The 50,923-nt window shown below is 35.8% G+C and overlaps 1 protein-coding gene and 1 long non-coding RNA gene across 3 annotated transcripts; both read left to right on the top strand.

Moving 5' to 3' along the window:
- Window positions 1-6,063: 6,063 nt before the first annotated feature.
- Window positions 6,064-31,762, top strand: EDR1 (Protein kinase superfamily protein). 2 transcript variants are annotated; one of them, XR_016100903.1, is made up of 13 exons: window positions 6,064-6,622; window positions 8,430-8,852; window positions 18,143-18,246; window positions 20,612-21,876; window positions 22,125-22,165; window positions 26,847-26,915; window positions 27,043-27,143; window positions 27,428-27,506; window positions 27,642-27,740; window positions 30,212-30,280; window positions 30,507-30,552; window positions 30,939-31,115; window positions 31,288-31,762. XR_016100903.1 is itself a non-coding variant. In XM_088950498.1 (13 exons), the coding sequence occupies exons 1-13, from the start codon at window positions 6,221-6,223 to the stop codon at window positions 31,448-31,450; spliced, it is 3,042 nt and encodes a 1,013-aa protein (XP_088806624.1). In that variant the 5' UTR covers window positions 6,064-6,220; the 3' UTR covers window positions 31,451-31,762. The 2 variants fall into 2 exon arrangements, 1 of the variants encoding a protein (XP_088806624.1); XM_088950498.1 differs by having other exon boundaries at window positions 30,503-30,552.
- A 4,113-nt stretch (window positions 31,763-35,875) lies between these two features.
- On the top strand, window positions 35,876-37,528 carry LOC148848116 (uncharacterized). The gene is made up of 3 exons (XR_016101394.1): window positions 35,876-35,982; window positions 36,096-37,046; window positions 37,165-37,528. It is a non-coding gene; the product is annotated as an uncharacterized LOC148848116 (long non-coding RNA).
- The last annotated feature ends 13,395 nt before the right edge of the window (window positions 37,529-50,923 follow it).

The raw sequence follows: 50,923 nt of genomic DNA, 5'->3' as shown, positions 1-50,923 counted from the left end.
TTGGTCCTCTCAATTTATTTATATATCATTCGTGTATACTTTAATTTTTTGTTTATTTTTCAAAAAAAGGAACATGGTTCTTTTTTTAGCTATTAAATTTGTTTTGCATAGAACCTTTTATTTCATTCACATTTACATCCCACCAAATGCAGGTAGACTTTGCGTATATCACATAAAAACAAAAAAAGAATGAAGTACGTACTACACATAGAAGGTCTTTATCAGTAAATATTCACATCCATATATATGTTGTTGTGGTGATGGTGTCATGATAAGAGCTACGATTTATCAACGCATATTAATGTTAAAAACCATATAACATTTAGTAGGTGTTCTCTCATATTAATTGTTTTTCTTGTTGCAAGTTTCAAAAGCAAACAAAATTGGTTATTTTGAAAATAAATTGGTTGTTGAAATAATAGCATAGAAAGCATGTTCATGGTTATATATGCCCGTTTTTTTTCAAAATTGAAAAAAAAATACATGTTGTTAAATAATAGTTTAAAGAAAAAAAATCATTCGGTTAATATCATGTTGCATAAATTATATAATTTCTATGCTTTATTTTTTTTATTTTAAAAATCATTAAGATGATAGCTTAAAAACATAAAACATGGACTATTTATTTGAAACAAAACCAACATATTTTTCCTTTTCAAAACAAAAACAGGTTGAAGAACATGTTTTTTGTTTTTTGTTTTTATGATGGAAGAGAACCTAACATTTGTAGGCTGTACCCCCCCCCCCTGATATGTCACTATTATGAGACAAGATTTCCTAAAAGCAAAAATCGTGTGAACAGTGAACACTCTAAAAGCACGTCATCTATCCATGCACTTTAGGAGATGGTTTTGCATGGTTTTCACTATGCGGCTAGATGCCATTCCCTTAGAGTTTTGCATGGTTTTCACTTTAGGAGATCTCGACTTTGATATTATAAGCCAAAACATTGCTAAAACTAGGGATGCAAATAAATCACATATTTTAATCTGATCTGATACTGTTTATATCGGATTAAAAGATCTGATCGTATCTGATAGGACTCGATTTGAATTTAAATCCTATCAATAAATCGGATATGATCTGATCCAATTTGTTTTCTTTAAAAATTAATAAATTATTAAAAAGTAAAATATACTAATCTAAATAAAGTAAAAACAAAAAAATACAAGTATTTGAAAATCCCATCCAATGAGAACCAAAATTCCATTGACCAACTTTTCCCCTCTCAAAATCTGAAAAAATAACACTCCCTTGGTTGGTGGTAAGTTTTGTAGTTTAAAATAATTTGAAAATCCCTATTATATCCTCCATGATAATATAAGTCACCCTACACTGGTTTGTGTTGATTCATTTCTATAAATTGTACAGAGCTGAGTATAGGTTTTATAATATTATTTTTCTTGTTGTTTGGTAGGAAGAAAGTTCCAAGGTGTTACTTGTGGATACAGGCAATTTGATCAAACCATATAAATTTGGTGTTTTCTCTCTTCTTTGATTTCTTTGACTATTTTTGCATTTTTTTTGTTTTATTTTTTTTTTGGTACATAGAAATCATGTCACATGTGCCAACCAAGTAAAGATTAGGTACACTTGTCCCTTAATATACCTCCAGCGCCTACGTTTGAAAAAGATCAAAAATCACTATTGACATTTGTCAGAATATTTATCATGTGCTCATTGAACGTGCTTACTATATTATGCCTACTAGATCCGGTCCCATGCCAATCCCTGAATATCTTATGAACATTGCATTGTCATAGGCCTCATTCATCATTTCAAGGAGCTCTTAGACTATATTTGGGTTCATAAAAAAATAAGAGAAACAAAAAAGTTGAGAAAGTTTTTGAGTAATAATTTAACCTTACAAAAAAAGGACAATATGATCAGGGTTTTTATGAAAATAGGGGATTTTAAGGTTATTTTTTTGTCCTAAATAATAGGTGTTCATTCATGAGGTTTTATATAACAAAAGATACTGGCTATTAGTATATCTCATTAATGTGAGGTTGCTTGTAAGCTTTGGCATTACATAATAAAAATTGTATGACCGTTTTTTTTAATTTTTATCTTTTTATTCTTAATGTACAAATTCTCTTGTACATATGTGTGTGAATGCAAATATATAGAGTGTAAAATGGTTCATATAAATTGTAAAGTTGGGTTAGTTTTGCATTGACAATTTTACCTTCTTACCAAACAAACTTTTAGTTGTAATGGATGCAAATAGGAATTCCAATAAAACATATGTTTTTTTTTTTTTTATCAAAGGCACACTTAAATGCAAATTTACTTTTTTTTTTATTGAGGTACTTTTACATCTTATTATCAATGTAAATATGTATTGGTCTGTCATTTGTCAATGCAAAAATGTAATGTTGCCAAACATGGGCAAAAGTGAACCAGAGTGTAAATTTAACCTGAACCGAGATTTACACTCCATTTGCACTGTTTCCAAACACAGCCTTAGGAGATATTTGCTAATATGCATGATTTTGTTTTTCAAAATGAAAATGACTACCACATTAGAAATACTATATATTGATGAACACAGGTTTGTTTTATAGATGTAGCAATCGTTTTGCTTCAAACAATAAATCATACATGCTGGTGAAAAAAAAAATACAGAAACATTTTAATCAGGGGTGCAATTTTATGGATCGGCTAGATTTGGTTATACACTATGCAAAATTATGGTAGCACAAATGAATTAGGTGCAAATTCTGATTTACTTTTGTTTCAAATTTTACCTTTGTTTTGTTCCATTGTAATACAAAATGACACTGCAACCAAACACAGAGAAGATGAATGATTTGCCCATCCAATGAATATTCCCTTAAATACCCATTTCTCTTAGGCTATAACAAATTTTATAAAAATCCTTATGAACTCAACTTTCATTTTATCTTATTTTTCTACCAAACCAAACACAGCCTTATTAAAACGAAACGTGAACAAGGAGGGCAACAATGCAATTTCAACTAAATTTAAGACTTTCTTTTGGTTTTCCGTATCATACACCACTCACCTATTTCTCATCTCCCTAATATTAGTTTTGGTATTTATTTTCCCTTTACCTTTCGCTTTCCAGCTTCTCCGAGACGTAACGCGCTTGAAAGCTCTTTTTCAAGAAAACAATTAAACAAGATAAGATACAAAACCTTAAAAAAAGGGTCGCCCTTTGCAGGCTAATTGGATCGGGCTGTTGGTTATGGGTGCTCTCTACCCGATCTACACACTAACTCATTCTTGATTCCGATTGATGTATCAAACTGAATAATGAACGGGTCAGGCCGGGTTTGATGTTTTTCAGTATAACCTTGTGCCCGGGCAAGCCATGAACCGGCTCGCTCAGCGCTTTCAGTAAAATTGATACCCATCGGCTTCGGGTCTAAAGTTTCCCGATTTAACGAATCCCCATTTTCATTTCCATCCAATCGCGGGGTCTTATATTAGTTTCAATCCACGCGGTGTTTACGCTTGGCGTGGGGCCCTCACTTTAACTTGTTGACCGGTTGTCGGATGGATTTCATGCTAAATAGAGGTGGGTATATCGGTATATGTTCTACTGCATTTCAATCTGAGGTAAACAAGGAGCCCTCACTTGTGGGACCCTTGGTTGCAACAATTTGATCACGAATAAGGAAAGCGCAACCAAATTCACGGGGAGAACCAACTATCCAATGCTTGATTATAGAATAATGGGTAAATTATAAATAACCCCATCTACTACGGGATTAGTGACAATTAATCCTCTGAATTTTTATTTGTGATAACAATCCCCTAAACCATCTCTTTGTAATAAATACCCCGTTGGAATTTTGTCTCTTAATTAAAAAATATTTTTTTTTATTTAGCTATTTATTTTTTAAATTCCCAAATTTCCCTTTTTTTATTTACTTTAAACATTTATGATTCAATTGGTTTTCTAAATATAATATTTGAACTCCTCTTGGTTGCTCTAATAGATCATTGCAAATTTATTATTAGATTCAATATTCAAATGGAATGGTGGAGGTTTTTTGATAGGTATAAATTTAGCGTCTATTTGGCATTGATGTTGTTGCTCTAGAAAATGGTGACACATCAGTGCCACATCGGAAAAAATGGTGCTCCAGGAAACGTCTATTTGCTTATAACCGTTTATCCATAAAAAATGGTGTTCCAAGCCACGCCTTGAAAATCGAGAAGGTGTGGTTTGGAGCAATGCTGAATTTGACGTCTTCTTAGATTGGAGCTCATTGCTGCCAACGAGGACATGATGTGGTAGTGACATAGACTTCCTATAATGGGTATCGGTGCTAAAAATAGATATGGAGCACTGGCACCGAACAGAAAGTGTTGTTGTTCCAGAAAATGTCCTACCTAACAACAACTTTTCCAAAAAAAAAAAAGACATCGTTTTCTCTGAAAATGGTGCTTCCAACCCAAACATTAGCAAATGGTATTATATCTGCAGCATCGATGCTAAACATATACTTGAGGTTTTGTTTGGTTTTTCTTGATTTATTGGAAAAAGGAATGGATAATTTTTATATTTTAAGGTGAATAGAACATTTAGGCTTTGTTTGGTTTGTGGGAAGATTTGGATGGGATGGGATGGGAATGTGTAAAAATTTAACTTTCCATTGTTTGGTTTTATATGGGGAAATAGTAGGATAAGTACCGCCACGACTTGATTCTTCGCCAAAATAAGAGAAAGATGGGAGTAATGAGAAAGCAAATCGTCACTACCGAGAGTTGCAGTGGCGATCATGTAAAGAAGGAAATTCAAAGGGGGAGGAAGATGGAAAGAATAGGAAGAAGAAAAAGGTGAGGGAGAAGAGAGAAGAGGAAGATGGAGAGAGAGAGAGATTGACAAAGAATAGATCAGGAGAAGAGATCATCGTTCCTTTGCCACCCCTATTCGAAGAGAGGGAGACAATGAACAGTGGAACTTCGAATTCAAAACGAAGGAAGGGGAGAAGAAAATGAGGAAGAGGGAGAGAGAGAGAGAGGATGGAAGAAAATGGTCAAAGATGAGGGAGGTGGAAGGATTGTCGCTACCACACTAGTTCTCTTGCCACCGCTGCCTCCTTTGTTCAAACAGGGAAGGCAATGAACAATATCTGGTTCAATGGTAACAGGGGAGCAAAATCAAAAACAAAGGAGAGAGAGAGAGAGACCAAGGGGAAGGGACCATTGATGGTTTGTTGTCGCTATTGAAAGGAAGGGGAACTGTTTTGGTGCAACCATGGTAAGGATACTCTTTATCACTGGTCGCCTTACTATAGTTGAAGAAGAAGGCCCATCCCCCTTCCTAAAACAAATGAACAAAACTCGAGTTTTCTTGAGTTTTTTCCACCGGAGTCGCACTATTTGGGTATGACCCTGATTACATGATTTTGGGGGCCCACATCCTATGTTTTTCTCATCCCATCCCCAATTTCCCTCAAAACAAATAAGAGAAAAATGAATAATTTTTGAATATTTCCTTTTTTCACCCCCACCCACAAACCAAACGGAACCTTATCTTAGTGAAATGAAAATGAATGTAAAGAAACTTGTTTTTCTATATTAGTGAAATGATTTTTATTATTAATTGGTTTTATTTTGAAAAACGTGGAAGAATTTTTGAGTCAATTAAAGTTTAGCCGACATTTGATTTGGGTGGAAAATTATTGATGTAAAACTCAATTGATGGGTTTAAAATTTTAGTGGATCATTTGAGATTTTTGATGTATTTATTGATGGAAAAGTCAAACGATGAGAATGTAGATGCGAGCCAAACGGTGGAGTTTTATGTCAATTCCCATTTATACCGAAAACAAACACGGCACGAAATAAAATGATGAGAAAAGAAAATAAAGATAGTTATCTAACTTAACGGCGAAGGCCTTGACGGCAAGGAGTATTTGTAGTAAAGTTAAAGATAAGGGGGTCTTATTCGGGGAGTTTGTAATTTACCGTAGAATAATTAATTTTTTTGGTCAAATAATTAAAAAGAATTTACGATAATACGTGAAAACGAAAATGAAAACGAGATAATATTGGATATAAATTGATTAAATTCGAAATTTCCACGAAACCCACAACCATAAAATAGTCCCATAAAATACACCACCTGAAGTTTTTCCCTCCGCTCTCTCACACTTTCTGACTCTGAAGAAGAGAACAGAGTTGAGGAGAGAAGACAACACAGAGAGAATAGAAAAGTAGAAGGACAATCACTACGGGAACGATGAAACACATTTTCAAGAAACTGCACTTCGGAAGCAATCACGATCCCAATCGGTCGAACGAAGTACCTCCCTCTTTATCATCTTCGTGTGCGTCCGATCATCGTACAAGTTCATCCAGCCAACCTCCGCCGAGTCCTTCCTCCTCCGCTTCGTCACCTACTCCGGCCACGACCGCCGTCGCTCCTTCAGTTATCGCCGCCGATCGGCCTGATTATTTTTCGTTCGAGGAGGAATTTCAAGTTCAGTTGGCCCTAGCGATCAGCGCTTCCAACTCCGAGTTCCGAGAGGATCCTGATAAAGATCAGATCCGTGCTGCGACACTATTGAGCTTGGGGCGTCTTCAGATTGACTCTGGGAGAGATGAGAGTCAAGCTACCGAGTCTTTGTCGCGTCGGTATTGGGTATGTTGCTTAAATTGGTCCTGGTTATTTTAGGTTTACGGTTATTTTGCTTTATTTCCGTGCTTTTTATTCATTTGATTTTCTCGAGCCTTGCATGTTACGAGTAATACTGCATGATCATGAATTCCTGGTTCCTTAGTTTATGATTGCATGTTTGGAAGTTATACTATTTGGTTTGAAATGGAAAATTCAGCGTTCCATGGTACTGATAATTAGGGTAAACCTACCAATACTGTGCGATGCTTGGGATGATCTTGTCGACTTGCGTGACATGTTAAATTATATGTCAAAGAAAGGAAGCCTGAATATGAAATGATGTACGCAATTGAAAAAAAAAATTGATTGACTAACAAAGTAAATGCAGAACAGCATAACCTACTAAAAGAGGTCATAATGGTCGTTATAGAAATCAAATCAAATTCCATCGTTTGTTTCAAAGTAAATGATTACAAGTGCTGGATGTACAATTCATTCGTGTGAATTCTCTAACTGAAGTATTTTAATTTGCCATTTGAAGCTCAAATGCTCAATAAATAATATGTGATACTAACAGATGTCCTAGCTATTGCATGCCATTGGTCGTACCACTACCACATGGCTTAAGAAATAGTATCTGCTACTAACAGATGTCCTAGATATAGTATACCTAGTAATTGTTAGCTGCGTTGTGTCATCAGATAAGTGGTCAGAAACAACAATATTATTCCCAATAATAGATTTTTTTTTTCAAAATAAATGAGAAAAAAACCAATTGCACGAACCTGCCTGGCGAACAATAGAAGCAATAAGGAATTGAAGCAAAATAGGGAAAAGGAAACATTGTTCAAGAAATAGAAGGAAAGATAAGTCATTTCCAGAAGAATATAAAATGAAAAGCGTAGAAGTACACATACAAATCTTTCAGATTTTCCAACAGAATTGATTCTTCCCTCTACATCTTTCTCTGCAATAAAAGGTGATAAAAATGACAAAAGCACCATTAAAATTCAGAAACACCTATAAATAAATGCAGATGGAGATGTGGGATAAAGAGATATAAATGTTTGTTGGAGATTTTCCCCTTATTTTGGAAGGGTTGCTTGTTTGATATCTCTTTGTTGGGTGTATAGATTTTAGAGAGGAGGACAAAAATTCAAAACCTGGATCAGAGGAGCAATGAATATAATGGTGTCAGATGCATAAGAATGGAATAAAATCAGAAAGCAGGAAAAATCAGAGACTTAGTGGTTTATCAGGCAGGGGACTTGAATTTGTCAGACAAGCAAGAAACTTGTAAACTCATAAAATTATGACAGATGGTTGAATGTAATGATACTGTATAGCTGCCTTTTTAAGTATCCCCATATTCTCCTGCATCATTTAAGAAGTTTATTTTTCACATCATATTAACAGGCACTGTGTGCTCATCTTTATGATCCCTCTTTCTCTCTCTTGCTTGCTCTCTACACACAGACCTATCTCTTTCTGTCTCTGTCTTTCTATCTACAGGCAAACTTAAACACAGTATGATCTATGAAGCTTTTTGCATCAAGTTGTTCTTTCTAAAAAACAAAAATAAAAAAGGTTCAGTTTTCTAGAGAGCTGGTTCAGCTGTTCCAAATTTGAAAATTACAAGGCCAAAGTAGTCAGTATCTAGATGTATTGAAAAAGTTGCAGTTGGCACGTGTTGGATGATAGTTCTAAGTCAATTTGGGCTTCATTCAACATCCTGTATGTTGTATATAGATACTTTGTATTTTTTAAATGGGGAAAAATACTTGATGTTCCAACTGTTCTTATTCTTATACTGGAATGGCTATTTCAACAGGATTACAATGTACTTGACTATGAGGAAAAAGTAGTGGATGGTTTCTATGACGTGTATGGGCTCTCCACTGAGCCTGCAAGCCAAGGAAAGATTCCTTCACTCACAGATCTTCAGAGAAACATTGGGGATCCTTCTTTTGAAGCTGTTATAGTCAACCGTGCAATTGATCCTGCCTTGGAGGAGTTGGAGCAAGTTGTCCAGTGCATTGCATCAGACTACTCTCCTTCTGAGGTTGGTCTTTTGGTGCAAAAGCTTGCCGACCTTGTTACAGACCACATGGGTGGGCCGGTAAGGGATGCTAATATCATGCTGGCAAGGTGGATGGAAAGAAATACAGAATTACGGGCTTCTCTTCATACAAATGTGTTGCCTATTGGGTCCTTGAATATTGGTCTATCACGACACAGGGCTCTGCTTTTCAAGGTGATGTATTTGCACAAACTTATTTTACCTTGATCTCCCAAAACTAGTGTCAGGGCTAGGGCCTTTTGTTGTCAATTTAGGCCTGCTAACTCAATTGGTGAGGGTATTTTCTTTTGTAAGACTTTTTCCCCTCCAAATGGAGTGTGTACAAGCTTTCATATTGGATGGCCTGCTATTTAAAACATTATAGATCTCTCATATGGTGTTTGGAGATGTTCATTTGAATCACATTGACTTCAATGACAGTGTTGGATCCCATAGTCCATGCTAAGAGGTTATATATTTTTTAATAAATTCTCCCCACTCACTTAAGTTTAGGCTCATCATTTGGCCTTTTGTTTATGCTTATAAAGAGCTTAGTTTCACAGTAGAAGGTACTTTTTGATACCTGAACATAAAGCCCATACACCCCCCCCCCCAATGGAAGGCTTTGCCTGAACATATAATTCTATTTTTTTAATATTTCCATGATTGCAGGTTTTTTTTTTGATAAATGAATGCAATTTTATTAATCAAATAAAGAGTGTACAGTCAGCCTAAGAGGAGGTACGAGGTGTTACATCCCCCTGGAACTGAACAATATGCAAATAAACATACAAGCCTGAATTATAATTATAAGGTAGCCCAAAACAGGTCTCCCCTTGATACCCCTTGTTTGGCCAGAGAATCAGTCATTGTATTTGCCGATCATTTCCAGGATTGCAGTTGAAGTTAACCAATGTAACTTTTCATTGATCTATAACTGATATCATCTGGTTTTTAGGGTTGCAACTTGGGTTGACAATTTGTTAAAATTTGAATGGGCGGTGCTTTGTAAATTCTTCAAAGTGGTTACCTGATTTGCACCCTTATTGGTATTTACTAAAACAAAGCTGGAATATTTTCTTGAGAGGAGTTCTCATTGACCAGACCAAGGCTTTTGAGGGCACTTTCTTTCGATAACAAAGGGAAAAATAACTCAGCCAAACAAGCTTTAAACATTAAAACGACAAACACAATACAGAACAAGTCTATTTATCAAAAGAAAAAAAAGTTTTTCATTTTGATACTTTGACTCAGGTACTTCAAGAGATGACCATACATCCAACCCAAATGACTCTCTAGTCATATCTTTAAACTCATTATGAGCCACTGACCAATCCAAAATCATTGAACCAGTATCAGCAACAATTCTCCTCTTGTCGCTGCTCTTATTTTCAGAAACTCTTTTATTCTGCTTTCTCTCCAAATGCACCAGCATATAGCAAAAGCAATCATGCTCCAGAAAAAAAATGTTTTCTTATTTCTGGAAATATTTGACTATTTTGAAAAGATCTTGCTTGGTAAGGCTGGATCATATCTTGCTTTACCAAGTAACCTTGCAAAAAAATCTCCATAACAAGTCAGGAACACCTCATGTACTAAAGAGATATAATACATTTTCTTCTTGACACATGCACATTCAGCATTCATATGCCAAACAAAAATCCCTGCACTTTACATGTTCCAAAGTGAGGCTGTTTGAAAATAAAAATCAAGAAGTAGAAACTTTTGTTGATCTAATAAAAGTTAGAACTGCACATTTCATTCTGACATGAAAAGAGTTTCAAGATGTGAAGATGGATGATTTGTTAAGGGGATGGCACATTATTGCTAGTGTGGCAATTTGAAGACACAGAAAGTGATCAACTGGCAACCTCCTGAGACTGGTATATTGAAATTTAACTTTGATGTGTACTTCTTGGGCAACCCAGGTGACTCTGGTATGGGTGCGGACGTGGGGTAGCAAGGGATGAAAGAAGCAGCATTTCTGAGCTTCTCAGGGGTGTGGGATTTGGCAATTCTCTGAGAGCAGAGATGATGGCTGTAATTCAAGGTCTCAAGCTGATTGCACAACACACTTGGGAGAAATATATTAGTAGAAGGGGACTTTCAAGCTGTTATCTCTTGGCTTACTTCAGATGAAGAATCTACTTGGAGATTTAGAGCTTTGCTTAGGGAAGCCAAATTGACCAGAGGCAGACTGAACTGCTTGTTCAGGTAGATCCCTAGATTGGCTAATACCATAGCTGAGCAGGAGTATCTGTACAAAGTTGTATTTGTGGATTACCAGGGCCTGGGGAACATTTGTTATGTTAAATCTGTGATATTATGAGTTATGTGTATGGTTATGGTCAGCTTTATGCTGTTTGTACTTCCCCCTGCTGTCTGGCCTGGACATGCTTGTGAGTTTCTTTTGATACAAATGTTTCAATAAACTATAAAAAAGGAGAGAAGCCAAGCAAATGCCTTCTCCCTTGGGGAAGAATGGGTTCCCCCATGCCCCTTTGCGGGTGAGGTGTGCATCCAAATCTATTTAGGACCCAATTTTGGAGAGGGGTGATAAAAGGCTGGCATCATGGAAGACAAATTACCTTTTAAAGGAGATAACTTAAAGTTATTATTTCTTAAAAGTGTCTTATTATCACTCACAACCTATTGTTTATTTCTCTTCCCAATTCCTTCAAGTGTAGCTGGGCTACTTGCAAAGACAACAAGAAATTTCTTATGGAAAGGCTGGATGGAAGAACCAAAGATTTATTTAGTGAATTGGATTATTGGAACAAGGTGTGGATATTGACAGAGGATGGAGGTTTGGGTACAAGGAAGCTGAAGGCAGTGAACACAGCCCTCCTAGGCAAGTGGTTCTGGAGGTTTAATAACCAAGATAGCAGCTTATGGAAGCAGGTGGTTGCAACAAAGTATAGGAGAAGAAATTTGGGCTGAAACCCTAGTGAGGTCAACTCCTTATATGCTGTGCACTATGGAAGGGAATTGGAAAATCATACCAAGAATTTATCAAAAGAATCAAATACAAAGTTGGGAATGGCTCCAAAGTACACTTCTGGACTGATATTTGATGTGATGGGAGACCTTTTATGTTCCCTCAACTTTATGCCATATCTCGGGAAACACATTGGTTTTGAAAAATTATGAAATCCTCAATGGTATGGTTATGTGGAACCCAACCTTCAGAAGACATCTTAATGATTGGGAAATGGCTTCCATGTTTAAATTGTTGCAGAAATTGCAGTTTATAATACCCTGTTCAAACCTTGAGGATAAGAGTGGATGCTGGAAGGGTTGGTGATTTTACAGCAAGGTCATTTTATAAGCAATTGATGGACACAACACCTACTAACTTTCTAGCCTCCAAAATATGGCACTTAGAAGTACCTTCTAAGATGGTCTTTCTAGTGTGGCTAGCTACTTTGAATAGATGCTTGACTAAAGACAATCTGTAAAGAAGGGGAATGAAGCCGAACAGCAGAAACTGTGTTGTGTGATACCGGTAGTGAATCAGTCAATCGCTTGTTCTTTCATACCAATTGTTTTGGGAAACTATGGTCTGGGGTGATGAATATTTTTGGTGTTGTGGGATGTTTCCTGAAGTCGGTTGAAGTCTTTCTTCATAGTTGGCAGCTTTAAGGGTTTGAGCAAAGAAGGTGCGGCAGTTTAGAAGGTAGCCCCTCTTGCTGTTTTTTGGGCATATGAACCAAAAGGAATGCTGAGTTATTTGATAATAAATGTGAAGCACTGGAGCTGAAGAGATGGTGGCAGGAAAGATACAGGGATTACTATACTCTTTTTTTTTTGAAGATAAAGGAGATACATCAAACAAGGAGGGTGATAAGATATCACCACACAACAGCCACAAGAAAAAGGCTACCTAACTTCAAATATCCAAATTACAGACTTGAAAACCATCCCCTCCCAGGACTTTTACCGGAAACAACAGAAAAACTTAAAACATACAAACAAAAACCGGAAAATTCCAACAGCTTTAACCCTCTATCAAACCTTGCACTACCAAAAGGACTTTCTTCTTTTCCAACCAGGATAAAGACAGTTTTGAAACATAACCTTGAAGGCAAAATAGAATTCTGCTGCAACTCTTAACCTCCCCCCTCATCAGCGGCCACTTCGCACCACCCCCATCATTCTTTGTCCACAATTCCTTCCTCTTCCCCTTCGCCTTCCTCCCAAGCTTCACCCCTTTCCCCAACTCTTGATTTGTTAAACTCTTCCCTTCTATTTTTTTTTTCAAATTGTTCAGTTGCTTTTCTCACCACTGCTTCCCCCCTCTCCAATAAAAAAAAGAAAGAATAAGCCAAGGGACTTTCGATTTCCATTTGTCTATCCACTAGTCTATCAATACCCACTCTCCCCTTCTCGGAGTTACCTTCCTTGGAGAACTCTTCAACTCCATTCCCCCCTAATTACCTTCCCCCCTCTCTCCTTTCCTCTTCTTCCTTAAACTGAGATTCCGTGACTACAATATTTTCCAACACTCCTGTTCTTTCACTCTTCTCCCCTCCCTCCACTGCCACCTTTTCTATGACCTCCTTCCTAGCTATATTCTCTTCACCTTCCTTCTCTTCTGTAAGCTTTAACCCATTCCTTTTCCCCTTCTCCCTTGGTGAGTCCTCAACTTTTTAATTGGATAGAACAGAACCTGAAATCTTGTTGGCCAAACCTAACTCCAGAGAGGTTGCCTTATCTCTATCTTTCAAAAAGGTTTGATCTCTGTAGAGATAGTTGTTAGTTGTTAATGTGTGTGTTGTCCCACTAGTATTTTTTTTATATATTTATTCCATGGTAGTTATGGTAATGAGGCTAGACATATTGCTTTTTATTTATTTCTGTTTCAGCAGGGGTATTTATGTAACTCCACTACAGTTAAGATGCAAACTATAAATACTAATCTGATGGGGTGGCAGAATCATTGAACCATACCCTTTCTTTCTCTCTTTCTTATTCTCTTCTCTCTTTTCTTCTGTTCACGAACTTCTTTTCTCTTCTTTTTCTACTGAATCTATGTCAGAAAACAATCAGTTTCTGGTCTAATTTATCCAAGTACCTCTAGCCTTGATTTTCGATCCCTTCCTTTTGTAAATTCTCTTGAATTTACAGCAAGGGCCGTCCCCAACAAGCCCTTCCTTAAGCCGATGAAAAACTTTGGTCACATGAACAAGCTGCCTGTTTCCCGAACCTTTTGATTTTCTCAACTCCCTTGTTTAAAGTGTGTCGTTAACAGGATTATCTGAGATTCCTTCGATCCTTCTCCTACCTAAATCCATCCTCAAATATTCCTGCTAAAACCGATTTTCTCAAAACTTCCTCCTCGCACACCTGATCGAATCCCACTACACTCATTTCTCCCCTGGAAATCAGGTCCAACTCCCCTGCTGTCAATCCCTCTTGAACTTACCTTACTCTTCGATGCATTGCCTAGAGCACTTACTCCATCCTCCTCAACCTTGGCTGGTTTGGAGGAAATAACTGTCGTTGAGACCCAAGAACTCTCCTCTACCGCAGCCTTACCTTGTGTAACACCATCCTCTGATTCCATCAAAAGCACATGAGATTTATACGGGATTGTATCTGGGCCTATTTCAACCTTTGAATCTCTTAGACAATTTGACGAGCTTAGCTCTTGAGTATGAACAAACCTTGTGGTCACCCACTCCCAAACCTCTTTCTTCAGGGATTACTATACTCATGGCTAGGGATTCATAATCTGTTCATAGGAAAACCATATAATTCCTAGTTTGCAAAGGAAAGTTTGTTCATATAAAGTGGGGAGAAACAGTTATGAATCTTTTATGTATATTTCCATCATAAAGTCCCTTTTTTGATCAGTCTCTTGGTGTAATGTGCCGATATATCTTTATTTTGATTCTGCAAATATATTTTCTATACCTTCTTAAAAAAAATTTGACAGTAAATGACCGATTAAACGTTCTTTCAACCTTCAAGCATCCCTTTGGTTTAGTGCTATATCCACTTCTTCCAGGAGCTTAAAAGGCTTAATTCATTCTTCCATTTCTCTATCAGCTTGTGATAGGTATCCATTCCCCAGAAAATGGCAAAGGGGAATTAAACCTTTCTCTATCAGTTTGATACTTCCACAAGTATCAGCTTGTGATAGGTATCCATTAAGATAACCTTTTCATGCTTTTTGCACCCATATCAGATACAACCAGTGTTTTAAAAGCAAAAGGTGCAAGGGCCATTTTGTGCCTGAGGCGCAAGGCGGGGCACGGGCCTTTTTTGAGGCAAGACGCACAATTTAAAAAAGTCAAAAAATTAAAGAAAATGCCAAAAATAAAAAATTATAAAACATAATGTTAATAAAAATATAAACTTAAAATTTAAAATAAATGTTTTAAAAAAACCTATTATCTAAAATTAAAATACATAAACATAATATGTAAAGCATATTCAAATGAGAGTTTAAAAATGAAATCAAACATATAAAACCCACAATCTCTTTTTTTTCAATTAAATCAAGTAGCTAATGTGACATATTACATTCCTAATTCTATGAGCCGCCTTTGTGCCACGCCCCTCGAGGCAAGCCCAAACAAGTCCATGTTAGGGTTTTAAATTCTGAGTTTTCACACAAAAAATAATGATTTTATAGTTTTAATTGCTTTTAAGACCCTATATTGTTTTTTTGTGTGAAAACTCCGTGGCACGGGGGTCCGGGGGTGGAGCCCCTGGCCCAGCCGCTAGACTCAGAAAAAGGAAAAAGCATCAAATTTTCAAAAGGCGCACGCCTGGGATAAGGCGCAAGGTGCACCAGGTGCACGCCTAGGCACACCAGGTGCATGCCTTTTGAATGGGCTGTGCCTAGGACCTGGGCGAGGCACTTACCCTAAAATGCGCCTCGCCTAGGTGCGCCTTTTAAATCACTGGATACAACACTGCTCAATGTTAGCTGGGCGGTGGGATTCTTTGCTGTTATGGGTGCTATTCCTAACAACTTCTTGTTGTACTTTTATCTTTTTAAGATTTAATAAAATTCTTTGAGTTGCTGATCGAAAAAATATCAGATACAACACTGATACACATGAACATTTTTAGAGTAAACCTTATGGCATGCATGCTTTAAAAACATGTGAATTTTATATTTTACAAGCACATTATCACTTACATTTGGAAAGTTTGTAGATTTTGTAACTTGTAAGTTAATCACTTTTTAGAAGAGATAATTATCGGGATTTGAATAGCAGTAAGGGAATGGATCTATGTGTAATTATATAACCATATAGTACTTGTAGCTTATCAAAGTGCTTGTTTATTCCTATGTACAATTTTCATTATCATTGATAATATTTAACAGTTACTAAAAAGGTCATTACCTAATGTTGACCCTAGCTACCTGGGGTCTTGGGAGGGGTGGACTGGATAGACCTAACCTTTGGCATTTTTATTTTCACAAAGTGGCTGCTCTTAGGCTTGAACCTATGTTCTCATGCTTGTCAGCCTGAGATTTTGCCATAACACCAGTAAATGGGACATCTGCAGCATTGAGATTTTAGAAATGATATTTATCTTAAAAACTAAATACATGGTAATGTTGTATTAAATGGATATATCTGTTTCATGGATGCCAAGAAATGGAGAGTTGCATCCTTATTTCCCATACTTGTGTCCCTATCCATATCCATATCTGGGCATCTTAAGTTATGCATATATCTTAAAATATTCTTTTTTATCTTTTCATTATTTTCAGATTTAAATAATGTTTTCTTATTTTTTAATCATCAAGGTAAATTTTATCGATACCATTAGAAATATACAATATAAATTACAGAGAAGTACGTTCAGGTGTTTCGATTGGAGCCGGCCAATGCTGCTCCCCTCACTGCATAAAGAAAAAAAAACACAGAGATCAGCCAGATTTAACCTTTACCCCAATGGTTATTCATCCCTTATCAGAAACTGCATACTAGCTCTCTCATGAGCTAGTGAAGAATTAGGAAACCGAGGTATCGAGGAGAACTTAGTGTTTTAAAAGCGCAAGGCGCAGGGGCCAATTTGTGCCCGAGGCGGCGAGGTGTGCCCCTTTTTGAAGCAAGGGGCAAAAATACAAAAGAAGCTAAAAAAATACCAAAAAATTCAAAAAAATATTAAACATAATATTAATAAAAAATATAAACTTAAACTTTAAAATAGATGTTTTAAAAAACCTACTATCTAAAATTAAAATACATAAACATAACATGTAAAACATATTCAAATTAAATCTTAAAAATAAAATCAAACATATAAAACATTTTCAAGCATGTAAAATCCACAATCTCTTTTTCTCCTCAATTGCATTACTTAAAGTAGCTAATGTGATGTAAAACATATTACATTCCTGATTCTATGAGCTGCCTTTGTGCCACGCTCCTCGAGGCAAGCCCTACCAAGTCCATGTTAGGGTCTTAAATTCTTAATTTTCACACAAAAAAATAATAATTTTATAATTTTAGTTGCCTTTTAAGAATATATTTTATTAAGATGAATGAATGAGAAACATTAGCAAATAGGGGGTTCGGGGTTGGAGCCCCCTAGCCCAGCCGCTAGGTTCAAAAAAAGCAAAAAAGCGTAAAATTTTCAAAAGTTGCATGCTTAGGCTAAGGTGCAACGCGCATCATGCACACACGTAGGCGCACCGGGCATGTGCCTTTTGAAACTGCTGCGCCTAGGACCTAGGCGAGGCACCTACTCTAAAATGTGCCTTGCCTGTGCACCTAGGCGCGCCTCAGGTGCACCTTTTAAATCACTGGGAGAACTCTGCTTCTAATATGTCACCCGAGTACTTGCTTCTCTGATTTGATTTCTAAGGTTCCACAGCCCCAGCCATTCCTCTTTCAACTAGCAAATTAAAGTCTTGAAATCTCCTACAATCAAACATGGAAAGCTAGATGATCTAGCCAAACTTAGCCCCTGAAGTACAGCTTGTAATTTTACTCATATAGATTTTCTTTCTCCAATTGACCCTGGAAGGGCCAAACTTATACCCCCATCATAGCCTCTAAAAGCACTGCCTATTGGTTGAAATAATGTTTGCATATTCAGAAGGGCAGATAACATAGCATCAAATAAAGCTGCAATTGGGCTTCAATTTATAGAAATAAGGTGGTTCTCAAAATAGTGGTGGGTAGTTGTATGTTTTCCAAATTGACCTTGTGATTCTACTTCCTTCTTTCTCTGATGCAAGCTTTTGTAAGCATCATTCATAAAAAACACCAAAGAAATTGTCCTAGATATTCCATTAAATCATGGAGTATGGAAATTTTCCTCCAAGTATTTAATATGAGTGTTCTTTTGCTTCTTTAGCTTCCACTGAAGATTTCCTCAAGTTTCTGTTGAACATTGTATTATTTGTTAGATTTTTTATAAGGTTTTGTTAGCATTTTAATTAAGTCCTTGCTGCTTGCAAAATTTGACTACTTGACTACTTGTTCTCTCATGTACCTTTTCTCTAATTGCAGGTATTAGCAGACAATGTTGGCATACCCTGTAGATTGGTTAAAGGAAGTCATTACACTGGCATTGATGATGATGCTGTAAACATTATAAAGTTGGAGAATGAAAGGTTACAACTTATAGTTTCCTTTCTTATCCTTTTTAGCTTGTGGATTCTTGGTCTGGTTTGCATCTTTATTTATTTTCTATTTTTCTGATGGAAAGTGTTCCTGGAGAAACAGTCATTCTTTTGTTTCAAAAACATTTAGTTTTATAAGTTCTTATTGTTGGATGTATATAAGTATGATTTCTTTTTACATTTAAATTGTAGTCAAGTTGACTTGAATTACAGATTTAGAGTTGTAATTGACTGGTTTTTATACGGAGCCATATGGGAATTGAGAGATCCTTTCTTCCATAGGTGATACAATTTCAGGGCCAAGTCAAGAGATTGAATGACAAGAATTGAATAGTGTGTATGTTGGTTTACCTCATTAAATATGTCCACTATTTTTGACCGTTTTAGTTGATAAAGCATCTCAAGCAAGGAAAAAGAAAGGCTAGTCTTGTCTTATTGGTAAAATTTTTTCAGTGAAATTACTGGTGGAAAAGACTCTTCTGTGAAATTACTCTGGATTCATCATGTCCAGAACTTCCAAACAAGATGGTTGGTTGTGCATTAGACTAGTGGGTCATTTAGTAAAGTAAGCTTGGGTTTATAGATGGAGAAATTGTATTGAAATACTAGATTCCATAAACTCCTCTCTCTCTCTCTATCCTCTCCCTCTCCCCAACCGGGTTTGCTAGTTGGTCATTCAGTGAACTTCCCTAAATGACCCAAGAATCTTCCGTGTGGCAACTTAGTTTAGGGCTTGAAAGGAGTCCCTATACTTCTGGCCCCATCCTTTATTAATGGAAAAATTTTTGACCCAAAGTTCTTTGCCAAGTGCTCAAAATAAAAAAATTTTCTTAACTTTTATATGAAAAATTAAAACTTGGATGGAATTACAGTCGCTTACATCAGTTACATCACTCCCTCAAATAGTTCCCTTCTATTTACCTCTCGCTTAGCTAGTGCATTTGCTAATCTATTTTCTTAATCATCATCATCTAAGCCTGGTCTTAACTAAACGGGGTTGGCTGCATTGAATCCTGTTTTTCCATTCCGTTCTGTTTGGTGCGATATCCGTTGTTAAATTATGGCGCTTAAATAATTTCTTTCACTTCCACCCAAGTCCTTTTCAATCTGCCCCTAGTTTTCTAGCTCCTTCAACTTGTAACAGATCATGTTTTCTAACAGGATTTTGCTATCACCCTAGTTATTTTTTTCCAACCTCTTTGCTACCACAATAGAGATTTTGAACATGCTATCTCCCTAGTAATGGGTCATACTATTGGCACTATAGTCCATTTATTGATTTCAACCAAGATGAACCCAAATGTATGGTAATTTTGTGCTTTGATACTTGTTGCTTTCCAGTGTATGGTAAATTACAGATCCATAACAAATTGTATTATTTTACATTCACAGGGATTATATATTTATATGTTACTAGTGATTATTGTGTGCGTTAATATGGTCATTCAAATGTAGGCTTTACAGCATAACATAAAAGTGAACATTTTCATGAAATATTATCTTTGTTATTATTGTGTGTTAATATGGACTACTAATGGTCTAGCAAATGGGCTGGCTAAGCAAGGGGTAACATGGAATTCTATGTACTTGGGAGTTGGGAGTTATAGAACAGGAGGGGTGTTGTACTTGATAATTATTCTGCATGGTTGGTTAGTTGAGGTTGACCACCCTATGCCTTTATGTACACTCTTTTTAATTTATAACATTCGTCATTGTTATTGTTACTGATAAAAAAAAATCCTACTCATAATGATCGATATTCAGTATTTGGTTTCCTTCGTCAAAAGGCCATAAGATAATGAATTGTGACTGAATACCATTTATTGTTCACTAGTTCAGTGGCATGTACAAAATGCATGTGCATGTGGAGAGAGGAAAATAAATGGGCTAAAGTTTTTGATAGTCATCTTTATTTGAGGCTGAGGCGAGTTTTGGCATTGTATAGTAAAGATTATAGTGTAGTATATTTCTCTTCAAGGATACAATTGTGGTGCTATTAATCTCTATGGTTATCAATCTGGTTCCTTTGGTAATGAATCATTTTCCTCATGAGGCAAGATTCCATGCAAGAGAAAATTCTTGTCCTCGTTCAATGTATTTGCTAAGAACTGTGCCCTGTACATACATTTTAGATCTTGTTTGCTTGAGCTCATTCTTGTGGAGTATTTAGCCTTGTTTCCTTTTCTGCTATTGTTTTTAAATCATTGAGCTCAATCGTGTGGAGTATTTAGCCTTGTTTCCCTTTTCAGTTAACGAAAGAAAAAGGAACCTCGTAATTTTCTATTACTTTTAAATTTCTCTTAGTTATTGTTAGCCCTTAAATTAGTGGATCTAATATTTATTCTTCTGTATCCAGGGAGTTTTTAGTTGACCTCATGGGAGCCCCTGGAACACTTATTCCAGCTGATATTCTGAGTGTGAAAGATGCTTCCTTTAACTCATATACTCCAAGACCAAGTGAAACCCCAACTTTTCGTCCAGTTAATGATTTGGGAGTTGAGTACTCAAGACCAGAGCCATCACGTGGTGACTATAAAGATGGTAATAGGAAATCTGTTGCTGAGAATAATATAACAGTAGGTAGTAAACCAAGTCTGCAAGAAACAGTAGCAATACCTTCTTTCTCAGGTGCAAGTAGTGGAGTTCTGCCTACCAAATTTGGGAACAATTCTGCTGGAACATCCAAGAGTGTGATTCCTGATAGACAATCACATTATGCTTCATCTTCTACAGGTGCAACTTCTTCCCAGAACAAAGGAGCTCGTGGTGGCCTTGTTCTTGGTGATAATATGAAGGATCATCTTAATGTAATGCCATATTCTCAAGATACCATTGAAGACTCAAGAAATCTGTTTGCAGATCTTAATCCATTTCAAATAATTGGATCTCACAAGATTTCTGCTCAGAACAAACCTGCAGAAAATAAAGTTAATGACTACCAGAAAAGGAGAGAAAACTTTGCCTCAGGTCCTGGAAGACCACCTTTGCCGTTGATGTGGAAGAATCGTTCTGCATGCAATGAGGTTCCCAGGGCAAAGCAGTATGAGTTTGTGGAAGAATTATTTCCAAGGAACAATCAAGAAGCTAAAGATTATAGTGCATCGTCATTAGCTTCATCCAGCTCTGCTACTTTGGAAAAGGTCCGACCTAATATCCCTAAAATGAATGTTTCTGGGGTCTCTGGAGTTTCTTGTTCTGCCAGTACAAGCAATATTGGTGAGGCTTCTTCCAGCAATGATAATTCCCAGTTGGCATTAAGCTCAAATAAATATAATAGGCTACACTCTGAAGAAGGTGGCAATCAAGCAGATAGGCCATTGACATCAATTCAATCTCCAGAGAAAAATAATAAGAAAGAGTATGATCACAGAGATGGGGAGGCTTTGCAAACTCAGGTAAATGGAACAGATGAAAACAGAAAAGATGGTATTGGCAAGCATGATCCTAGAAAGTGTATTCATGATCGATTTTTGGGTAGCACTAATCTAAAATTGAAGGATCCAGATAGTTCAAGCTCACTGTTTGATGCCCACCCAAGTAGGTTGGATCCAATGCTAGATGATGTAGCAGAGTGGGAAATTCCATGGGAAGATCTTGTCATTGGTGAAAGGATTGGACTAGGTAAGAACGAGGAAAAAAAAAGTTGGATGGCCTGTTTTGGGTCTGGATATGAACATATGGCAAAATTTGTCTTTATCTTCTATCCCTTTTAAGTTTTTTACTTTCATAATTTTCTCTATGAAGAAATAGTATTCTCTTCTGCCAGAGATGAAATCATGGATTCATCTTTCTCTATGTTTGTAAATGCATATGTTCATGTGCATGCACTTTTTTGGTGTGTTGATTAATTGTTCTTGTCTTGTGAATAGGTTCATACGGGGAAGTGTATCATGCTGATTGGAATGGCACAGTAAGTTCCCCCGTCCCTCCCCTGATAATAAGAACAATCTATTACATTTTTTTTAGATGTTCCTATTGATGTTCTTCCCCTTCCCTACCCCCACCCAATAACTTATTCTTGATTTTCTGATGAGGGAATACAGACTAGGTAATATAGGAGATAAAAGGCCCACATTTTTTTTTCCTTTTTTTGTAAAACAATAGTTTTGCTTAAATTTCTTCTCTTTTTTTGTTTGAAGTGGGTTCTCTTTACAAACATCTATTTAGGAGCTGCATCACATTCTATGCAAAGCAGAAATGTGGGCAAAAAGTCATGGTTTATTTATTTGTAGGAGTTCTATCTACCTTCAAAGGCATAAGAAGCAGCTGCTCTAAGTTGCATCAAAACTAGGACTGTCTAGTGAATATTATTAATGGAGTGAGGTAATGACTAGTTTCTTTGCCTCCCTAGTCCCTATATGATGCATCAACTAGTCGTTGTCTAGGATTTCATTAGTTGAACACAAAAAAAGATGTGCTCCGTTGAAGATTATGATGGAATCTCATATAATCTATGTATTAAATAAGATTGTGTGATGGGAGAGATATGAGAAAGAACTTTTAGCATAGGCATCCCTGTTTTGCAATCATAAAGACAAGGCCTGATAGGCTGAGAGAGATGACATTTGATCTGCAGAAAGAGGAGGTGGGGGTGGGGCAAGGGACTAGGGTTGCAATTATTTATGAAGAAAAAGGGACTAGGGGTGCAACTGAACTAAGGCAAGCCGAACTTCAGCATGTCTTGGCTTGGTTCTACTAAAATACTCTATAATTCAAATCCCAGTTCAAGTTCGTTTCGAATTCTATTTCCTGTTTGAGTTTGGTTCGATTAAATATTCGACAAGATCAAGTTCAGTTTAAAAATTTGAAAAGCAAATTAAGCTTGAATTCAAGCCTAAATTTGACATATCAACCGTGCTTTTTCACATTTCAAATAAAGGAGATATCAATAAAAATATCAATTATTCTAACACAAAACCTGCATGAATTGAACTAGAACTGAACATCAAGTTGGTAATATGTGTACTTGAACTAGAAAATAACGATAACTTTAAACACAAAATCTGTATGATATCAGTCCTGCCTTCAAGTGCAACATGTTTTGCTTTTTAATTTTTGATAAAAATGACACTGTATATTCTAATATTATATGTTATATAAATTGTTTAATATATGTTATATAATATGTGTAATTGTATAGTGTAAAAATATCTATATATATAATAAATGTTTTTAGAGTATTTTATTGGTTGAATTCTAGTTTGAAGAACTAATAGAACTTACCCTGAGGTTTGAACTTGATTAGCATCAATCTTGAATCGATTCTAATCAAATGCGAGCTCGAACTGTTTGATTAAAGCTCGATTCGATTTTACCCCTACTAGGGACTGTCTAAAGTGGTCTCTTGTTTATGCTAGCTTCTCTGCAACAACATACCAAAAACCTGAAAGAATTTCCGCAACCCTCAACCATGTACCAAAGAGATTCTGGTGCAGGACAGGACCTTTGACTTTGAGGTGATGAGGTTTCTTGCATTTTGTACTTAGAAGAATTGGTTCAACTAGAATTACTCAACAAGTGTTATTGGCATTGTACTTAGGAGTGGAAAAATAACCTATCCTTGCCTTAGGGTTTCTGTGAATCATTGCTATATAAAAAGTATCCTACCTTCTAAGAGGGTTGAAGAAATCTTGCTCAGTAAACAAGCATTTTTTTCTCCATTACCTTGTGGAAATGATTGTGGTGCATAGTATTTAAATTTAGTTGTTAGTTGTTACTTCATGAGCAAATCTAGAAGAGTAGGTGGACAATTCCAGCCTAGAAAGAGGAGATGCTTGGCATCATATTTGATAAATTAATGAAAGATGTGAATCAGTCCTCTAAAACTGATGTAAACTTGGAAAAATTAGAGAGAAAAAAAGGAAGAAAAGAAGAGAACAGCAGTACAAGAGAAAGAAGATGGAGAAAAGAGGAGGAGGAAGAAGAAGAAGAGTTCGAATATCTCTTCCCTCCCTTCTCTAATCCTTTTACTAAACTTCAACATTGACATAATTATAAGTATACCCTTGAGTGGGCGGCAGCCAGCTAGGCATTAACATAACATAAGAAGAACTAGCAAAAAGAAATAACAGACCCATTAAGATAGGCCCAATAGCTAACAGATAAATAAAAACATACTACAAGAAAAGATATTAGGGCCCATTCGGCCCAGTCTCTTTACAATGAAATATCTCAGTTACCAATAAAAAGGGTAAAAGACTTGAGCATACCCTGAGTTTTCATAAATTGACTTAAACATACCCCAAGGTTCTAAAATAGACTTAAATATACCTTGTTGACTGACCCCACTGGGCTAAAAGATACCCTTTATCAGTGAAACGTGACATGCAAATTCATTTAAAATTTTTAAAATCCTATTTTTCCCTTACCCTCCATTCTTGGATTATATGGATGCCAGAAAATCCTATGTTGCTGATCAGAAAGAAAAGAAACATTTTCCTAATTAACCACGTTTTTTTTTATCTCACGATTCACTTATTTGTCAAGCAGCATGATTGGAAACGTTATTCCTTTTCCTCAGAAAAAAATAAAGTATAATCTCTGAGTGCAACTCAAAAAACCTTATCCCAACTCTCAGGGTACATAGGTTTCATGAATGCTCAAATTATCTCTTACTTAGTACTATGACGACCTGTTTTCTTTTTTATAAAAAAGGAACAAATGGTTTTGTTTCTTCTAATAATAAGACAAAATCTGCTGCTCAAATAATAAGATGAAATCTTCCTGCAGTCACAAAATCCAAGAATGAGGTGATGAGTTTAGACTTTAGACACTGAAAGGAAGAAGTGAGAGCCGGGATGAGAGAGAGAGAAGGGGGGTCCAAGTGTGATCATGATGAGGCAGTGTAGATAGTGTCTTCCATTTGGTTCTTTTTTGAAAATGTGAAAGAAAACAAAGGGTAAAAGAGTTACAAGGTATGTTTAAGTTCATTTTAAAAACTCAAGGTATGTTTAAGTCTTTTACCAAAAAAAATATTTGCAAACTCAGGGTATGTTTAAGTTCATTAATTATTGTGATAATTAATGAATTAATGAATTGTGTTATTGATAAAAAAAAAATCCTCTTTAGCAAGGAGATCACAGTCACTTTGCTGTTGTTTCATTTACTGATGAGACGATGAAAAATGATCTTGTACATCACAGGCAACTCATTTTCTTACAACCAAACAAACAACAATAAAATTAGAATTTGACATGAGAAGAGAAGATCTGCTTTTCCACACAAACAACTATATAATAAAAGGTCAAAATAACTAAAATACCTTCATGGGCAGTGTTTTTGCTGTTTTAGTAGTATGTATTTTCCAAGATGGACTGGGTTATTCTCCATAGACTGACATATAGTGGAGACATTGGCTAAGTTGGGATTTATGTGCTGCAGAGGGACATATTCCTGTAAATGAGAAGGGATTATCCCTATATGGGATATAAATCTGTCTCTATTCTATTCAATTGTGTTGCAGAGGGGCATACTCCTGATGTATTGACATCTTTCCTTGACACTGACAGGCAATTAACTATGGACCTTGTCTTGGAATTGTAGAAGTAGATCAATTGATAAAGTTGTTTGATTTTCTTTGACAGAATATTGGATATCCTCCTTTGAACTATTGCATTAGTGTTTCCATCTAGGGATGCCAATGGCACAGGTTGATCAGGGATACCTCACCCCTCCCCTGTTGAGAGAGGTTTAGTACGCTCCTAATTGGACTAGACTCTGGTTTCGGTTGGAGTGTCAAGTCATAACGGGTTTAGGTTATGATATATCTTTGCCCTTGTTTTACTTTGTCATATATATTTCAAGCACTTTTACTTTCTTTCCTATTACTTCTTTTTATATATATATTATCATGTCTCATCTCTTGTCTTGCCCCACCTTGCCCTGTCTTTATAAATCATAACATGTTGGCCCAGTCAATTCATATGATGGGTGGGTTTGGGTTGGGTATAGTCTCGTTAGGTTGCGTCCAGTTTAGGTTAACTCGTTGACATATCCCCATTTCCTTCTTCTCTGGTTTCTCAGATGTAAATCCCTTTATTTTCCCTTTGTTGGCACCAGTGTCTGTGGTTATTTTTTTTTGTATGGTGCTGCTTTGGTTGGCTTTCTGTATACAGTCTTGCAAATAGAGGTTTTGCCTCTTTTCTTTTTCAATAGAATCTTCACTTATCAGGAGAAGAAGGAATCAAGAAGTTTTCTATTTGCCACATGTTTTGTTTTTATTCAGAAATCCAATCTTTCTATGGGATTGGTTGTGGTGATGCTATGGCATGTCTTCCTTTGACATGGCAATAATTCAAGAGATTTTCTAGTGATCTCTAAGGATCTTCTATTATGGTTCACTTGAATTATACCAATAACTGGAGAATTTTCAAATTATACGACATGGAAATGTTTAGAACAATATAGAGTATTATGAAATGAAGCAGTTCATTTTTTTTATGGTTTACTTCTCATTTTCCAAGTTCAATAGTGAATGTTTCTGTTTGTCTAATAACTCTGGGAGATATTTTAGTGATTAACTCTTTATAACTGTTCTAAACCAATCGAAGTAATATACTATATGGTTCTGGTTATCTATTGTTTAACCACAGGAGGTAGCTGTGAAGAAGTTTTTAGACCAGGATTTCTCAGGCGATGCTTTGGATGAATTCAGAAGTGAAGTAAGTGACAAGTTATCCTTTCATGTCTGCATTCTTTAGGCGATCAAATTGGAACCTATTGCTGGAGCTCTTTCCTTGATCAACAATTATTAACCAAGCAATCTGGTGTTTTGCTTTTAAATGTCAGGTACGAATCATGCGCAGGTTACGCCATCCAAATGTTGTTCTTTTCATGGGTGCTGTGACTCGCCCACCTAATCTCTCTATTGTCACCGAGTTTCTTCCTAGGTATGTTTTGATGCTTCCTTTTTCCCTCTGGTTACTTACCTTCAAATTTGGACCACTGTCTTGCAGAAGAAAAAAAGAAAGCATTGTTGTGATTGTCTGTAGCTTGAACTAGGCTGATTGTACTCTTCCTTACTCTTTTTTAAAATTATTTGTTACTACTTCAATGCATGTCCTATTTGGTCATGGGTTATAATTGTTGGCTTTTAGGCAATATTGTTATACATTTTCTTTAGTTTTTCAGAAGTTTGTGAGGTGTTCTCTTTTAAACTATTCTGATTTTCCAGGGGAAGCTTATACCGTATTCTTCATCGTCCTAATTGTCAAATTGACGAGAAGCGCAGAATAAAAATGGCTCTTGATGTGGTATGAAATAATCAAACATGTATACCCTACCTTTGATCAATTTTTTTCTTTGTAATTTTTAATTGTTTATGGCTTTATTTGCTATTAATTTGTTCTTTAATTCTTCTAACTTAAGGAACTTTCAATGTTGTGCAGGCTAAGGGTATGAATTGCTTGCACACTAGCACACCAACAATTGTCCACCGTGATCTGAAGTCACCAAATTTATTGGTTGATAAGAATTGGAATGTAAAGGTAGGAAGTTTTTGTAGTATTCTGTGTATTCTTTTATTTTTAGTGTTTACCAGCTTATGCAAAGGTCCATATGATGAGTAGCAACACATTTAATTTGGAAGGAACAGTGGTTATTCCAATGTTGAACTCTATTCAGTTTGTCCAGTGAGGTCAACTTGGATTTGCTAAAACGCTGTCTAGGTTGTTAAAATTGTGAACATATAATGTTCTAATAAATCTATTTCCCTAGATATAATGCAAAGTGCTTTTTCATTTTTGTTTTTCACCTTCTAAAGATATTTTGGCTTATGGTACATTCATCAATTTTTCTGTAATTTAAACGTTATTATTATATATTAATTCTTATTGTTTCTTTTTTGATCAGCAACAAGAAAGAAGATTTCATTTGTTAATTTACTATCTATTGTGCATTAATTCTTATTTTATGGTTCTGCAAACCGTATCATGCATATTTTGTCCTTATGCATGAATTATTTGTAACTACATTAGTAATTTAGTTTTAAAAAGTGCAAAAGTTGCTATTTTAGAAAAATTGCATATGGAAATTCAAATCCTTTATGTGATACATGCATTTCATAGTTCAAATAGGTTGTTTCTTGACTTATTCTTTTATTTTTTGACTAGACAACCACTTTTTGTATGCATCCCTGGTCAATTATGTTATGGGCTGGCCTTTGTGCATCATCTTCCGAGGAATAGGATGGTGACGCATTTAATGAGAATCTACTGGATTCTTTAGGATCCAACGCAATTGTTAATGAAGTGCTTCTGCTTTGTTAGTTTGGCTTTGTATTGTGTTCTGGCAATATTTTTCATCATAAATACTTTTTTCTTCTTGATTAAAAAAGTACTTACTGTATCATGTCAAAATTATATACCAAGAAACAAGAGTTGAACCCTTGTCATTCATTTCAAAGGTAGCACCTTAACCATCTAGCCGCCACTAATATTTGAGTTATGAATTGCACAATTTATTATCTATATTTGTTTTGCAACTCATGGTCGAACTGTTTGACCCATGACCTGGCAAGAATTTTCCAGTTTTGTGTCTGGCCTGAGTCTTAAAACACTGTGTACTATAGTTGGGATAATGCTTGGATGATGATGATGCAGGATATACTTTGACATATGCATGCATAATTGATAAGAAAAGGATGGGTTTATTTTATGGATAAATAAGAAAAGATGGTTTTATGTGCATACATATCTACATATGCATTTATGCAGTGTTTATGCCTATCTGTCTGCACATATGTATCTCATTGGGAAAATAAAACATTGTATGTTATCATAATCTGTGCAAGGTGATTAGGTGACTCCTGGAACTGACTAGGCAATCTGGTATGAGAAACTTCAAAAAAAAAGTTGCAGTTTTGATAATAGGTACATATGCTTGTCAAAAAATTTTAATGATAACCTAGAATCTACATTTAGGTGAAAATAAAAGCCTGGCAGTAAGGTGCCAACCAGCTGGTTGGTAAGGTCTCCTGCTGGTTGTAGCGGAGACTTGGGATCAAATCCTGCCTGCACCTGGGTTGGGGGATGGGCTAACCCCCCGTTGTGTAGCCCTTCAAAAGAAATAAAAGAATCCTGGCACATTTAATGAGACATGTGTAAGAGGTGTCAAGAATTTTTCAATGTTATATATGGTCTGTAATCACCTTTATACCTCTCCCTCTTCTAGTCCCTTCTTTTTTTATTACTTCTCTGTTGGCTATAATCCCATTCTAAATCTCTTACTATTGTTCTTACAAAACAGTTCAATAATAATGAGTAATTTAGTTTACGGGGAAGCCAAGTTAAACAAGAAAATGAAATAGGAAGTAGAAGAGGTAGGGCATATATATATATATATATTAATTTTGAGAGTTGGAGGAGTATTAGAGTGACCCTTAACAGTTCTGTTCAAGTTTTTTTTTTTTTTGGGGGGGGGGGGGGAGGGACCAAGGACCCATTTTACTACATTTCTAACCCAGCCTCCACTTACTAGTTATATAAATGACAGTTTTAACATAAGTTGGGGGGGGGGGGGGCAAGGTAGTCTAGAAAATTTGCATAGTCCTGAGGATAAATGAATGGAACCAATATTGGATGCACCAGGGTCCTGTCCTCCTGTTGAGTATTTTTCTTGTTGAACTTTCTTTGATATATAGATGGGGGTTAGGAACTCCATAGTAATCACCCCCAGAGGCTTCATTTCATCTCATGTTGTCTCCATTTTCCTCATTTTCAAATGCAGGGATTTTTCGTAGTATTCAAAATTTTCCTTATATAGTTCATTTGTCATAATAGTGCATCATCCTTTTTTTCCCTTTTTAGAAATCTTAGTAAATGAAACTAAACTGTGGTTGCAACCTTGCAGGCAGTGCCTAGGTAGCCTAGTAAATCCCTGGCTTTTATCACTAAATTTTGTGGGTCTCTGTTATTGCCTCTTTTCTGCTTTATCTGACCCGAAGTTGCAAACAATGCAGGTAAGTGATTTTGGGCTGTCACGCTTGAAGCATAATACATTTTTGTCATCCAAATCCACTGCTGGAACGGTGAGAACAAAGATATCCTTCTATAACTCTGTGTATAATAGTGTTAAAATATAAGATATTTTTGTCATCCAAATTCACTGCTGTATCTTCAAGAATCATAAACCAATTTGCAGAGATGGCTATCATTTTCATTACACAGATGTGCTCACTTATGAGTGACAAGATATTTCCCAGTCATCTTGACATTTCTCCTTCTGATAAGTGTTTTTTTTAATACTTTAGCCAGAATGGATGGCACCAGAAGTACTCCGCAATGAACCATCCAATGAGAAGTGAGTTAATTTACTGAAACTCTTCTGTTTTTCTTTTTTTTTTTTTCTGTAGTGTAACACAACTCTGGTGTAATATATTTCTTTGACTGCTAGTTGTTTCTCTTTTTCTTTTTATATTTCTTTGCTTAGCTTTGCCTGCTTGTTACCTTTCTGTTTCATACTTCTCAACCATACCACATACCAATTGCACTTGACCCGGTCAAGATAGAGTTCTGAGGTGGCAGGATACCTTGTGTGTGAAGGGGAAAGGGGGGGGGGGAGTCACTAGAGCACAAAAATACATGTACAAAATACAAAATCAGCAGAGGACAAAAATACAATCAATCTTTCAATTGGCAGCCCAAACTGCTTATTCATTATGGTGTCCTGTATGTTTACCTGTGCAGGTGTGATGTCTATAGCTTTGGAGTCATTTTGTGGGAGCTTGCAACATTGAGAATGCCTTGGAGTGGGATGAACCCAATGCAGGTGGTGGGTGCAGTTGGGTTCCAGAACCGCCGGCTTGACATCCCAAAAGAAGTTGATCCCTTGGTTGCTAGAATAATTTGGGAATGTTGGCAGACGTAAGATTGAAAATCCCTCACTCTACACGCACATGCGCACACACAAAAAAAATGCACTACTACACACAAGCTTACAAAAAAAAGGCTGCTTAGCACAGAATCTAACTTTCTGCGTTTAAAAGAATGAATTTTCTATCTTGAATTTGGTGCTAAGGATTCTATTCTTTTCCAGTGAGCCAAACTTGCGCCCCTCATTTGCACAGCTCACATCAGCTCTCAAGTCCTTGCAGCAGCTTGTCGTCCCTTCCCCTCCAGACCAGCAAAGTGCTCCTTTGCCCCAGGAGATTTCAGTAAATTCAACATCATTAAGTAGCGTTTCAGCTTCTCAAATGTGAATATAAATGAAAATAAGCTGTTGCTTTTTTGTATGGTGAGGGTAAATAACTGGAAAAAAATATTTTGGCTTTGGTTTGGTGTTGGGTCAATTATATCATTGTATGTATTTGCTGCTGCTGCATCTAAAGACCGCAGTAGCAATTTTTGTACAGGGAATCAGGAATGCCCATTGTTCCATTCCGGGAAGACAAACTGTGGTCTATATGTCTATATGCCTATATGCTTTGTAGAGAGGAAAAGTCATCAAACATTCATACTTATAATCCCATGGTGTAATTTCAATACAAAGTTCCGTTTGCAGTTTCATGTAAGTAATGTGGTTTTGACTTTTTTTTTTTAGCTAAACTGGAAAAAATATTGTAGTTATTAGTTTATTACTAGAATTCAGGCATACGGTCCTGTCATAATCATTCAATATGGGCTACCTCTACCTGAACTGCAAATGGGATGGCGTTGATCCATATGCTATTTACATCATTTATAGGGCCATTGAGCTTAAACATTCGCCATACAATTGACCTCTCTAAAGTCTAAACAGGTGAGTGGTTACCATGTTAGATCCTTTTTATAGGAAAATGGTAATTTTTCATCAAGGAAGATAAAAAGTATACATGCACTATCCCTAGGAATGAGAAAACTGACCCCTCAAGGGAATACAAGATTACAATTCAGTCCAAAGGAATCCACCCCTAGTTGTCCCTTGTTTGGTTAGTGTATCAGCTAAGCCATTTGGTTGTTCCTCATGACCTGTCTGAGTGTCCAAATCCCCAAACCATCTGTTCATATCCACTTTATTACCCATTTGAGTCTCCCCTTCCACTTCAATTTGCTGAAAGTCCAACTGTTTTGCCAATCTCTCGGCACTTGAGGAAGGGCTGATAATCATCCTCTCCTATAGTCCCTGGATATAATGCCCCAACTTTCCCTTCACCAGCCCTTATAACTCCACCTATGCTAGAAGCACCTGAATTACCAAAGGAGTTTTTGTCAAAGTTTAATTTAAATCATTGACAAGATGATGGGGACTAGACTTCCTGAATAGTAACCCTTGAAGTTGAGAAAGTCGCTGCAGCATCCCAGCTCCTTATAATATTATTAAAGGTAAACTCCTAGAACAAATCCAAGGTTCTTAGCCAATGTTGCCCGAACTATTGTAGCTCGTGGCTCTGCACATGGTTCTGCTCCTTTTCTTTGATTGTTTGAAGTAACTTGCATTAAGGAGGCCCACAACATAAGAGAGGAGGTGTCCACTTGCAATCAAATAGAGAAGAAAACTAATTCCAAGTACAAAATGCAAATGAACTGGAGATTAATAAGTGGATTGCTGTCTTATAACAGCCATGACAAAGATACAAATATTAGGGTAAAGACACTAACTTTACCCTTTTTTTGCAGCAAGTCACAAGTGTTTACTGTGGCTTTAACATGTAGCTAAAAAGAATAGTAGGCTTTTAATTTTACCTTCCTTGAAGTGCAATCACTTGATTTTCAATGAATGCAATGTTGTCAAGAGTTTGATTAAAAAGTTAGCATATGCCTAATATTATTGTTGGCCTGGAAATTTCCTCTATTAATGAAAACAAAACATTAAAGGCCATGAAGCTATAGCATTACTCTTAATGAACATTTGTACATTAAATTGTAACCATCGATTATCAGAGGTGAAATATTAGACCTTTAGAATCTGAAGAGACAACAGACAAGAAGTGATAGGAAGAGTTTATAAAATAGCATTCATTTTGATATTCACCGAGGTCGAAATTATAGCACATTTATAAGGACTGAGGACCATTTATTACACTAATACAAAGAATTCAGTATTTAATGTGCCAATGCCTGGGAAAGGCAATAAACCGGAACATTATTGATTCGAAGGGCAAATTTGTTTTTCCCGAGAAATCAGGATGAAGTAATTACCTGATTGATGTCGTTTTTGTGCAAGGTAATTAAACATGCAAAGATGCTGGACGAGAGCAAATGAATCTGTTACATTAAAAGAGAAACACCTCATAAAACAATGGCCCATCCAAATCTATTTCCCTTTGCCAGTGCCAGAAAAAAAGTACCATCTGAAATTCTGAAATAGTCATATGCTCATTCTTCAGATCATATCTTTTTTTTTTTGTTTTTTAATGAAATTATGATACACCCGAAACCCCTATAGGGGCCATTAAGTAGTGCAACACCACACAAATAACCCCTTTCCAAAGTCAGGTGGTAAGGAATCTGCATCTCTGCTGGAACAAATTCCTTTTATACAAAACTTGCATCGATTTTGCCATGCTGAAATATCGGGGCTAAAACTTGCCGACCATGTTGTCACAAACATAATATTACTGGATGGGTAGATCTCCCATGAACGACTCCACTAGCAAAATCTGCGCTACAGGAATGAAAAAAGAGAGAAGAATTACTGCACAATGGAAAATAACCTAAACCAGTGCAGGGTATGGGGAAGGACAGATGTACCCTTATATATACATAGGGACTGTTTCCAAGATTTACACCCTAGTCAGTAGTCACCCAAGTTGCAATAGAGCAATCCAACGGTTGTGCCAAAGGCCCACTCTCTGCCAGCGAAGTTAGAAATAGCCACACAAGGAAAGGAATGGAACAGCTTCCAAAAGATAATCTATACTATTATAAAAGTGCGAATGGGGTATACTGACTTCTGGAATTTTTATTGGGCAGAGAATACCCTCATTTTAAATGGAAAAAGCATAAATGGCAAATATGTCATTCTCACATTTTCGTTTACTCTCACTACAATAGAAATAGGAAAAGAAACGGTTGTATCTCCCACGATCCAGCAATTTTATCTCCCACAAACTATTTCATGCAATTGAATTCCCACCCTGATTGAAACTATCCCCCAACGGTTTGTCTCCCCGCAAAGTGAACGTTTCATCTCCCACAAATTGTTCCCTGGAACATCTGAGTACCCTGCAACATTAAGATTGCCGAGTTGTCTATCTGAGGAAGAGACTGAAGGCAATCATCTGTTATTTTTGAAACTGTCTTGCTCAATGAACCGCCCAAATCGATCAGTAATGTAAAAGATGAAGTCCAGGAAGACAGATGTATGCTGCTTCAGTGGCGTAAAAGATGTTTAGTTAGACAGAAGTATGTTGCTTAATTTCTATTCTTTCGAACGTATCGGCAAGTATGCTGCTTGCCATCGGAATGTTGCTTAATTTTCAGGGAGCTTGGCTGATTTGGATCGCTCCTCTGACGACACCTCTGTGGATTCTCGAGGTACCTATTTCAAATTTACTCATTTCTTTCCTTCATCTCGTTCTAAACCAACCACTCTTTTTCATTGGTCATTTGCTATGACAACCGGGTTTTATTTCCCTGGCTATTTCATGCATTGACCGCACTAGATGTCTATAGAATGTTTGTTGTCATTTAGTACTGTGCTCATTAAGCGTTTCTTCTTCAGCTTGGTTTCTTTTATTATGCGTGCCTGCCTTTTAATTTTATTATTATACACTTGTTGATTTGGTTTTTTCGAGGTGTTTGTTTCATACAATGGCTTCACTACCTCTTTCTTCTCTACTCGTGACATGAGACCTGTTTGTATTCCTTGAATGTGTTAGATTTTAATCTCATAAGAGATTAAATTCAATGGGTTTGATTGGTCAATTACATGAGAAATTGCACTTGCACATTTGGTTGGAAAATCAGTTTTTCTCTTAAAAAAAAAACCAATTTTAAATTTGTCTCACATTGGATAATTACAAGGTTTGTTTTCAGTATTTCAATAGGAGCTGATTTACACTCCTTAGAATTAGTAAATGAGAGTATGAGGATTTGATACCGCGTAATGCGTGCGTACGCATGTGTGTGGCGCAATGAGGCGCACTTCGCGCGCACCCGCGTGGCTCGCGATGGGTGGCTTTAGTTTTGGTGCATTGATCACCGTTGATGAGATCAACGGTCACGATTCGATCGGGTGTGATCAAGAGGCACAATTCAAAGTTAATAGTCACTAACTGTTAACAACTTTTTAAACAGTCACAATGGTTGAAATTGTGACTATTCAAGGTGCCTTCTCTAAACCAGCACCTACCTTTTCCTCATACATCTTCACAAATTATTTAAGGAGCATGAATCAGACTCCAAAACACACAATTTCGAAATTCACTATCTCTCTCTCTCAGTCCGGTCTGCTACAGCCTCACAGAAGGTTTCTTTGGAGACTCTTCAACTTTGCTGGTTGCAGATTCTCGCCCAAGGCTCTATTGTATCTTGGGAACGAATTTGCCTGTAACCCAACAGCAAACTCAGTAAAACTGAGTGGGGACAAATAACGTTCTAAAGATAGTGTCTTCAGACGCGCTTCAAAGCTTCTCCTCCTAAATTACAGTGACCTCATCTTCCCCAACAGAATGTGTACTCTATTTTAACTTGATTTTTTTTTTCTTTTCTAGGTTTTATTTTGTCTTTGTATAGAGGAGACCAACCAAGGCTCTAAGCTGGAATTTACAGAGGACGAGGAAACGCTTATTTACAATCTGCTTGGAGACAGGTCGGTCTGATGCCTTTTCCCCATTTCATTACTTCCTTCGTCCTTTTCATCTTCTGGGTTCTCGCTCTTCCAAAGCCTTTTTTTAATCTAAGATTTCAATATCATTTGATTAGGTGGTCTCTAATCGCTGGGAGAATACCAGGAAGAACAGCGGTAGAGATCGAGAAGTACTGGACTTCTAGGTACTCAACAAGTGAATGAGAGAATCTTTATGGTCTTTTCTCTATGAAAACAAGCAATTGTGGGGCGTATTGATGCAGAGTATGCTGCAAGACAGAGGTATGTTGCTTAATTTTCAGGGAACTTGGATCTTTGGACCTGATAACTGCCACCGATCAAGTATCGGCAAAGGTTGGAATCAACATGCAATTGAAAATTGAAGATTCCATCCTGATCAATTGCTAAAATGTGATCCTGTCAAGGACTCAAACTTCATGGAACTATTTCCTGAACAACCGCATAACTATGATCCATTTTTGGAGTCAAGTTCTGACAGTTGTTCCATAAGAGATGACGTTCTTATTGATGCTGATCAATCTGAGATTACATTCCTATTGATGCTGTCCAAGGGCAGAGAAAGAGAAGTATTGGCCAGCTTCGGATACAGTGGCTGAGGAGTTTACTGCTATTATTGATGAGATTTCAGCAACCAAGGAATGCATCCCATGTTTGGTTGGGGCTCCAACGTCCCTTGAGATTTCTGCTACTGATCAAACTCTCGCCAATGTTCTACCAGGCTTAAGCCTTGGAGCACCTGGATCAGATTCCAGGCATCATTTACCACTTCAGATTCAAATGACATCGAGAAAGTCATCGAACAAGAAGCAAACACCAATTCGAAAGGCAATCAAGATTTTGAAGGATGACAAGAAGAACATCGACAAATAACAACACCACCAAGAAACTGGAGTCGGGTAGTGGACTGAAAAATGCCAAGTTATTAACTATCATTGCAGAAGAGAAGGAGAACAATGCCAAGTTATTAACTGCATAGAAGGGATTCAGTAGCACAGGTTTAGGAAAGCTGAGGAAGACTCATAAAGAGAAATTGCAGAATAGCAATGGTAAGGTCAGAAGACATCTATTAGTGGTCGGGGAGTGGTTCACATTGGCCTTGTTTTTTTGTTTTGGTTTTAATCTTGATATGCATAATTGGCTCACATATTTGTTTGGTAATTGCAGGGACAAGAGTGGCAATAGCAACAGTTTCAAAAGACAAGAACAGCTCTGCAAACTCTAATAGAGAACCGGTTGATGTTGCGAGATACAAAAAACTAAGTCAAGATACTTGCTATTGGCGTTGGTGTGGTTGTCATGGCAGTGGGGTTAAAACTTTGCTTTGCCCCTTAATTTTTTTTTGGTAGTAACGTTTTCATGGGACCGTTAAGTGGTTAAGAGTTGCATGTTTTTATTTCCTTGCTCTTTTTTTAGTGTTATTAATGTTTAGAAACAACGAAAGGGGATATTTCTGAAATGAGATAGAGAGAGATAGAGAGAGAGGATGCTTTTCTACAGGATAGTAAATTGAATTGGATGATTTGAATACAATCTCAAATCAGAAAAATTCTAAGTAGTAAGCACTTTTCTTCTTTTTATGGCTTGCAAATCAATCAAGAATACCAAGTGTGGAGGACCTACCTGTTCTGTCAGCAAGGAAAGTAACCCCACTGAATTCTATAGGTTTAATTTTGCTTTAAAATAGTATAAATGTTGGACTGTTCTTCTCATAATTTGATACCATTTGGGTGATTTTGGCACTATATCAACTCTGACTGAGAGTAGTGTCATTCAGCTTTCTTTGGGGTAACCTCAATTTCATTGTAACTAACCCTAACCAATAAACTATTTAATATTATCTTATCCTAATTTTTTTTTTGTCATCATTTTATGGGTTGAAAACAAAAGGTTACTATCTATACTAAAAGGAAATGTTGTACAGTCAAGGCCTGAGTGTGCGATAAATGGAATCACTCAGTAACCTCTCTTTTCAATTGCTGTTAAAATGCCCACTATTTGCAAACATGCTGCCACTAAATAACCTCTATTTACAATTTTTGAAGTTGATACTATAGAAATATTAAGGGGTCACTAAATTTTGAATCTGACCTTTTAATTGTTTCTTTAATTACATTACTGTAGGGATTGATGTGTCCAAATTATTCAATCTCAACTGCTTGTGCATCAAGCAACTTTTGTATACTTAATGCTACAAACCATATTATCAGAGGTGAAGCTATAAGTGGCCCATTTTCATTTCACAAACTTTTTTCACTGGAGGTCTTATGCTGGAAATGCCTTTTTATTTTTTCATTTTCTTTTGTTCATTTAAAGTAAACATGATAATGAAATTCTGATGGTTACAGTTTGGGCAACTGATTTTAGTTATTGAGGGAATAATTAGAGATGAGAGGGGAAACATTGTTTTGAGCTTTTCAGGACCATTGGGGTTAGAAATTCTTTAAGAGAGAAATTTTAGCAATTCTATAAGGGCTAAAATTTGACTGCTGTCTATATAGGAATACAAGTTGAGGGAGAATGTTAAGTTGTCGTTAACTGGTTGAAAATTGGGGATGATGTGCCATGGATACTGCACTTTTCTGATTAGACATGCTAGATCTTTGGGATCTAACCTAAACTGCTCATTCATTTGGGTTCCTAGATCAACAAATAGTATGGATGACTCATTAGGTAGGGCTGGTGTGTCTTGGAAATATTTTTGTTGGGGTGAGCCTGGAGCAGGGGGATCACCATACAGATTGAGCATTGTTCTTATTATTAATAAATTTCTATTTTCAGTTGCATCTAAAAAGAGTTTACCTTGAATCATTATTTTCTTTATGGTTGTTGTCATTGCAGGCTTGGGGGGCTTTGTTGCATGCAGAGCACTTCACAGAGACATAGTGACCCAACTAAAGGTTTAAGTGAAAACTTATAGTAAACTTTAAGTTATGTTTGAAACTCACGAATGTGATATAACTGGGCCTATCCAAAAAGAAAATAAATAAAGAATTTTTTGATAGATAAAAATTATTTTAAGAATAAATTAATATCCAAGAAGAATCTTATCTACTTATGTGGATTATGGATTCCATCAAAAATTTTCCATAGTTTTTGGCATTTTTAATGTGAGAAATGATTTATGGATAGGATCGTGATGGATTTGTTATGGGAGAGGGAGCTGGTGTCCTGCTTTTAGAAGAACTAAAACATGCTAAGATACACTTTACCAAGTGTGGTTTTTATGAATAATTTCATTAGACTGGGTTCCTTGGAGGAAGATGCCAATTATGTAATTACACATGCTACATCAACACAGGCTGATGATCTCAAACAGTACCAACCGCTTATTCGTTGCTTAGGTTAGAATCCTGAGGTAATGTGAATGCATTTTATTTCTGTTTTCATTTCTTTCAATTATATAATGAGTTTTCACAATCACCATATGGCATGCTTGGTTATACCTTGATTATTGGAGCCAAGAGTTAATTCCACAAAATCAATGATTAGTCACCTACTAGGAGCCGCACGTGTTGTTGAAGCTGTTGCAACAGTACAAGTGAGCAGTTATATGGTTTTTGATATTTCATTCTTAAGAGTAATGAAAGTGCCCTTGTAGTTTACATCACACCAAATACTTTAATTTATATGATGGGCTTAATGAATATTCAATCATGGATATATTTAATTTACATCACACCAACTACTTTTTGATACCTCCATTACTTCCCCAAAGGGACAAATTACTAATACCAAACCTTTGAGGAAAACCAAGATGAAACTCCTTAGGAAGCACAAGGATTTCTATTTGTTTATTATGTGATCAATAAGACAAATTTTAGTGATAAAGAACAAATTTGGGAGGATAGAACAGAAGGAAAAAGTAACAAATAAAATATCATATACCGAGTATTATTAATATAAAAAACAACCAGGTATTACAATTGTAATATAAAATGAAACCATTGAAACAAGATATAGAAGTATATTGTTTACTGAAGTCTAAATGACCAGGAATCTTTCAAATAGTAAATTAGTTTGAAACCAAAAGGAATTCCCATGTTCTTCCAAACCTGATTGGTAAATTAAAGAAGAAACTAAGGACAGACCAACACGATTAGACTAAAGAAAAAACCAACGACCAACTATCTCTTCCAACCATATATTCATGAAACAATTTTTGGCACACAAGATCTTGACACAAGATCCAACCATAAGCCTTCTAACGGGTTGAAACTAAAAGATTATAAGATTGATGTTTTATTACTAATCAGGCAAAACTGCAAAAAAAAAAAAAAAAGGTGGGATTCAGGGCTGATGTGGACTGTGGGAGTGCACATAGGTTCCGTCCAGGGGATCCCTATCTTATAATAGGCCAGAAGATTGTAAATTGCAGAATTGGGTGGTCATCTAGCGAGTTTCCTTAGTTGACCCAGAATCTGTTCAAAGACAATGGAGCATTTTATGCTAATTTTCTACAAGATAAGCTAATTGGTTAGGTAAGCTTGCCCATACTTTCAATTTTGAAATATCAAAATACTTACAATAGTTTTGGCACAAAATCAATTTTCTCACTGTGTTTCTTGCTGTTATGTGTCCTCTGATCATTATCAACATTATCACCAAAGAAATTTGGACGCTGCCACCTCGATATCAGCTTATCTAAATTTGAGTCATCAAAGACATTCTCCAAGTAGAAATGCTTGTTGATAAGCTGCATTCTCCAAGGAGCAAGGATTAAATATCCCAATGCTTTCTCAATATTCTACCATATGAAAACCACAACAACAAATTTCAATAAACAAAAAGACATATGTACACTATGCTATAGACGCCTAAAAACACAGAAACATAAATGTTTATGATGAAATAGAATAAGGAAAGTTTGCTAGTGTCTCTAACACGAGGTTTCCTGTTGTAGTACATCTAATTCTTGGCCATAAAAATAGCCCAATCAAAAGTTGATGATTTCTAAGGACTTATTATTCAATATGAAATGTCATAGATGTGTTGGCCAGAGATTCTTGCACTTAGGGTGTGTTTGATAACAATTTTCAGACGTCCTGGTGTTTGAAAAACTTGTTTTTCATACACTACACTCGTTTGATGAGGCATCTGAAAAATGATCTGAATTTCGTTTTCAGATCTGAAGCTCAAAATGCGTAGCCCAGCTCTTAACATGCTCAGACACGTTTTAGAGTTAATAAAAAGTCAAAACTACCCTCTAACATTTTTGAAATGATGCACTGATGCCCTTGATTCCCCCCAAACCAAAAAACCTAGCCCATTTTTGTTTCAAACGTGAAAGAAATCTCCCTTGTGGAGATTGCTCCAGGTATGGCCGCAAGACCTTAATTTCTCTCATGTTAATTTGCTTCTTCTTCTTTGTCAAACATCAGATTTCTCACCGTAAATCTTCATTTTTTTAGGGGTTATAGTTGTGCTAGATGCCTAGCAAAGGTATCTTCTTGGTTTGTTTGGCTTGTTTATGTTTAACCATTGAGTCTCTTAAGTTTGTTAATAATCATATGCAAGTTGTAGATTATTTGATTTATTTATTGAATCTCTTAACTGTTGAGAAAACATCCATGCCTTGTTTTTCCCCCTTCCTGCTTTGTTTTGTACGATGCTTTGTCTGTTTATTGAATCTCTTCACTGTTGAGAAAACGTCCATGCTTTTTATATTTGATTTGTTTATTGAATCATCTCGACTTATCCTCTTCTTTTCCCATGTCCCCATCCATTAGTGTGGCTATGGACCAACTTAGACAATTACATCGTTAGTCTTGTAAAATTAAGGAAAATAAAATATTTTTTCTTTTAATAAGTCATAATCTCAGTATATGAACATCTGGGTTTCTGTAATTTGTATTGTATCTTCTTGCAAGATCAAATTAAGGCATTTTGTGTTATTTTTAATTTTTAATTATTTTAATTTTTATTAAGTATTAATTACTTTAATATTAGTCATCAATTATTTTTAATAATTTTAATTGTGTTATTTATTATTTTTTAGTCACATTATTTCAATATTATTTTTGAATTTCATAAATTATTTGATATGAAATTGTGCAAATTGAACTCAAAATTATCAAATAACTTGTTCTCGGGGTAAAATAGTAAAATCAGGGGAACTTCAGATGCTGAAGTGTTGATCCAACACAAATAATCTTATCTATTAAGAGCCTCTAAAATGTAGAAAAGCATCATAGTTCTTTTCAGATTTCAGACACTTTTAATATATATATTTTTTAATTTTTCAGATTTCAGATTTATCAAATGCCACCTTAGTGTGACCCTGCCTGATTTTGTGGGGCATTGATTAGTTGGTAAGCAAAGAAAGCTGTGGTCCGTGGAGACTCTTTTTCTCATGTCAGGTATCATGAATTATAATCAAGATTTGCTCTTCACACCCACATTGCACTAGTTACTTTTTTGGAACATCTCCTGTATTAATTTATATATTGTCATTTATGGGGAGACTCAAACATATTTATACCTTTCTTGATGTGGGAGCTGTGGAAGGCGAGGAACAAGAAAGCTTTTTCATTGGCTTCAATAGCTCCCATTCGAATCGAGATGGATTCAGCTCAAAAGAACAATGATGAAAGCACCCCTGTATAAATGGAGCCTTGGAGAGGAATAACCCTCCAAACTTAGCTTTAGAAAATATTAGAAGAGGACATCAAACAATTAGGGCCCATAAACATGATATGTGTACAGAATAGATACTATTGTGTTTATTCTTGATTGGTGAGGGTGCTCAAAATGTAGTTTATGTTTTTCAGGCAAGGTTTACTTTCATGTCAAGAGCAATCGGTAGGGCTGAAAAAAAATGGATTGGATGCAAAATTGATTCGTTAATACTTAGATTCACATCAAATCTTGTCTGCCAGATTTATATTGAATTCAAATCAAACTTAGACTGAAAATTAAACTAAAAATTGTCAAAATATTATATTATATTGATAAGAACATAGGTGTCAATGGACCTATATTTGACCCAAGATATACTTAAGGGTGTTAATGGACCGTTTTGGATTGGACCCTGTCCAGTCCAAAATCAAATTGGACACACCTACAAGGTATATTGGATTGGGCCAATCCGGTCGAAAATATTTATTAGATTGGATTGGACCTGATCCGTCTGTAATAGGTTTATATCGAATTGGGTTGAAATAAGTCAATGTCTAATCCATTGATATAAGATAAGAATATAGATGTCAATGAACTAGGTTTGGGTTAAAACCAATCTAAATCAAAACAAATTGAAACAGATTGGACGGTTCAAACATTGAATTGGACCAATCCAAAATATTCATTAGATTGAATTAAACCTAATCCATTTACAATGGGCTCACATTGGACTGGATCGGATTGGACCAAATCCAGTCCAGTTGACACCATACTCGCTCCGAAAAAATAATCCCATTCATAAATTTGTCGTTTACTGTTAGCTTTTTAAACTAAACAGTTTGTTCGGGCCCCGGGCTGCTGCTAGCAGTAGTAAGTAGCAGATAGCAGCTAACGGCTAAAAATTTCAGTATAATTTGTTTTCTTTTGAAGTACAAATTAACGGCCACGGACAGTCTGGCTGCTGCAATGTCTTTGCCTTTTCTCCCTTTGTCTCTTCCAGGTTACAACGGGCGGTGGGTTAGTGGGAAGTGGGGACAATAATAATCTTATCTGTATTTCTGACAAGCGCTTTAACCTTTATTTTGAAGTTTGACTTTTATAAAAACCTCCCTTCATATTTGGGGTGGATGGTCCAACTCAGCGGGATGATAAATACTTAGGCTTAGAGATTCTGAAGCGTTCTTTGTTTACCCCTTTTATGTTCATTTTTATATTTAGTTTTTTTAGGGTAAATTGTTGAAAGTTTTTTGACTTTTGATGAAATTTGTCATGAAGTTTGGTAATTGCAATCATCTCCTTTTAAAGTGTTTTGACATAGTTGCAGGGTTTTTAAAAAGAGGCATAAAAATATCCAAAATAACTTATGTAATTATTATTGAGTGAGCCAGGATCTCTTACTGACAGAACCCTGCCCATATTTATCGCAGTCATACATGGAGAACATCTCATCCTCTGCATGGTATTTATGCAAAGAGAGATGTTTCCAATTCACGGGGGGTGGTGTATTGTGGTAGACGTCGGTAGGAGATCCGGATTCTATTGAGGCTGGTTTTTATAGATAAAATACTACAAATTTTATAAACAATAAAAAATAGAGAATTTAAAGTTGCAGCTTTGGAAGGGTTTGGGTCAGTGATTCATATGAGGAGAAAATTTTGAAATTTTTGTCAAAAGTAACCACATGAGTATTTTGGATTTGCATACCTCTTTTTAGAAGATTTTAATAAAGGGGATATACATGAACTATGTGAAAAATTTATGGGTGGTGATTGCAATTACCAAAATTCAGGAGAAGAAAATTCAGGGGAGGTTTTAGAAATTTACCTTTCTTTTTTTTTAAAAAAAATAACTAGTGTAAGTGTAACAGCATGTACCATGTGCATGTGCATAACTTCACATTGGCGCCCCACTTGCACATATCAGCATGCATTGGGAACATCTTCCATACTTTGTCATTGGGAGATGTTCCCAATACATGGTTGGGATGTGTTGTGTGCACATACGAATTCTATATGCACGATAAAAAAAAAGTAAAGGGGATGTTTGGTATCGATGTTGATTTCTCAAAAATCGCTGCCATGCCGGAGCCACATCATTGCTAGAGAAATTGTTACTGAAATTTCTGTTTATTTGGTTGGTTTTGGTGATTTTTGGGATATTGATCAATTTTTTTTTTAAAGTCAGCCCTTTTTCAAAAAATTCACCATTTTTAGTGATTCCTGTGTTTTCTAAATAATTCCTATTTTTTGAAGATGAATGTGGCACTGAATAATAACTTCAATGCAAAAATAGTTGGCCCTTTAGAATCAAATACCAAACAGACTCAAAGCCAATTTCTTAAAAGTTAACTTACATGGCAAAAATGATACCAAACAATAAAATCTACTGATTTTTGAAAAATCACCAATTTCGAAAATAACCAATTTTTGAAAAATCGATATGAAAGAATTGGCATGAAAGCCAAACATCACCAAAAACACCTTATATGTAGGATACTGTAATGTAAATTGAGGCCATGTTTGGAATGAATGTCATTTCTTGAGAGGTGTTTTTTTGAGAAAATGGTATTATATTGGTACGTTGTTTTCTTAAAAAACCGTTTTCCCTTTTTTTTTGTTTGTAATCGCTGTTGATTGCCGCGGCAGAGGCATTTTTCAATGCTACATCAGCATAATATTGCTAGCACCAGTCAAAAAATGAGAAAACATAAAAAAACACGTTTTCTCATACCACACATTTTCCAATTTCCAAAGCATGGTATGAGAAAATGTTTTTATGAAAATGTAAACCCAAACAACAGGCATGTAGCCAAGTGGTTTAACTTTTACCACCTCCATGGAAACCAAGACAAGTATCTACTTTATATAGTATACACTAAAAAAATAAACGGTGATTAAACATAATACAATAAACATGATTACTTTTTTATTTAAATATTACATATTACACATTATAAGCAATGGGAACATAGAGCAGGGTGCAGGGTGCAGGTGAGGTCCATTAGCCTTAATTACACGGGAAAATCTTGCTCCATATTTGGAGGGATACCAAGTGACCATCCCACCGATTAGGTCATTGTCCTACAACAATATTTCTTTAAAGTAAGAATTGACTTTTGACCCAAATTGAAATGAAACTGGCCATTTGATTTCTTCTTCCTCATGCAGAACCCCGCTATTTGTTTGCGGTGCAAGTGCTTAAATTTTTCTTGATAAATGAAATTGTAATATTATACTAATATTTAAATGCCGTACCATTATAATTATAATTAGATGTGTTTATAGGCCGGGCTCGGGTTTAACTTTTACTCAATTTTAAATGGACCCTTCTCGAAACCCAAGTCCGATATAATGTAAAATCAGGCCCGAATCTTGGCTCGTGAACAGTCTAATTATGATATAGGTGCTTTTGTCACTTTTTTTCTATACTTTATATCACTTTTCAATCCTTCAAGGAATGAATTATATTGTTTGAATTTATTTCATCCCCATAAATAAATTTATTTAATCCCACCCCATGTGACCGGTTCCTTACCCTCCAAAAAAAAGAGGAATGACCAAGTTGGTCTCCTTACTACCGACACGTTTGGCTACATGAATAGTATTTATTATCAACCCACTAAATCCAACTAACCTTTTATCTTTTTCTTTTGTCCTTTGTCCTTTGTCTTGATGAGTGCAACTAACTCAAATTGCAAGACTTTTATGGACATGGAATTACCAAAATATCCAAATGTCCCTTAATATTATATATTGAGTAAATTAATTGAAGGGCTGTTTAACTAAATGACTTATTGCTATGTTTTAAAGTTGATTAAAAGATAAATTTACCCAATTTCAGTTTCAGCCATTAAAAAGCCCACGATCTTCTTAAAAACTTATTCACTAAAAGATAAATCAATAAGCTTTTTTCAGTTGTTACCAAATACTCGCCAAACAATCAACATATAATACAAAAAGACTGATAGAAAAACTTTTTAAACACTCACCACAAAGTTCGAATTATTATGTTTTTTTAGGTCAAGAACAATAGTAGAATTATATTAAAGCATCAACATACGCCATATATACATCATTGAAAATATTTTGATCAACCACAATTGAACATCATTAGGTGTCATGAAGAAAATTGTTTTGAAAGTATGGATTAGGTTGAAGTTATAACTCAAAATTTTAAATTTTTTAAGGGTGTTGGGAGTCAGGCTCTAGGGCTGATGGTTCAATATTGCTTTATTAAAAAAAAAAAAACCTCTAGGACTGCATTTGACATTCTTTATTTTAAGGATTTATTTCATTTTTGCAGTTAAAAACTTAATGTTCATAAAGGACATTTTAATTGCAAAAAGGAAATAAATCTTTAAAAGAAAGAATGCCAAATGCAGCCTAAAACACTTTCAAGGATCCAAAGCAAGATAAGTTATGTCCTACATTCTTTATTGGGAAAACAGGGAAAAGTTATTTACAATACAAACTTGTAATGATATTGATCTATGGGGTGTTACATGAATTTCAATTCAATATGATGCTTAAATAAAATTTTAAATTAACTCCTAAGACGATTAAGGAAAATAAAAACAAAGGTCGGAGGTGAATGGGCAAATCCAGTTTCTTAAGAAGAAAAAAGTTTTTTCTTTTCCATACAATAAGAAGAAAATGTTTTAAGACCATCTAAGCGTGCCTTCAAATTTCTACATCATTTGGATGGCTAAATATTATATTATGATCTTTAAATCAGATCAATGAGTTAAGACATTTGAAGAAATACAATAAAAAAAAATATCTTTTCATCTTTTTTTTTTACCCTTTTATCTTTACTGGCACATGCCATTACACTAATAATCTAAAATTACATTTTTCATTGATACAATTGGAATTGGAGCATTACCAAATCAAGCACCCAGTATTTTTATTAACTAAAATGTTTGCAAGGTTATTTTTATCAAATTACTCTATATGTGAGTAGGGGTGAGCATGGGCCGGTTCGGTTTGGTTTTATGGAGAACCTAGAAGTTTGGAACTTACCATATAGGGGTCAGTTCCAGGTTTTTGGAACCGGAACCTACTCTATGAAGGTCGGTTCTGGCTTCAGCGGTTTTGGGGTTGGTTTCAAGGTCCACCCATGGAACTTGTTCTTTCTTTAATCTCATCCTTCAAAAAAAAAAAAACATGATAATATATAGTTTAAAATTTATATTTTTTTATTGATTAAATTGACTAATTTAATATGTAGATTATCATAATATATTAATATATGGTTCAAAATTTGTCATTTTAATTTAAATTTTGTAAATATTAACTTTTATCTAGGATATAAAAAAAATATATTTTCCATATCATATCGGATGAGATGGACCAATCACCTTTGACTTTCTGTTTGGATGAATACAGGGTATCGCAGGCAACCGGTTTCAACAACAATTAAAAATAATAAAAGATGTTAACGTCTTTCCGTTCGTTCTTCCTCCTCGGATGAATCTCTCCCACAGCCGTCTCTTTCTCTCTCTTACTCAAACTTCACATCACTGGCGAGGACGGAACCAGCAGTGGCATCTAACCACCGGTAAATCTCTATCTCCTCTTTCTCTGTTTTTCTCTCCTTCTCTCTCTGTACTCGATATCATATTTGATTTTCTTTATGTTCTCCATGGACGACACCAACCGGCAACGGCAAACACATTTCTAGGTGTTATCTCATTTGCTAGACACTGTTATTAGATCCCTCTTCTCTACATTTGTGTTGGAGTGGGAATGACGAGCCTTGTTCTCTTGTAGGTGGCTTGCGGGCCATATTGACAGACCAGAATAAGTGCTGGAGTGACAGAACTTGCAGCAGGGATCTACACAACGAGGTATTGGTGGAATTAATGAAAAAGAAACTTGGAATACATGTATATTTGTAGGTTGATTCTTGATTCTTAGGGTTGCTTTTGGCAGCTTGAAAATGAATTCCATTGCTCGTTTAATGTCTATTTCATGCAATTGCCAAACTTCAATTCATACTTTGTTAATGTGCAGTAAGTTTACAGAACAAAAATTCATTAGTACCTATACCCTTCAAGATGAAACTTGTCATGATCAAATACTGAATAATTTAAGTGCCCATTTATTCAGCTAAAAATGTTTGAATCTGATATCAAAGGGCAAAACTTCTTAAGAATGAATTAGCCACTGATCTTTAGGCCAGAAAACGTACTGTAAATTTTTTTTCAGAGCAAATTTGTTCCCTTGAAGTTCGACCAGAAGAGGGAGCTCGAAGAAGTTGACCAGAAGAGGGAACTCGAAGGATATAAGAACGGGTAACAGAAGAGGTTCTAGATATGATATGGTTAACATATAAAAAAATAAAATTACCGGTTACTTACATAACTCAAGTAACTGCTGTATACGTGGCAGTAGCAGAGGTTTTAGATATGATATGGTATATAGTCCGACCCATTTATTATACATATAAAAATATTAAAATGAAAACAAATGGTCAAATTATTTAAGTAAATTGATGGTCAAGTGAGACCATGGCTCTTGTAACCATGAGTGCTTGGCCTCAAATCTTTTCATCCTTAAAAATATTTTGAGGTTTATTTCCAGCAAGTTTGGTTCCAAGGTTGGTTCATCAGGTTGGTTCAGGTAGGGTAAACCCCTAGGCCCTAGAACCAACCTAGGTGGGGGTCAGTTCTAAGAATTTGGAACTAGATCCTACCCTGTAACAAATCAGGTAGAGTCAGTTCAAAGCCGGTTCAAGGTTGATTCTGGGTAGAACCTACCCATTTGCTCACCCCTATATGTGAGTAAGAGTATGCATTTCAAAATGTCCATAAAAAGATTATGCATTTGAAATCAAATTCAAACGAAAAAAGTTTTTTTTTTTTTTTCATGGGGTTACATAATGGGGGTAGCCCTTCTCAAACTCATATCACTCATCCCTATTAAAGGCAAAATTTGACCCATAAGTCTTATCTCCAACCAACCGAAGACCTTACCAACTAGACCTATTCATGGGTTGAGCTTGGGCTTGGCTTTTGTCAAAATTCTAATGGGCCCGGCTCGAAAACCAAGCCCGAGATAGTGTAAACTTGGGCCTGAAGCCCGACCCGTGATCAGGCCTATTACCAATTAAGCCTTAATACCTCTATGAAAGGAGGTGACTTGAAGGTGCCAACCAGAGCTGATCTATGTAGATGTCAATGTGGGCAATTGCCTCTACTAACATTTGAAAAAGTTTTATGTATTTAAAAAGAAACTTTTTTTTTTTTTTACAATTGCCCCCACTCAAATATACAAGAATGACTTGTATGAAACCTCCATCCAAGGACAAACATTACCCCTGAGAACTAAAGGGGATCGAAATCATCTATTCTCTTTTTAAGTTTAGGGTTAGAACAGGTTACTAGATTGTGGAGGAGGAAATCAGGGAGAGGAATCAGGTAGAGTCCTTCTTTCCATCTCTATTCATTTTGAAGGACAAAATGCACTTCAATTTGTTGATGTCTTTTCTCCTTTGGGGTGAGATCTTTCACTTGGTGTTTTACAATCCTTAGTTTCTCTTTAGAGTGAATATTTTAATCTCATTTTTTTCTAATTACTCAAGTGTTATCACTAAGATATTGTAATCCACTGATGCCAGCTAGCTTTCTATTAAAGTTTATGATTGGTTGTAGTGGAGACCTAGAATCAAACCCAACCTTCATCCCCTAAAAATAAATAAATAAATAAGGAGGTAATTTGAGCAATCCATTTTTATATGTAATTAATTTTATGTTTTTCTGCATATAAGATCAAACATATATTGTTTTTAAAATGATAACAATATTCTTTTCCATAAACATACAAAAGATCCATAATTATTTCTGCCTTGCCACGTGGCATAGTTTTGTCCCAAACTCTACTTCCTTCTCTACTCCACCCTCCCTAGTTCAGGGTCAACCTTATATACATTCTCTCTCTCTCTCACACACATATACCTGTTAGCTAGCTATATGCATCACCTTGTATTGGTTACATGTATATTAGACAATTATTTCTACTCCAAAAAACAAAAAGTCCAATTTAAGTTTTAAACTTTGAATATGAAATTACCTATAAACATGGGTTTATTTTGCATATATATAGATTCCCAATATTTGTGTGATAAACTTTTATAATTCTTTTTGAATAAGGATAAATTTTTATAATAATGGTATTAATGCTTTGAAGGTGGAAGAATTCTTGCTTTATGGAAAGATTTTTTTGCTTCCTTCATTTTAATTTGTTATGCAAAGTCAATTTCTTTCTTTTTTTAGGTTAATACAAAGAAAAAGGTGATCATCTAAATT

Source organism: Nelumbo lutea, chromosome 6 (genome assembly GCF_056320005.1).
Source record: "Nelumbo lutea isolate HS-2025 chromosome 6, American lotus-T2T, whole genome shotgun sequence".
Lineage (NCBI taxonomy): Eukaryota > Viridiplantae > Streptophyta > Magnoliopsida > Proteales > Nelumbonaceae > Nelumbo > Nelumbo lutea.
The sequence above is the reverse complement of the archived record's forward strand: the minus strand, read 5'-3'. Positions and strand labels throughout refer to the sequence as shown.

What these genes read in the sequence shown, in the direction of transcription:
- EDR1 (XM_088950498.1), top strand. Translation starts at nt 6,221, where the DNA reads ATGAAACACATTTTCAAGAAACTGCACTTCGGAAGCAATCACGATCCC. An exon ending in TGGTGAAAGGATTGGACTAG is followed by an intron (nt 21,877 to 22,124) that starts GTAAGAACGAGG and finishes TCTTGTGAATAG; the next exon opens with GTTCATACGGGGAAGTGTAT. An exon ending in ATAAGAATTGGAATGTAAAG is followed by an intron (nt 27,741 to 30,211) that starts GTAGGAAGTTTT and finishes CAAACAATGCAG; the next exon opens with GTAAGTGATTTTGGGCTGTC.